Source organism: Carex rostrata, chromosome 6 (genome assembly GCF_964058835.1).
Source record: "Carex rostrata chromosome 6, lpCarRost1.2, whole genome shotgun sequence".
NCBI classification, from domain to species: Eukaryota; Viridiplantae; Streptophyta; class Magnoliopsida; order Poales; family Cyperaceae; genus Carex; species Carex rostrata.
This window is the reverse complement of record NC_135923.1, coordinates 914,277-983,871: the sequence shown is the minus strand read 5'-3', so window position 1 is coordinate 983,871 and position 69,595 is coordinate 914,277. Positions and strand designations below refer to the sequence as shown.

The 69,595-nt window shown below is 33.9% G+C and overlaps 9 protein-coding genes across 11 annotated transcripts; 3 read left to right on the top strand and 6 right to left on the bottom strand.

Annotated features, from left to right (window-relative positions):
- Window positions 1–5,768: 5,768 nt before the first annotated feature.
- LOC144555904 (putative polyamine transporter At3g13620) lies at window positions 5,769–10,866 on the bottom strand. The gene is made up of 3 exons (XM_078304340.1): window positions 9,862–10,866; window positions 6,683–6,952; window positions 5,769–6,169 (listed from the first exon to the last, which is right to left on the bottom strand). The coding sequence occupies exons 1-3, from the start codon at window positions 10,805–10,807 to the stop codon at window positions 5,901–5,903; spliced, it is 1,485 nt and encodes a 494-aa protein (XP_078160466.1). The 5' UTR covers window positions 10,808–10,866; the 3' UTR covers window positions 5,769–5,900.
- A 9,296-nt stretch (window positions 10,867–20,162) lies between these two features.
- Window positions 20,163–21,994, bottom strand: LOC144556127 (uncharacterized). Its single transcript, XM_078304616.1, has 6 exons — window positions 21,849–21,994; window positions 21,527–21,747; window positions 21,364–21,450; window positions 21,001–21,150; window positions 20,706–20,903; window positions 20,163–20,532 (listed from the first exon to the last, which is right to left on the bottom strand). Exons 1-6 carry the CDS (start codon window positions 21,913–21,915, stop codon window positions 20,395–20,397), a joined length of 861 nt encoding a protein of 286 aa, XP_078160742.1. The 5' UTR covers window positions 21,916–21,994; the 3' UTR covers window positions 20,163–20,394.
- A 312-nt stretch (window positions 21,995–22,306) lies between these two features.
- Window positions 22,307–25,975, top strand: LOC144555934 (Tetratricopeptide repeat (TPR)-like superfamily protein). Its single transcript, XM_078304377.1, has 3 exons — window positions 22,307–22,438; window positions 23,593–23,679; window positions 24,068–25,975. Exon 3 carries the CDS (start codon window positions 24,113–24,115, stop codon window positions 25,646–25,648), a length of 1,536 nt encoding a protein of 511 aa, XP_078160503.1. The 5' UTR covers window positions 22,307–22,438; window positions 23,593–23,679; window positions 24,068–24,112; the 3' UTR covers window positions 25,649–25,975.
- Window positions 25,976–28,843: 2,868 nt separating this feature from the next.
- Window positions 28,844–33,978, top strand: LOC144556030 (serine/threonine-protein kinase VIK-like). The gene is made up of 11 exons (XM_078304511.1): window positions 28,844–29,227; window positions 29,583–29,657; window positions 30,296–30,412; window positions 31,048–31,142; window positions 31,342–31,462; window positions 31,550–31,629; window positions 31,870–31,929; window positions 32,051–32,172; window positions 32,588–32,673; window positions 32,777–32,892; window positions 33,617–33,978. The coding sequence occupies exons 1-11, from the start codon at window positions 28,907–28,909 to the stop codon at window positions 33,744–33,746; spliced, it is 1,323 nt and encodes a 440-aa protein (XP_078160637.1). The 5' UTR covers window positions 28,844–28,906; the 3' UTR covers window positions 33,747–33,978.
- Window positions 33,979–34,119: 141 nt separating this feature from the next.
- On the bottom strand, window positions 34,120–37,417 carry LOC144556031 (transmembrane emp24 domain-containing protein p24delta9-like). Its single transcript, XM_078304512.1, has 4 exons — window positions 37,046–37,417; window positions 35,977–36,186; window positions 34,545–34,621; window positions 34,120–34,437 (listed from the first exon to the last, which is right to left on the bottom strand). Exons 1-4 carry the CDS (start codon window positions 37,256–37,258, stop codon window positions 34,293–34,295), a joined length of 645 nt encoding a protein of 214 aa, XP_078160638.1. The 5' UTR covers window positions 37,259–37,417; the 3' UTR covers window positions 34,120–34,292.
- Window positions 37,418–37,906: 489 nt separating this feature from the next.
- On the top strand, window positions 37,907–41,715 carry LOC144555757 (serine/threonine-protein kinase VIK-like). 3 transcript variants are annotated; one of them, XM_078304178.1, is made up of 12 exons: window positions 37,907–38,464; window positions 38,556–38,630; window positions 39,068–39,184; window positions 39,496–39,590; window positions 39,714–39,834; window positions 40,307–40,386; window positions 40,476–40,535; window positions 40,740–40,861; window positions 40,971–41,056; window positions 41,141–41,256; window positions 41,342–41,464; window positions 41,598–41,715. In XM_078304178.1, exons 1-12 carry the CDS (start codon window positions 38,162–38,164, stop codon window positions 41,623–41,625), a joined length of 1,326 nt encoding a protein of 441 aa, XP_078160304.1. In that variant the 5' UTR covers window positions 37,907–38,161; the 3' UTR covers window positions 41,626–41,715. The 3 variants fall into 3 exon arrangements, with proteins under 3 accessions (XP_078160304.1, XP_078160306.1, XP_078160305.1); XM_078304180.1 differs by having other exon boundaries at window positions 41,342–41,467; window positions 41,598–41,705; XM_078304179.1 differs by lacking the exon at window positions 41,598–41,715 and having other exon boundaries at window positions 41,342–41,571.
- An 879-nt stretch (window positions 41,716–42,594) lies between these two features.
- On the bottom strand, window positions 42,595–46,454 carry MTO1 (Pyridoxal phosphate (PLP)-dependent transferases superfamily protein). The gene is made up of 11 exons (XM_078304510.1): window positions 45,903–46,454; window positions 45,202–45,305; window positions 45,016–45,089; window positions 44,756–44,924; window positions 44,430–44,489; window positions 43,962–44,165; window positions 43,796–43,882; window positions 43,580–43,687; window positions 43,348–43,443; window positions 43,119–43,237; window positions 42,595–42,906 (listed from the first exon to the last, which is right to left on the bottom strand). Exons 1-11 carry the CDS (start codon window positions 46,315–46,317, stop codon window positions 42,783–42,785), a joined length of 1,560 nt encoding a protein of 519 aa, XP_078160636.1. The 5' UTR covers window positions 46,318–46,454; the 3' UTR covers window positions 42,595–42,782.
- Window positions 46,455–58,093: 11,639 nt separating this feature from the next.
- LOC144556057 (uncharacterized) lies at window positions 58,094–59,993 on the bottom strand. Its single transcript, XM_078304548.1, has 3 exons — window positions 59,738–59,993; window positions 58,652–58,725; window positions 58,094–58,447 (listed from the first exon to the last, which is right to left on the bottom strand). The coding sequence occupies exons 1-3, from the start codon at window positions 59,921–59,923 to the stop codon at window positions 58,375–58,377; spliced, it is 333 nt and encodes a 110-aa protein (XP_078160674.1). The 5' UTR covers window positions 59,924–59,993; the 3' UTR covers window positions 58,094–58,374.
- Window positions 59,994–60,949: 956 nt separating this feature from the next.
- Window positions 60,950–68,103, bottom strand: LOC144556028 (DNAJ heat shock N-terminal domain-containing protein). Its single transcript, XM_078304509.1, has 20 exons — window positions 67,930–68,103; window positions 67,770–67,839; window positions 67,295–67,337; window positions 67,082–67,159; window positions 66,897–66,984; window positions 66,178–66,260; window positions 65,994–66,051; window positions 65,657–65,767; window positions 65,377–65,434; window positions 65,018–65,114; window positions 64,872–64,907; window positions 64,476–64,612; window positions 64,100–64,170; window positions 63,965–64,018; window positions 63,435–63,577; window positions 62,963–63,118; window positions 62,376–62,612; window positions 62,147–62,206; window positions 61,802–62,044; window positions 60,950–61,368 (listed from the first exon to the last, which is right to left on the bottom strand). Exons 1-20 carry the CDS (start codon window positions 68,048–68,050, stop codon window positions 61,222–61,224), a joined length of 2,091 nt encoding a protein of 696 aa, XP_078160635.1. The 5' UTR covers window positions 68,051–68,103; the 3' UTR covers window positions 60,950–61,221.
- Window positions 68,104–69,595: the final 1,492 nt, after the last annotated feature.

Genomic DNA, 69,595 nt, shown 5'->3' with positions numbered 1-69,595 from the left:
TAACAACTTTAGCTTATTTTTGGACTTGACTATATCTAGGATTTAGTTAATCTGTTGTTTGCTTGGTTGTTTTGTTAATGTGCTACTATAAAACACTAAGACCAAGGGTTGCCCTGACTGAACTGGTGTATGGAATTATACTATTTCAGCAATAAAATGGACTTTCAACCTCTTTTAAAAAATAAATATATATATATATATATATATTGAGGAGGGTTCAAATGCCTCCATTTTTTGTGCCTCCACTTTTTAAAACTTTAATAACTCAAAATTTAAAAGTTAAAAGTCAAAATAAAACCGTTAGATGTGATCTATGTTATTTTCTCTATGTGCTCATAAAAAATCATCACATTTCAATTTTGTTTTTATGTGAATTAATAAGTTCAAAAATCAACGTCTAGAAATTATCCACATTAATGCGTTTTTTACAAGCTCTTGATGACAGTCAAAATAAAATTGAAATGCCATAAGTTTTTACACGTGCATAAATAAAATGACGTAGATCATATCCAACAGTTTTATTTTGACTTTTAACTTTTAAATTTTGAATTATTAAAGTTTTTAAAAATGAAGGCACGATGGAGGCACAAAAAATGGAGGCATTTGAACCTACTCATATATATTTGCCAGTACATGCAAAGTTGCTATTAATTGAAGCAAACAAAAGGGACAGATAATCAATTAAGAATGTATTATTAAGACATTAATTATTCTACCACTTGAAATAAAGGGACAAGATCGCCTTGTCGGGTATTATGGTTTTTTGTATTGCTAAATACTTAATTGGGATAGATTCACATTTCACAGTCAAGTATATCAGCTGAATTGTCTACATTAGAAGAAAAAAAATTTTCAATGAATGGGCGGCAGGGGTGCTTATTGCTTAATCATTAGAACTTTAGAAGCACTATTGAGTCAATTTTTTTTTTTTTTTAAAAAAACAGATTTCAAAAAGCAACTGAAATATGTCTAAAATCATGTGTCCACCCACTGATTTTTTTTTTTTTAATTAGCTCTATTTCAAAAATAGAGTGCAAACAGATCAGATAATATCCGTTTGTATCCGGTATTTGAAAATTAGATACGGATATTATCTAAATATCCATCCAGATACAAATATAGATATGGTTTTGAATTTTAATTATATGTTTCTGAATAGTAAATATATACCATATAGTTTAATCTATGAGGAGGGAACTTACACCTTTTTTTGGTGACACCGGATTACACTCTATATTTTCAAAGTACAAACAGTCGATCCAAACAGCTCAACATGATGGATATGTTAAAATATGCTTGCAGGTCAAATTGTATATATTTTTTTAAATTTTTTTATTATTTATTAAGATGGGTACAAAAATTCAATTGTCTAAATATAGCAATTTTGTTAAATACTTAATAAATAGTAAAAAAAGATCGAAAAAAATGTAAAATTTGATTTGCAAATACATTTAAATATATCCATTATGTTGAACGGTTTGGATCGACTATTTGAACTTTGAAAACGTCGTAAATGAAAAATGTAATTCGGTGTCACCAAAAAATGTGTAATTGGATCCCTCCACTTAATATATATTATAAAAATATTTAAATAAATATCTACAAATATCCGATATCTAATCCGTATCTGTACACGTTTGCATGCCTAGATATCAATCAGTGATGGCTGTCTGATGCTTTCATTTTAAGGAATGTGACGTCTGTATCCATAAACCATGGACGAAAATGGCTACAGTGGATCCCAAAAAAGAGGATAGATAGGTCCATTTTAAGGAATCTTGATTAGGAGATCAATTGGAGAATGTTCACCATATTTTAACACCATATTTAAAAAAAAAAAAAAAAAAAAAAAAAACGTTATATTGAACACCATATATATAAGATAAGATATGCTTCATGGTGACTCCTAGAATTACAAGTATCTTTATGTTATATAATTTTGTACTGATATTAATATTTGGTATTTATTTGAACCTCATTTAAATTTTAGGTTCATATAGCAATGATCGCAATAATAAGGATAGTCCCTTCTTCATATAAATTAAAATTCAATTGAAAAGGTTTTAATACAATTACGGCCCTTTATTAGCACAAATGTATATAATCAGATAATAATTTTCATGATTTTGTTTCATTTGTTAAAGTCCGTTGTCTAAAAAATGAAATGGGCCGAAATATTTCTTAATTTAATTACTCTCCAATTTCATGACATCTTTAATTATCACTGGTGATTGAAAAAGGCCCTTGATTAATTGATTTCAAAATTTGAAAATTTGGTCATTTAAAAAGGCCCTTCCTTTGTAGCAATTATGAAGAAATCTTTTGGATTGGAATTGCTATTCTTAAAATTGCCTAATTTCCTTTCTTGTCAAAATATATTCATTGCTCTAATTGTTTTGTAACCACAAAAACAAAAACTGGAATCCATCAATCTAGAGACTCTATTGAAAACTTTTCTTTGATTTGACAAAAAATATATATATATTTCATGTAAAATCCCATTTCATCAACCTCCTTCCTGATTCCACAAGAAAAAAAAAAAAAAAAAAAATCGGTACCAAGATCATACTAACCTACATTATAGAACATCAAGTTAAAAAAAAAACTTGTCTGCCTCATAAAATATATTCCAATTTAGTATTATTTAACATATTATTTGCGGCCATTTTTATTATTATCCCTAAAAAAAATGAAAATTTTAAAAATAACCCTGTGTATCATTTTTTTTATTTCTGCCCTGACCGCCAGACCCTGGGGCGCCCCATAAGGCTAGTGAGGCGCCAGCCCCCCGGGCGCCCCACGGTTCTTCTATTTTATTTTTTTTTATTTTTTTAGAGATCTTAGTATTTTGATTTAAATAATTTTGTGAAGAAAAAATTTTCTTGTTTAGAGTGTATGCCAAAAAATAAGACAATAGTTGTATTTTTATGAAATAATGTTGTAACTCTTTATAACTATGATTTTTATTTTTTATTTTTTTGTGAACTTTGATTTTATTTGTCAGTTGGATATCACAAGTCTAAATATATGTATATATGTACATATACATATACATATACATATACATATACATATATATACATGTAGAGTAAGGCCATGCTACTTCATGAATTAAACGGGGCATTTTAATTCGTGCACATATCTCTAGTTTCGAAGTCCAAATATCCGATCTAAACTGTTAGATGTTTAATCTATATTAAAATATGCTTGGAGACCAAATTTTATATTTTTTTTGGATTTTTTTACTATATTTTAAGATGGTTTGAAAATCGTTGTTTTTAAATACCTACCGTCAAACAAAACTTAAACTGGATTTTTGAGGCACTAAACGACATTTTTTTGAAATTCTGATGCTTCCGATACAACGATACCTGGTGTACCACCCAGGAAAAATCAGATCCGTCTCGTCCTCCCCTTTTCGAAAAGTGCGCATACGCGTAAATCCGACTTTCCTAGCCAAAGTTATGGCTGTTTAAAGTTTTTTCGAAAATTAAACTTTGAAAATTCATAACTAACTGTAGAAAAATCCAAATAAGTTGAAATTTATATCAATTCTGTGTATTTTTGAATGCTCTACATGCTGGTGCAATCACTTTTGCATTTTAGTCCCTGTATCAATCCCCACTACTTCATTAGAGGAATATTGACGAGGAGACTATTGGAGGACTGAAAAGAGAGGATCATCATATCAAGTTACGCATGAAAATATTAATATCTTTCTTTGCAAGTATTAATCTCTTATTTCCCAAGTATTTATACCTATGAAAGTTGACGCATCACCTAATGCAGTGACTGAAAAAGAAGGCCATAAAATTAGTGGAAACCATAATATAACCTTCTTCTAATTGATTCGATCCTTTTGAGTTTATATTGCATATCAACTATTGTCTATGGTTAATGATTTTGGTATGCATATAAATTTTAAGGAATCAAATCAATAATTTAGTTCTTTAAAATATACTTCAAATCAACTATTGTCTTTTTTTTGACATACACTCTAAACAATAAATTTTTTTCTTCACAAAATTATTTAAATCAAAATACTAAGATCTCTAAAAAAAATTAATAATAATAAAAAAAAATAAAAAATAGAAGAACCATGGGGCGCCCGGGGGCTGGCGCCTCACTAGCCTTATGGGGCGCCCCAGGGTCTGGCGGTCAAGGCAGAAATAAAAAAAAATGGTACACAGGGTTATTTTTAAAATTTTCATTTTTTTAGGGATATTAATAAAAATGGCCGTATTATTTGGTACATTCAAATAATATTTAACATATTATTTGAATTTTACTTATTTGTATTTGAATAGTAGATTTATACCATATATTTTAAGAATATATATACGGATATCTGATATCCATATGATTTTGAATTTTAATTATATGTATTCAAATAGTAGATATATATCATATAGTTTAATATATATTATGAAAAAAAATTAAGTATATATCTACTGATATCTAATATATGATTCATTTCTATCTAATATTCAATCCGTATCCGTATTAAAAAAAACTGCATAATCACTATCCGATCCGTGTCCGATCCATGTCCGAACTGTTTGCATCCCTATCACTGATGGCTGATGCTTTCGTTTTCATTTTAAGGTATCCGACGGACGAAAATGGCTACAGTGGATCTTGATTTGATTTATTCTCAATGGGCCAAAATAGGATGAGATATGGACAATTCAATTACACAATCAATTGGAGAATGTTTAGTGGAAGTTTGAACACATGTGATAATTTTCATAGAAGTACTGTACATAATACTGTTCACGATATTTGAACACCATATTTATATAAGACATGCTTCATGGTGACTCCTATAATTACAAGTATCTTTATTTTATATAATTTTGTACTGATATTAATATTTGGTATTTATTTGACCCTCATTTAAATTTTAGGCTCATATAGCAATGATTGCAACAATAAGGATAGTCCCTTCTCCAAACCGTTCAATATAATGACTATATTAAAATATACTTGCAGATCAAATTTTATATTTTTTTTCTTTGAACTTTTTTGCTATTTATTAAAATGGATACAAAAATTAAATGGTCTGAAAACAACAATTTTGTAAAATACTTAATAAATAATAAAAAAATGTAAAATTTGATCTACAAGCACATTTTAATATATCCATTATGTTGAATGGTTTGAATTAATTGTTTAGATTTTGAAAACTTTAAAATTGTAGGATGTAATTCAGTGTCACTAAAAAAGAATGTCGGTGGATCTCTTAATACAATTATAGCCCTTTATTAGCAAATTTTGTCACTGAGTTATGTTGGAAACTCCAAACGGGCCTATCACAAATGTATATAATCGGAGAATAATTTTCATGATTTTGTTTCATTTCTTAAAGTCCGTTGTCTAAAAAATGGGCTGAAATATTTCTTAATTTATTCTCCAATTTCATGACATCTTTAATTATCACTGGTGATTGAAAAAGACCCTTGATTAATTGATTTGGAAAATTGCCTATTTGGTCATTCAAAAAGGCCCTTCCTTTGTAGCAATTATGAAGAAATCTTTTGGATTGGAATTGCTATTCTTAAAATTGCCTAATGTCCTTTCTTGTCAAAATATATTCATTGCTCTAATTGTTTTGTAAGCACAAAAACAAAAAACTGGAATCCATCAATGTAGAGACTCTATTGAAAACATTTCTTTGATTTGACCAAAAAAAAAAAAAAATCATGTAAAATCCCATTTCATCCACCTCCTTCCTGATTCCACAAGAAAAAAAAAATTCGGTACCAAGATCATACTAACCTACATTATAGAACATCAAGTTAAAAAAAAAAGAATAAGAAGATTTAAACCTGTTATATATTTGACAAATTTGAGTATAAATTAATTAGAAAACACAAATACACGACGCGCACAGGATATTCCTATGAGCTATCTCCAGTACTGAACTTAAGACAGCCGTTCGCCTTGCACCAACCCATAATAAAATAGATCGCTATGCCGCCAACTGTGAAACCCGCAGAGATGACGAAAACCTTCCAGGTGGTAATTACCATGACAAGGATCAAAAATGCCGAGGGTACAAGGCACATCACTATTAGACCAGGCAACCGCAACGGGACCCGATATGGTCGGATTAGATCAGGATGCTTTACACGGAGCCAAATGAATGAACCAAACTCAAGAATCATACCTGATCAAGAAAATGAACAATATTTATATATACATCCCAAAAAGTAATAAAATTGTATAATGATATATAAATCCTTCCATCACAAATGAATTGGATTAACCCGCTAATTTCATTTAGTTATGTTTTTGTTATAATCTGAAGAGCAGGCCTCTACTTTGAATTCGCATCCCCTGAGATATATCAAACTTTGAGTTGATCAGTGGAAAATCCTGACCGTTTAATTTTTTTCTACACGAATCTCAAAGAACAATAATACTAGTTGCCTGCGTTCTGAATATGCACCGTACAAAAATCGGTCCAGCTTTAGATCAACTGAAAATTTGAGATATCTCAGAGGATACACTCTTTTTCCACTGTAGGGTATGAATTCATCAATTAGATTATGCATAGAAATGATTAAAATGCAAAATAGATTGATTTGCTATAGATTATTTTTATTTTTTTTTCAATGTCAAGACTGAAAATGGTTATTATGTACTGATATGCAAGAGGAAGTGTAGAACCAGTACATACCAAGGCTGTAGAGGAAGTTGGCGGAGGCGACAATGGTATTGAAGCTGAGGAATGAGAGGCCCATGGTGATGAGCGTCGAGAGCAGAATTCCGACCCAAGGCGTCTCGAAGAACGGGGCCCGCAATGCAAAAAATTTGGGTAGTAGACCGAGGTCTGCCATGCCGACTAGCTGGAAGGAACCACTGCTCAGCTGGGCCTCATACAAGCCGACCGATGACAGCACCGCACCTACTTCTATCCAGTACTTGAGCCATGTTCCACCTATCAATCCTGCAAGAAATTTGATGCTCTACAGTTAGAACTTAGAGCATCTACATCTCTGAAACTATTAGAGTTTCTAATCTGACGTGGCAGTTTCTAATTCAGTTTCAGGGATGTGAGAGAGTTTCTTATTTAGAAACTATGCAGAAAAGTTTTTTATTAAGAAATTGTTTATAAACTCTATATTGGCCAAATGATTGGCTCAAATTGTTTCTCCTTTTTAATTTGTTGCTGACGTGGCTTAATAGAAACTCTAAAATGAGTTTCAGGGATGTGGATGTTAGAAACTTTAGAGGTCATAATTTCTAAAAAGTAGTTAACAGTTATTTAGAAACCCTTGTGAGTTTTAGGGATGTAGATGCTCTTAAAATACAAGCATGATTACTTGGTTAAAACATTTTTTCTATAAATGGGCTATAAATGGGCCATAAATTTAATCAAGTGCAAAACAATACATAGGCCCTAAATTAGGTCGGCACAGGCACAGGCACAGCACACACATGATTCCGGACAATCCCACAAAAGCCCTTGATTTATCTTGTATTTAATTCACCCCTTCCCATTGTTTATTATTTGTATATCCTGGTTATTAAATTAATGTAAACCAGTGTTGTAAATAACAGTATGCGGTTGTTGGACGGATAGGGTACCACTAAACAATTCAATAGATTGATGTAAGCTATCCAATAAAAAAAATTTACAACATTGATGTAAGCTATCCAATAAAAATTGGGTCCATTGGAGGATTTTTCTAATTCTGGTTTTGAAATTTCAATAGATTGTTTAATGTTTAGTCTAATATTTTTGTCTTATATGGAATTTAACTATTGGCGGTCACTATTAAAGGCACTACATTTCTAACAAGCAGCAATTAAAGAAGACAAGTCTTCTAAAATTGATAGCATTTGAAAAACAGTCCAGATTCCACATCCTTTTCTTATCAAGAAAAATGTTAGATTTATTTATTCTATTGCTTACTACGGTTACTGATACTATTCCTTGAACGGCTGACGTGGCATCATATAGTATATGATTAAACAAATTTAAGTTATGGAATGAATTGAGTGTTTTTCTGTGTTGCTATGTGTAGTTTTGTAGTCTGCTCTGTTTCTGATTCAGTATCTTAGAGTTGTTATGATTCTGCTATTTGTTTGCTATGTGCTATTTTTTTGTATGCTTTTATATTCTCCAGATTTGGAGGTTAATTGTAATAGTAAAATTATATTAGTTTCAATAAAAATTGATGGATTTTCCCCCACTATTTCAAAAAAAAAAAAACAAAAAAGTTATGAATAAATTCACGCAAAGCTACCTTTATAAAGTATATTGCAATGCGTATTAACAATATAATACAATATTACCTTACTAAAGAAATAATTATGTTTTGCAATCCTTGTATAGCTGTCCCTCCTGGATTTCAAGTTTTAGTGGACATCTGAACGTTTCGATCAATTTTGTCCCCTCTAAAAAATTTTTTGTCCCCCTCTAAATGTTTGATTTGTAATTCAGGTTAAAGTTAGAGTTAAAATTAAAATAAATTTCTTGAATTATGATTGGTAATTAGAATTATAAGTTAGAAAATCAAAAATTACAATTTAGAGTATTGAAAAGTATAAGTTAAAACATTGTTCTTTTATCGAGTACCTAATTAGTTAACATGTTTAAACTCAATTAGTTATTTAAATCCGATTCAATATTTTTTTGCCCCCGAATGAAAATCCTGGGTCCATCTATACATACTCAGTACCCTTATGAGCAATATGGTAACAATTATTTGGATTTCAATTATCAATTATGTTTAAAAAAAAAAAAACAGAGAGAAGGTTCCAATTTAGGGGTGTAAACAATTGGATACGGATCAGATAGTTGTCTTACTGTATCCTTATCTGATATAATTTTTCGGATACGGATAGTTTCAGATATGGATACGGATAGGATATTAAACGTTACGGATTAGATATCGGATGGATACGGATATTTTTCATAATTAGTTTGTTGGTTACAAAACATCTATTATATTATTAAAATATTAGTCACTAATTATGTAATACTATTATATTGTTCATCAAAATATATATCTATATGCAAATTAATTAAATTCATTGGTATAATATGCAATTTAATAAATCAATGTAAGAATATATAGTAAATTTGTTGTGGTTTAAGAGTATAAACAGTCGGATACAAATAGTTAAAAGTCTTACCGTATTCTTATCCATTATAATTTTTCGGATACGAATACGGATACAGATACGGATAATCTCGGATACGGATCGGATAATTTAAATAATTTTTCGGATTTGGATCCGGACGAAATCGGATAATATCCGATCCGTTTACACCCCTATTCCAATTGCACAAGCTTTTGGCGTTAGAAAATGCAACCACAATTATTGATCTTGTTTATTTTGAAAAGAGATAAATTCATATATAAATTTAAGATTTTTTTAAAATATTTTATATACTAATATGAAGATGTAAAAAAAATAAACACATTAAATAATCTATGAGTTTTTACCCGAAATTCGCTTAAATGAACTATTTGATTCATGATTTCGTATAAAAAATTTAAATTGTGAAGCAAGCAAAAAAATTGTTTCATTAATCGACAGAGATATTGGAACGGTAGAACCTCGTTTTGGTTCACCATAAAATCCGTTTGAAATTGAAATAGCAAAGGGGAAAGTGGGAAACAATAATAAAAAATATTAATGATATTTTAAATAATTTTATAACTTGCTAAAATTATGATCACCCACAAATGCCGGAGCCCTTTTATTATTATCTCCTAGTTAGCCAACTGTATGATAAAAAAATTTCACGCTCCTTTTAGTTTAATTTATAATATTATCTTATCGTTTCCTTATATAGTTTTTCTAATATTTGACACAGTAAGAGGTAGGGAGGGTATGATGTACCTGCGGCATCAGCGAAGAACCCATTGCCCCAAGCATCCGGCGAGGCATCGGTGGCACCAGTCCCAGCCATCAACGGCAGCAGATACCCCAGCGACGTCATCACAACCGCCACCACAAGCGCTCGAGGGAACGTCTTACCCGGCTTCTCAACCTCTCCCGCCATCGTACTCGCACTGTCCCAGAAATTCAAATTCCAAAACAATGTGTTGAAGAACAACCTCCAGTCCTTGTTCTCTGCTGTGATCAACCACCTACTTGGCTTAATCTTTGGAATAGCTATTCCTGTCATTAGAATAAACGGGGATAGCGAGAGAACCCCTAACACCACAGCAAACCACCCGACGATACTCAGCCCGGTCACGTTCAAAACCGAGAGCACCACATTCATAACGGTAATTGTTATATAATACCCGGTACCGGATCCAACGGGTGAGTAAACACGCGAGAGATAATCGGCGAAAAGAGCAGGAAACGCTGCGCAATTGATGACGCCGCTCAGGTATTTCCATGTTCCCATGAGCCATCCGAAGAAAGGACCGAACGCACGATCAGCCCAAACAACAAAACCGCCATTGCCCGGGAGAGCTGTTGAAAGTTCAGCCGTGACAAGTGACTCTGGAATTGACCATATAAAAGGGAAGACCAGAAAGCCGATGAGGGCGTAAAGGGGCCCGGCAGCAGAGACAGCAGGCTCAGCACCGTAGGGTCCACCGGCAACCTCAAAAAAGATGAGGAAGATGAGAGGGACTAGAGTGAGCTTGTTGGTTCGGGTATGCGAGATGGAAATCGGAGTCGGAAGAATAGATTTGGGAGGCTTGGTGACAGGGAGAGACGATAACACCGGGTCGGTGTCGTCACCGGTATGGGCTACTTGGTGTGAAGACTTAGAAGCATGCCTGGTGGGGCTTTGGTTAGAAGGTGAGCCCAATTGGATCTCTTTGCTCATGGCTTTTGGTTGGTGCTTTGTTGTGGAGGTGTGTTATGGCTTATTAGAAATAAGAGAGAGGGATGTAGTTTGAATTTTAGCAGATTTTTTGCGGTGGGGTTGGTTTAAAGAAAGAATACCTTGAATCCTTGATCATTGGACTTGTTGATTTTATTTATGTTTTATTATATGTTTGTAGATCTTATGTGACAAGGCCACAAGGGTCATGTCATGTGCAATTTCTCTCATTGGTAGTTCAAATTTGTGCAATTAAGGCTCTGCTCCAGTATCGGAAGGGAAATCCTCATTAAATGAAAAAAGGGGACGGAATGACGGGAGAAACAACTCTTCAAACAGTAACCTCAAATCTGGGGTAACAAATTTCGCCGAAATCACATTATCGCTCCCCTCCAAACAGTGTGCACTCCCTCTCTGATTCTCCTCTTCTGAAGCAAGTGAGCTCGTCTGGTTAGCCTGAATTTCGGCAATTATCACCTCTACATAGGGAATTTGTCGTTCGCTCCCTTCGCGTCCCTATGTCTGGAGCCGAGCCTAATATTACTAAAATTGTGCTAATGGGTTCATCAAATTTTAGTTTGTTCTCCGGCTATATTTAAGAAAATAATAAACTATGTTTAATACATGTTAAATAATAATAGAAGTCCCAATTAGCATTAGCAAGAACACCAACTTGTAATATTAGCATTATTTAACATATTATTTGGTACATTGTAAGTTAAGAAATTTAATAAACATGAGAAATTTTGTTATCTTTTCCATTTCTAAAGAAAGAATTGTTTTAAAATGTCTAAGAAATAATGGGCCGGAAATCATGATCTTAATTAATGTAAATGTAATAGTTATTTATGTGCATTAATTACTGGATGGAAGCTAAAGGCCTGTATGAGAAAATCACATCTTGAGTCTTGACAGGGATCGAATCTCCTGCCCCCAGAGTCACTGTTAGTGGGCCCCCTAAACTCTAAACCCTAAACCCGATCCCACCCACCCTAAACCCGACCCCACCCCACAGTGACTGAGGGGGCAGGAAAATCCTACACCCCGGGGGGCAGGTGATCTCCTCCCGTCTTGACAGCAAAATTTAGATATTGATCTCCTATTTCCTAATGTACACTAACAGCGGGCCCCACCCCTAATGTTTTGCCTCCAATTGTTTTTTTTCTTCAAAAAATAAATTGTGTTCCACCAAAACCATCTTCGTACAAATATAATTAAAATAAAATTTAATGTCTGAAATATACTGAAACTGCATCCATGTATTTGGTGAAACCATACTATTAATGTTGTTACATCTCTTTTGAAAATTGAAAAAAAAAAAAAAAATCTTCTCTTCTATGAAGAATTACAATTTTAATTTATAAAAAAAGTCAACCTTGCTGAAGTAAAGCACAAGTAACTCAAAATTAATGTCTAGAATTAATTGCAGCTTACAAAATATTGACACGGAATCTGATTAAATTGAAAACACAAGATTCAACGGAAAAGGCAACATTTAAATATTTGGACTAGTTAATCTGATTTAAATATTATAACAGTTCATTCTCTGTGTTAGATGAAGCAAGAACGCTAGCTGATCTGCATGGATGAAATTAATTGAGCGACAGCGTTATAATCTTTCAAATATTTTTCAAGTGCTTTTGGTAGGGGTAGGGGTGTCAATGGGGATAATACAGGTTGGGTGGAGGCATTTTCATACCCGTATCCATTATGATAATGAAAAAATAAATCTGTACTTTTATCCGTCTTTTTGAATACAGTACAGATCGGATAAACGGATAAAAAAAATGTCATTAACATCTAGCTAGATTTTGTGTTTTCGATAAAATATTTTTCTAAACAAGAAAAAATAATAATAATAAATACAACTAATTTGTATTATGAAAATATAATAAAATACAAAACTTTATTGTATCATGTATCATTTTCATAGAAATATATATCTATATATATAATTTTATTTTTAAAAATTATCTTATACAATAACGGGTAAGATAACGAAAATCATTCCCCTTACCCGTACCCAATATGCTAACGAAAAAAAAAAAACTTATCCTTACTCGTGTTTTAAGATACGATACGGGTCGGATAAACTGATAAAAGGGTGTCATTGACACCCCTAGCTTTTGACCCAATTATTTGTTTTTAAAAGAAATGAGTAGATAAATGAAGTGTTATAGTTTTGTTAAACTATTGTGCATTCTAATTAAATTAAAAGGAGTGTGGATTGGATTTGGAATGGCAGGTTTTGTTGCTGGAAATGAGATGTTTCACCAACAAGACTGAGTAATAGAGAGAGAGAGAGAGAGAGATGCCTGAATTAGAAAAACACATCTTGACAACAAAGATTTGACTTTCTAATGTAGACCAACAATAGGCCCCACCCCAATTGCATCATTGCTATATAAAATTTGTTTAAAATATGTCAAATCACAATAGTATAAATAAACTATCAAGTAATGCCGTAATGGCCAAACCAGTCCTGCTGTCATTTTAAATTCGTTATTTATCTTATATTTTTATACTGCATGCATAGCATTTTTCACATGCAGCTGTTACGGTAGGCGGTAGCTAGGAAATGATAATAAATTGATCATTTTCACATGCATTTGTTGTGCTGCCTGCCACTATATAGAATTTTGTTTATAAACCATAATTAAAAAATATATATAGAGAGAGAGATAGGCTAATGTGCTTTCGGTAGCATATGGACCGAAATACACACGGTCAAAATTTGAAATTTCAAAATTCAAAAAGTCGATCTGAACCGTTCATCTTGTTCTCCATATTAATATGTGCTTGGAGACCAAATTTTATATTTTTATGAATTTTTTTACTATTTATTAAGTCACTTTGAAAATTGCTGATCCAACGGTGGCTTAACAAAACAGTAAAACCGTTGGATCAATGATTTTCAAAGTGGGTTAATAAATAGTAAAAAAATTCAGAAAAATGTAAAATTTGGTCTCCAAGCACATATTAATATGGAGAACAAGATGAACGGTTCAGATCGACTTTTTGGATTTTGAAATTTCAAATTTTGACCGTCTGTATTTCGGCCCGTATGCTACCGAAAGCACATTAGCCTATCTCTCTCTCTCTATATATATATGAAACTAACATGATTAATTTTTTTTACAAAAAACATAAGAACTGAAATGTTATTTTGGTCCAAAGTATTTTTACAAATTTTCAACATAATTTTTTTAATTTTTAAATATGTGAAAACGACTAGGACTGAAATGGCAATTCGATCCAAAAAAAAAGGGAATTAATGCTTTTTGGTCTGATCTAAATATTATAACAGTTGCTTCAGGCAAAGCAAGAATTAATGCTGTCATGCACAGATGAAATTTTGATATTCTATTTCTATAATAAAATAAAACAATGGAATAACACATTTGGATACTTTGTTTTCATTTTTCAATAGTCATACTGTCGGAAAAAGAATAAATATCAACGGAATAAATTGAAAATGCTTTTATTTTATCATGAGAGAAGGATGGTACTACAATTCTCTTTCTTTTTTAGTAAAGAAAAATTTATGCCTCTCATTTTCGTTAACTCTGATATTATAAATTTAGGGGTGAAAACGGACCGGACAGTAATAAAATCATATTCATATTTCTTTTTAAATTTTCCGGATACGGATACTGATATAGATACGGATATTTATAAAAAAATTAATGGTGTATAATATAATTGTTTCATAATATATATTAAACTATATGGTATATATCTACTATTTGAATACCGGCGATTTTTATTAATATCCCTAAAAAAATCAAAATTTTAAAAATGCCCCTGTCCCCAAATTTTTATCAAATATGCCCTGACCGCCTGGGCCCAGGGCGGCCCAAAACACACAGTGAGGCGCCCCATGGCCTTTTTTTTTTTTTTTTTTTTTTTTTTTTTTTTAGAGATGTTAGTATTTTGATTTGAATAATTTTGTGAAAAAAAGTTTTCTTATTTAGAGAGTGTATGCCAAAAAGTAAAATATTTGATATATTTACGAAGTGATGTCGTAAATTTTTATAACTTTGATTTTTTTATTTTTATTTTTTTTGGTAAACTTTGATTTTATTTGTCAGTTGGATATCACAAGTCTAAATATAACACTAATAAGGACTTGGCTTTTATTATGGTTTTTATAATATATGTATAATATACACGAGGAGGGTTCAAATGCCTCCATGTTTTTGTGCCTCCATCTCTCTCCATCATTTTCAAAGTTCAAACAGTCGATCCGAACCGTTCAATCTAACCTCCATACTAAAATATGTTTGGAGACCAAATTTTATATTTTTAGGAATTTTTTTACTATTTTCTTAGATAGGTAAAAAAATACTGTTTTTAGATGGTTCAGATTTACTGATTTTGTACCTATCTAAGAAAATAGTAAAAAAATTCCTAAAAATATAAAATTTGGTCTCCAAACATATTTTAGTATGGAGGTTAGATTGAACGGTTCGGATCGACTGTTTGAACTTTGAAAATGATGTAGAGAGATGGAGGCACAAAAACATGGAGGCATTTGAACCCTCCTCGTGTATATTATACACATACACATACACATACACATACACATACATATACATACATATACACATACACATACATAGACATATACACATACACATACACATACACACACATATACATATACATATACACACACATATACACATACACATACACATACACATACATATATACATATACATATACAAAGCTACATATATACACATACTATTTTAGTCCGTCGGATGCAATATGGTCCTGCCAAAAAAATTTATTGCATATTATATGAATTTACGACATCATGATGCAATATGGTCCTGCGCATGCTTCACGAAAAGGGGCGTAACTTTTGATCCGTCCGTCGGATCGGGCTGAAATTTTGACAGGAACTCCACAGCCCAAAACCGGATAAGAAACAAATCTATAGATTTGTTTCACTCATTTTCGGACTCAGATTCGCGATCCGAGTCTTCCTTCATGGACTTTTGGATCTTTCTTTATAATTTTAGAGTTTTCAGGGTCTTTTATGTTTTTTTTTTATGTATTTTATGTTTTTAGGGTTTGTATTTAAATAGAAGTCATGTCTTTTGGCAGAAGTTAGTTTTTAATGTTTTCAGTTTTATCAAAGAATTGAGTTTTTAATGTGTGATCTCAGAACCAAATCTATCTTTCCATTACTTTTTCCAATTTCTTGATCGTTCGTGCATCACATCACTTCATAAATATATCCAAAAGTTTTATTTTTTGGCATACACTCTAAACAAGAAAACTTTTTATTCACAAAATTATTTAAATCAAAATACTAGTATATGTATATGTGTATATTATACATATATTATAAAAACCATAATAAAGACCAAGTCCTTATTAGTATATGTATATGTATGTGTATATGTGTGTGTATATGTATATGTCTATGTGTGTGTGTGTGTATGTGTATGTGTATGTGTATGTGTATATTATACATATATTATAAAAACCATAATAAAAGCCAAGTCCTTATTAGTGTTATATTTAGACTTGTGATATCCAACTGACAAATAAAATCAAAGTTCACCAAAAAAAAAAAAAAAAAAAATCAAAGTTATAAAAATTTACGACATCACTTCGTAAATATATCAAATATTTTACTTTTTGGCATACACTCTCTAAATAAGAAAACTTTTTTTCACAAAATTATTCAAATCAAAATACTAACATCTCTAAAAAAAATAAAAAAAAATAAAAAAAAATAAAAAAAAAAAAGGCCATGGGGCGCCTCACTGTGTGTTTTGGGCCGCCCTGGGCCCAGGCGGTCAGGGCATATTTGATAAAAATTTGGAGACAGGGGCATTTTTAAAATTTTGATTTGTTTTAGGGATATTAATAAAAATCGCCGTTTGAATACGGATAATTGAAACATAAAATCATTTATGTATTCATATCCACACGAATATTCGAATATCAGATATCCATGTCTAATTTTTCGAATGCAAATCAATTAATAAGAATTGGATATTATCCATACCGTTTTCATCCTTAATTAGAATCAAACTTTAAATTTATAATTTTTCACACAGAAGATATTTATATTAATTAATTGTGTTAGACGTATTTTTTCAATGGTATAGAATATAGATTTATACTTGAGCGATTTCTCTTACTTGAAAAGTTAAGCTACCATTGCAATAATATAATATTAAATTGTTTTATATATTCACTGTTTTGTACTTTATTCAACAATAATTATGTGTTAGTGACATGAGATACTTAGAAGACTTTGTCAACAGTGATAATTCACCTTTTAAATAATTTAAGAAGCTGAATAGACACAATTATATAACGTGGCGCATTAATTAATTAATTAATTAATTAATTTTGTAAAATATCAACTCTACAAAATTTGAATTTGTTTGGAATTTGAACTTGTGAGTATCTCAGGGTTTAATCTACCCTTAATTTGAGACCAATTGTTTAATAAAAAAAATTATGAGGTCTAATATAGTAATATTGTCCTTCAAAACAAAAGGTATAAAGATTTAATTATATAGTATGATTAAGTGTTGCATAAAGCCAAAATTACTATTGAAGTAATTACCCAAAACAAATCTTTGAAATAAATTATCTATGGTGAGTTTCAGGTCCAATTTCTAGAATTTAATCAAAGAAAAAGAAAAAGAAAAAATTCAAACTAGAAGTACAACTTGTTATACTTATTGTACCAAGTGTTTTTAGTTAGAATTTTAAATGATGTTACTAATTGTATTACTTGAATTAATTAATAGTCAAGTAGCTCTGTTAATTACTTTATGAAAATGTCAGAATCTCAAAGTCAGCTATAACACGGAATTGGATGTTATTTTTTATTATTAAAATTTTGAGGAAACCCTTGCATGCATTTTCCTTTTCTTTTCTTTTCTTTTCTTTTCTTTTTCCATTTATTTTATTATTTTCAACGAGAAAATTATCTGTTATATATTGTACTCGACGAGAAAATTAAGGATAATTATTTTTATTATTTATTGTCTCAAGTTACTAGTGAGAAAAAAAATATTAGCTTAATGATAAGGGTAAGAATATAAATTATTATTTTGTATCATTATTAAATGACGATTGTTTAACAAATATGGATTAAATACATATAAAAAAATCATGCTTAACTACAAAATAAGACAATTAAAACTAAATATTAACAAATATAGGGATATAAAATATTTCCATACTCTTTGCAACCCTGAGCATCTCCATCAATGCAATTGACTAGCAATTGTAAGACAGATGTCAAATTGAAAGTAGTCACTAATTGCAAAATAATAGATGCATTCATGAAAGAAAAGTAATTGCAAAAATTTATGTTACAATAGCGTTTTTTAAATAATAGTAACTGCCAATCTTCGTCAGATGAAAGTGCTTTGAAAGGGTTCCGTATCCCTAAAAATAAAAATGAAATTGTCAATTCAACTTTTGTAACTGCCAGCAAAAAATTTGCAATTGTATTTACAAGGCGTTGGAGATACTCTCACGTAGATTTGGTGCAAAGTTTTGAAATGGAGGCATTGAAAGTCATTAGCAATAATATAACCATCGGTTTAATTAGCCAATTAAAACATTGCTTAGAACCTTTTAAAGCTTTCACTTCAGCCACAGGTGACAAGAATATAGCATTTTATTTGCTATCACTGTTATAGCATGCTATAACAGAATCTTGTAATACATTAGAATTGGTTGTTATAATCACATTTATTAATACAATTTTGATAGCATCTACTAAGTTTAAAAGAAAAAAAAAAAAAAAAAGTGAGATCCTACGAATTCAACAACATATCAACGTTTTGTCCAAAAACGTAAAAATACATAAAAATACTCAAAAGTATCATTTAGGCAAATAGTACAAAAATTCCTCAAAAAATATACAAAATTCCTAAATTCTAAATCCTAAAAGGCCTATTTTTTTTTTTCTTTTAATCCGTATCATCTCAGGTACTTGAGATGTAAGTGATAAATTCGGATCGTTCTTTTAAGTTGGCATGAATCTCAAAGCTAACCTCCTACAGTTTCAATAGGCACTGGTAGGAGTGTTCAAATGGTCAGTTCGGTTCAAATCGAACTAAAATAACCAAATAAAATTTTTCGTCGGTTTTCAAAAATAAAACCAAACCGAACCGACTAAACTTATAAACCGATTAAGAACCGAACCGAATAAACCGAAGTAAATTTCAGTTTGTTTGGTTCAAACCGAAGTAAACATATTGGTGTCATTATTAACGAAAATTACACATATTCATACACAAGTTATTCAATTCCATACAAATAGGTAGATGTTTTAAAATATTTAAACTAAAATAAAAGAAAGGAAGCAATGATTGAACTAAACAAAATATAAACCGTACTTGAACCAATATAATTCGGTTGGTTCGTTTTAGTATGTTTTGAAAAATCTAAACTGAACCAATCAATTAAAACTGAAAAAATGAACCATTTAAACCAAAAAATTTCGATTTAGTTAAAAACTGAACAAACCGAACGGTTTGAACACCCCTAGGCACTGGATTGACTTAAGTCTGACTAAGATTAATCTAGACTGTTCATTTTTTTCTAGCATTTTTTTAAAATGTCAGAAATCAGATCCAACGGGATATTCTACTGTGTAAAATGAGATCTGCATCGTCCTTTTTTTTAACTTAGTACGAATCTTAAAGTGGAGTACTCAAAGAATCTCTCATCCTTATTAAGGAGCTTAATGTCTAGATCCTGCAAGGGTCCTGATTTACTGTTTTTTTTTTTTCGGAATGATGAATGATGCTCAGCCGTTGAATTTCCAGATCGCACATAGATGAATTTTCCAAATTATGAGCTTCAACACTTAAGTATGCACTAGTCGCGCCGCATATGATCCCAGTGCCTGTAGACTGCGCGCCGCACCCGTGGAATGCACCGCGCATCCTTTTTCTTTTTTCTGCTGAAGGCGAGATTCGAACCCAGTTAGGTTCTGTTAGTGCCAAAATTCTTACCACTACACTAGAGTTCACATGTGTTATCTTGTAGATAAATATAGTATTTAACTATATTTCTCTACAAATTTGATTTAAATTATCTCTCCTCTTTATTAAGGAGCTTAATGATTTCTACTACATAATTTGCTCTCGTTGCTGTGCACGGGCACGATTACTAGTATGTTATTATGTTTCCTTTGGAATACTACACTTGGGGGCCTTTTTATATATTGGGCCGACTTCAGATTAGCATCAAAGAGGCCCATGTCGGAACCTCTTATCACTAGGCCTACCATTTCTTCCGTACAAATCAGTTGAAAAATAAAAGTGAAAGCCCCTGCCTTACATTTTTCAAATTGAAAAGATGAAAGATACAAACTTCTGAGAGTTATATGTAAATATCCAACGATTCATCTCTAATTCCATGCACATTATATACTGTATAGAATACAGACTTACAATAATAAAATGAACCAATCAAATTTTCTCTCCTTGGGCAATATGAAACTTGCCCAGCTCTATAAACAAACCAACAAAAGAACACATTGCAAAATAACTATTCTGTCACCAGCAAAGTAATTAATTACACATCCCTAATCATCCCAGGTATTGATGCTGAGAACCAATTCCTGTGCTGCTATTCTTCATTAATTTCTCTCGACGGAATTTCTTGAAATCCGATAATAACCCCACATCCACATCTCTTTTCATTTTCTCAGCCAATCTCCTTAAAACCTGTAATTGCAACTCTTAATAACACAAACATAAAGCCCTTCATGATACAACATATGTTGTATAGTCATATATGCTATGAACTAGGGTTTTTTTGTAATGAAAAATCCTTATTAATGTCTGATAAAAAAAAATAGTTTCTGAAATAAAAAAAAACTTAGTAGTATACTTCATACCAATTCAGCAACTCCTCTGAGGACATTATCCGGAACCAAAGCAAGCGCCGGCGGGAGAATGCAACTTATGCTAATCTCAAGATGTCCCTTTAAACGGCCAGAACCTCCTTTTCTCTCCGGGTAAAGAAACCCTTTCACGCCTAATGAAAAATCAGTTGGCTTGTATGCCACATCTAAGCCTTGAAGCTCCCATTCAGTCTAAACAAGCGAGTACTCAACATGGTGTTTTTGAATTTTCTTATGCAATTATAAATTTGTTTTTTAAGAAATTAATGTTAAAAATCGATCATATTACAGCTTGGAGCTCAAGTAGGCTTGTGGTGTCTTGTGGGACCAATGGCGGGTAGCCGTTGCCGTGTGATTTGCAACATATTTGCATGACAACAACTGGATTGACCGTTAAGAGAAGGAACTGGAGAGGTAGCATATGAATCCTCCATTCATCCTGTGGTCACAATTCAAGTTCATATCAAACTGCAATTTCCAATTTTCAACCAAATTATAAAAAAAAATTGCTTTGATTTTGTATTTCTCAAATTGTCTCAGCATAGGGAAAAATAATATTCCAGTATATAATTGGTACAACTAAATTTGCAACAAAGATACCCGCCAACAAAAATTATTTACTGAATGAAATCTCCACAATTTGTAATCTCACCTCATTTAGTCTCTCGCTCCTACGCTCATCTGGAAACATTGCCTTGAAAATTCGCGTTCGGTCATGGAGATATTCGTCAAAAGTAACCTAAATTGTGTGCCTTCTTAGCATGAAATGCACAGGAATAAAGGTCGATTTGGAATAATTACCAGTAATAACTTACACCAGGTGGCTCATAAAGTGGAATATCAGTCAAAATGCTAGAGGTATAAGTTACAACTTGAGCTGCGGCAGAAGAAGAAGAAGCACGAGCAGTTCCCACCACAGTTGCTCTTATCCGGTGCCAGGGATAAATTGGAACAGGTGGAATTGCTATTCCAAATTCGTTGTTCCAGCTTTTCCTCCATATCCCAATTACTAATCTTTTGTTATTCTCACCTCTTCCTACAGGGGAGGGGAGGTACAAATGGCATACGGTTAGACATTGCTGATTCTAAGTATTAAATTGTGAAAATTTTGAGGGGCCTTGAAGCACATCTACTTACTATTGCCTCCGATCAAAGGCAGAGAACGTGAGCAGAGCATGCAAGCTACGGTCGATGCTTCAGTCATCTCTCTCTCTCTCTCTCTCTCGCTTTCTCTGGCAGTTTCAATCTCTCAAATCTAGGAGAAGAAAGGTGGAGAAATGCAAGCCGCACAGTAGCACTAACACCAACCGTGCTCTGTCTCTGTCTCTGTCTCTGTCTTCTGAGAGAATAAAGGGATACCTTTAGCTGGTTGCGGGGCCCACGTGTCAGTGAATCCGTATCCTCTGAGATATTTCATAATATTTTGCGTGACTTAATCTCAACTGTTCATTCAATCCAACGGACAGGAATCACAGCTCAATTAACTAACGCTGCCCACAAACCTCTAACCTGACCGTTCTCTTTCTCCTTCGACCAGATGAGATGCCCTATATCTCCTTCCTCGCACCCGGTCCCAGTGCCAGTGGCTCCAGCCGACTCCTCAACAAGCGCCTCCAGTAGAGGACCGTCTAATTAGTTCCTTTGTTTATTAAGGCTTTAGCCATTGTTCTTGCAGATTGTAGATGAGAAGATAGAAAGACACGCCCAGGCCAGAGCTACTATTCAAGGTAATTTTTTTTGCTAAAAATGATTTGCTCAAACTTATTTAAATGGTTGATAGATAGTAGTTTACACACTAATCGCCCTAGATTGATTATTTCTTTTCTTAAAAAACTTTTATGATATTTTAATGGTTAGTGATTTTGAGAGATAGTGGCTCAGTTCAATCTTGAAAATTTCAAGTTCAATTGCATAGAGCCATGGAAAGATATGGTTATCAATTAGGATGGATTAAAAACAACAGAAAGAAGAAACTAACCAAAATATCAATTTTAAATCTTGCATTGACCTAACCTACACATCTATTTTATTTACTTAAAGATTATTGGTGGGGGCTATGACTGGAATAATGTCTTGATCTTAATTAAAGCATCAAAATTGTTATAATAATTTGTCGTTTGGTATTGCTACCAGATCAGTACCGGTCTCAATTGTCACATGATTGTGGTATATAGGTTTGCGTTTGTCAGAAAAATTATTGATTGCATGATTGTGGTATATAGGTTTGTGTTGGTCAGAAAAATTATTTGTTTTCATTTTTTAAGTTCTTGAATGAGAACAATTATTTGGTATACTTTCCTTTAATGGTCTACTTTAATTGTGCTTTTATATTAAATTTTGATTTTAACCAAAGATTACTAAAAAGACTGGTACCAGGACAAAACCAGTAAATCTACAGATTATAGTGCTACATTTGACTTTTACTTTTTCTTTATTAGGGCTTTGACAATGAGCTTTTACTGTTCAATACCTGAACCTCAATCCATAAACCATAAAGCATATATCTTGGGAAAAATAAATTACAGCAGTTTTATACGTCAGCTTTGGGTTTCCAGTTTTCAATATTACATCAATTAACAAATGAACAACTTCAGCATTGCTAACATTAGAGAATGTCACTGTGTTTTAAGTAGATATTTAAGCAGCTATTACCATGATTCAAAATCAGCTCTTAATTGATTAAATTAGGATCTACAAATATGATATATTGCCTTAATTTCCTGTATTTTGACATAAGTGTTGTTTTTTTTTTTTCCATCTACTGATAACTGATATGCTAATATGCCTATAAATAACAATACCATGTTACCTTTATTACTTAAATTAATATTTTCTTATCCACTGATATGTTTATATGCTATTTGATTGTTCTCAATGGCAGAAATCCACGATGTAATTCACCCTCATATATCTGTTGTAAATTCTTATACATCTGTTTGAGCACCTTCATTTTTCTACAGCTATTAAGGTATTTCTCTAATTTTTTTTTATTTTACAAAAATACATTCTCAAATCTTATGTAAATGCTTAATTTATTTTTCGCAAATCTGCTATTAATGTTCATTTTACTATCTGCATATGTATGTACATATCATTATAATTACAATATTTTTTTATAGTTAGAGATCAGGGCCTCAATTTGATCTAACTTGTACATATCCTGATAGATTGTATAGCTTTATAGTTAGACACCAGTTTTTAAAATAATTTTCTTAATTTTACTTTATGCTTATTTAGGTTATATTATCAATCCTTAATTATTGATAGTATAGTTTTGTAAATTGTAATATCCCTATGCAACTTATTAATTTTTGGTGTATATAACTTGCATAACACTTTTCCATTCACCTTCAAAGCTATTGCCGAAGCAACAGGAGGCCCCCATCTAGTGAACCTGACAAATGAAACTGAGATTGCCTCCCATCCGCCACCTCTCCTCCGTCTCTCCCTATCCCGTCTCCCTCCCCATCCCTCACCGCACAATCCCTTCACCCCACAGCCAAGACCTCGACTTTATAACTGTCTTCCACAGCCATCTCATCAATTCCTGCTGGCCCAAACTCCTCCCCCTTGCCCCTTCGCTCACCCCCTTTCGCCTCCTCCACCTCCTCCTCCTCCTCCTCCCTGACCCCACCCTCTCTCTATCTTTCTACAATTGGGCCCACCTCCACCACCCTTCCTCCCTCTCTCTCTCCTCCCTTTCCATCCTCCTCCACACTCTCTCTCAATCCCGCCGTCTCAAATCAGCTCACTCCATCCTCTCCTCTTCTCTCTTCCCCACCTCCCCGATCTCCAGCTCCAATTTGTTCCAGTCCTTGCTCTACACTTACCGGCTCTGTAGCTCCACCCCGCAGGTGTTTGATCTTTTGTTCTCTGCCTATGCACGCGAGAAAAAGTTCAGAGATGCCACAGATATCTTTAGTTCCATGAGGGATTACGGTTTTCTTCCTAACATTCGTTCTTGCAATGCATTTCTCACCTCGGCACTTAGCTTGGGACGCAATGATATTGTGTTTTCATTCTACTGGGAAATGCGCAGGAGTAGGATTTCACCTAATGTGTATACACTCAATATGGTCATGTCTGCTTATTGCAATTCGGGAAAGCTCGAGAAAGCCGTGGAATTGTTTGGTAAGATGGAAACACTTGGATTTAGTCCTACTGTCGCTTCGTTTAATACATTAATTGATGCACATTGCAAGAACGGGGTTTTAAGTGCTGCAGTTAGGCTTCTAAAATCTATGAAGGGAAAGGGGTTGGAACCGAGTGTGGTGACTTACAACACTTTAATCTACGGATTCTGTAAAGAGGCTCGATTGCATGAGGCAAATAAAATTTTGAATGAGATGAATGTATCCATGGTGACTCCAAACACGGTAACCTATAATATTTTGATTAACGGGTATTGTAAAGCAAACAATAGCGAGATGGCATCAAGGCTTTTTGAGGAGATGATTGCAAAGGGGGTAGAGGTTGATATAGTAACATATAATTCGCTCATATTGGGTTTTTGTAATGAAGGAAAGACAAAGAAAGCGGCTTCTTTAGTGAAGGAGCTTGATAAGGCTGATATCAAGCCAAATGCTTCCACTTTTGCCGCACTTGTTGTCGGGCAGTGCCAGAGGAAGAATTCGGAGCGGGCGTTTCAAGTTTTCAAAGCCATGAAGAAAAACGGGTTTGACCCAACACCCGAAATCCATGAAATGCTTATATCTACCTTTTGTAAGAACGGAGATTACGAAGGGGCAGTGGAGGTGCTGAAGGATTTGTTAGAGAGATGTTTTGCTCCTAGCAAGGGTTTGTTAGATGAGTTTTTTGAAGGTATTTGTGAGGCAAGAAAAACACATCTGGTTGAGAAATTGCGATTGGAGGTTTCTAATGCGAGGCTTGTTCCAGAAACTTATTTTACAAAATTATATGAAAGAATATCAAAATAACATATGTGCAGAAGAGACCATAAGCTAATTTTGATGGTACTTATAATTTGTTTTGGATTATTGGGGCTATCTTTGCATTCAAATACAAATTATTGTGAACAATTATTTGGGTTTAGGATTTAGGGTAAAAGGCTGTAGATAATCTAAACTCTAAATATCTTTGATGTGTTCTCATTCTATTAAATTTAGTTAAATTTATCTTTAAAATTCTAAAGAAATTTGTAGTATTTCTTTTCTGTGAGAAAGTCCTGGGATGAAGAACTATACACATTTTTGTGTGAATATCTTGGTATTCTATGTAGAATTGAAAATTGAAGGCTCTGCTCTGATGTTGTTCTTGTCCTTGACATCCTTTGAGCTCTAGAATTTTATCACTACTTATTGTTTACCTTTTCCTTCACGATCTTTATATTGATTGCATTTAATTTTGGGGGGAATTTCACGTATACCCCTCAAAAACTTCAAAATTACGTATTTCCCCCTCTAAAGTTTAAAATTACGTATTTCCCCCTCTAAACTTCAAAAACTCACAAATTTACCCATTTTATTGTATTTTATATTAAAACTCATTCTAAAATCTTAAAATACCCATTTTACCCTTTATTAAAAGCATAGAAAGCCCATCAAACTCAAATTTAAATCTAAAGGGTTCCTCTACCATTTGATCCATGTGTATCGCATTAAGATCTGTGCATAGTGCTTCAATTTTGTGTTGATCTAGCATGCACGGATCTTAAAGCAATATTGATTGGTGTGCAATGCATTAAGATTTGTGCACGTCACATCAATATACGTGCGTGTTCGCATCAAGATTCGTGCTAATCTTACGCACGCATATTTAAAAGCAGTTTGGACGGTAGAAAAATTGTTCATATTCAATTTTGAGTTTGATAGGCTTTATATGTTTTTAATAAAAGAGTAAAATGGGTATTTTATAAATTTAGAATGAGTTTTAATATAAAAAACAATAAAATGGGTAAATTTGTGAGTATTTGAAGTTTAGAGGGGGGATATGTAATTTTAAACTTTAGAGGGGGAAATATGTAATTTTGAAGTTTTTGAGGGGTATACGTGAAATTCCCCCTTAATTTTTAGTTCATTCTTGTAAAACTCAAATCTGTGGTTACTGCAAATGAGATAATATCGAGTATATTTGTGTTAATAAAATGTCATGTACCAGATAAAATTGACAAATTGGGGGAATTTCATGTACACCCTCAAAGATATTTGAAATTAGGTTTTTTTCTCCTCTTAAATTCATAATATCATATTTACTCTTCAAAATTTAAAATACTCACAATTTCCAATTTATTGTCTTTCTCTATTAAAACTCATTTTAAATTTATATAGATTTTATTTTACTCTTTTTTTTAAAATAAAAATATTTAGTATGTGTAAGAAAAATGTTCAGTGTTTTAATTTGCGATTTTCAAGGACAAATAGTTTTTTTTTTACTTGTGATGCCATGCACAAGTGTATGTCTAAATGTTATTGTGTATGCATCACAAGTATAAAATAAACCATTTGCTCTCAAAAACCGATCTATCAAAAGACTAAATATTTTTTTACACGGATTACATATTTTTATTTTTTAATAAAGTATAAAATGAGAACTTTATAAATTAAGTAAATTTATGAGTTTTTTAAATCTTGAAGGGAAAATATAATATTATGGATTTTAGAGGAAAAAAATACGTAATTTTGAAAATTTTCAGACTTATGATTAAAATTACCCCATAAAAATAGTACAAGCAAACCATATCTTATCCAACGTTGAATGATTCTAAGACGAGCGATTCTCTATATTTTAGTTCTAGATACTAAATAATTTATTGTCAATTAGGCCCTGTTCGGTTGCACCAGTGGGAATAGGAATGGGTACGGAAATTAAAAATTTTGAACTGAAAAATACTGTTCACGTGGGGAAAAAAAATTCAGTCTGAGTGAATTTTCATTTTCCCACGTGAACAGTGATTTTCACGGTGCAACCGAACAAGCCCTTACTTCTGTAATTGTTCCCAAGCAATTAATGACAACTCTAGATTATCTTAATCATAATTCATTTGTCTTGCATAATTGTGACATAATAGTAATATACATTTAAATACAAAGATTTCACGACCAAATTACAAATTTTGATTCGCTTAAATTATTTTTCTTATAATCAGAAAAAAAAAAAAAAATCTCCAGCAAACTCTTCGTATGATGGGTATCCCATTCTCAATATTATAGGATTAATTTAGTAATGCAGATTCAGAAACAGAAGATTAAAAATTTGATTCTTGCTTAAAGGGCAACATTAAAGATAATGAAAAAAAATTAAATGTGTTCTTACAAATCATTGAGAATTTGTAAAATAATGCTTTTTAATCTCTTAACTATGCCTTTTAGGTGTGTGTAAGGACAGATTTAGGTGTGTGTGTGTGTGTGTGTGGGTGAGGGGGGGGGGGGGGTGGAATTAAAAAAAGGGTTAAATCTCTTCAAAGTCTGCCCTTGATAATTAAATATTTTACCTTAGAAACTATTTTACACAGGTTGTCAAATTATGGCTTAGTAATAACCCGTTGAAGTCATTATTCGATTCCGTGTTCTTTCGTCAGAAGCCAAGCCTAATTCAAATTACCTGAGTTAACTCAAATTTTGAGTTTAGATCCTAACTGTCCGATCTTCTATAGCACGAATATTAAAGGATCCGTGCATTCCACCTCGGACGGCATTAGCCCGGATTCTGATCAGACGATCAATATCTAACCTCAAAATTTGAGTTACTTCAGAGTATCGGAACTCGAACCAAGTAGCCAATTTGCCAACCACGTCTAGAATTCGTATCCTCTGAGATATCTCAAACTTTGCGTGACTTTATGGAAAATATCAACCGTTTAAATACGTTCTGCAAGAATCTCAAAGCACACATAAAACTGACCCCCTACATCACTCGAATCCGTATCCTCTCAGGTATTGCAGAGGATAACCTCACTTTACGGTTTGAGATTAAATCTCAACCGGTTTGGGATTCGGGTCAGCATTGGGGCTGTATTTTTGGGATTTGAGATTCGTGCCAAGTTAAAAATAACGGTCCAGATCTAGTAATTGTAAAAGATTCCCTTATCAGGTATTGGAGAGGACGTGAATTCACATCACCCCGAATAGGCACCGGACACGTCGATACGCACTCCCAAGTCTACGCGAAGGGAGAACTAATTCTTCGTTCAAAAACAATCACATATTTCAATTGAATTCCGATCTACAGAAGCTTCGATGAGCGGAAAGAGCGCCAGCGAGGGAGAGAGCGGTGGTTCGTCGGGCTTGTCGTCACCTCTCGATGGGTCGGAGAAGGAGGAGAGGAAGAAAGAGAAGGCACGCGTGAGTCGAACATCTCTCATCCTCTGGCACACGCATCAAAACGACGTCTCAGCTGTGCGGAGGTTGCTAGAAGAAGATAAGGAGCTGGTTAACGCTCGGGACTACGATAGCCGTACGCCCCTCCACGTGGCGGCCCTACATGGCTGGATCGACGTGGCACGGTGTTTGCTTGATCATAGTGCTGATGTCGACGCACTTGATCGATGGAAAAATACTGTAGGAATAAATTCACTTCTCTTGCTCTCTCTCTCCCTGTTGCTAGATCTAGCTCTTTGATTTGACTAATGAATCTTGAATACAATTTATATATCTTCTCTGCGTGGTTTGAACAATTGGACCCAAACTATTGAAATTTGAGAACCGCTTTTCAGTGTATTTATAGCTGAAAGAAAGTAAAACTATACAAATTCAACTATAAATAGCAAGATGATGGATGATTGATGAAGGACAGTAATTGCAAATATAGCTAATCTGAGATATATTGTTTACACATTTTCCTTTTATTCTCCAATTTAGATTCAATTATAATGACTAATTGAGGTTATTTTATTCATATATCCTTTTATGACAGCCTCTTGCAGATGCAGAAGGAGCAAAGAAGAAAGAAATGATTGAACTGCTCAAAACTTATGGCGGTCACTCATTTGTACGTAATATGGACTTTTATTTGATACTTTAATTAATTTACTCGGCCTTAAGTATGGCTATCTATTATATAACACATATCGTAGCTAGATTAAAGGATTTGAAACTTCAGCTTGGAGAGCTTATTCATTTCATGTTTGATAATTCCCAATCCCAATTCAGAATATATGCGGCTTCTTTAAGTAATAACATTTAATTTGTTTCAAATAAGCACTACCATGGATATATTCAGAATCCGATGTAGGGTGCCTGATGTCAGTGCTGGTATAAACTCATAACTATTTGTAGTTGGCACCGGTTGATCCCAGTTGGTTTTTTGTTCTTTCTTTACTTTCATTTATTTGGACTACTTATTTGAGATTATTGGGTTCTCAAATGAATCTGTCGATCACATGTTTAAATAAACATAAGAGTGTACAAAACCTCTATACAATCATAGTGCTTGTGTGAACAGAAACAAAATTTCAGGTCCTTTAGAAAACTACAAGTATGTGATAAACAGAGTATTTCTTCGTTTTTTGCTTATCGTTAGATAATAGTTAGTGTTGCTACTTGCATAAAGGTTTTCCGATGTATGATTTTTTTATATATATTAGGTTATAGCTTATCAATATTACTATTATCAAACTTACAATACAGGGACAAAATGGAAGCCATTTTGAGCCAAAGCCAGTCCCACCTCCTTTGCCTAATAAATGTGACTGGGAAATTGAGCCCTCCGAGTTGGATTTCTCAACTTCATCTGTTATTGGAAAGGTTTGCCGGCTCTAAGTAATGTTTATTATTTTTTTGTGCAAAACATCAATCTACCTTGATTTTGTGACTATGATTGGGTTTCATTTCTAGCCCACCCCAACTTGTTTGGGACTAAAGGCTTGGTTGTTGTTGATGTTGTTGTTTTTGCAAAACATCAATAGCAACTATTTTGCAAACTAAGAACAAATGCCTTAGGTGCAATTAACAATTTAACCTTACATTTACCATTACATAAAACCCTGCCCTTAGATCAGTGTGGTTGAAGAGAGTGTCTTACTTCAAATTCCGAGAACATTGCCGTGCCGTTTTCAATAACCCTTTGTTTTATGCTGAAGTTGAACTAAGCATCAGATGTTGTTTTGGAGGTTTCTGTATATCAATTCTGTGGCTATTTGATTGAACTAACACGAAAAGGTCTGGAGTTTTTGATAATTTTTTGGGTCGACCAATGTGTCATGTTAACAGCGGGGAACAACAAGTAAGATCATTGAGGTTTTACTAGATCTGTTGGATATTAATCGCTTATTAGATGTACATTTGTGTATAGTTTCCAGATTCCTTATATTTTGATTTTCTTTAGTCCTTGTATTTATTACTTATAACCTCAACCTTATATAAGTAAAATTACATGACAGGGTTCCTTTGGTGAAATTTTGAGAGCATACTGGCGTGGGACTCCAGTGGCAGTAAAGCGCATCCTCCCCTCTCTATCAGACGACAGATTGGTGACGTAAGTCATTTATTTTGAAATTTGAATGGATTTTGCTTGATATAAGACAAGGTTTATAATTAACTTAATTAGACTTCAAAATTGTGACCCTGTTGATGTATCCATTTAATGTTGGTGCAATAAATGGTTTTGCTTGCTGCATCTTATTAGCATCCGATACATGTTAATCTCATTTGTTGCAAAAAACAATTTAATGCAGCCAAGATTTTAGACATGAAGTAAACTTGCTTGTGAAGCTACGCCATCCTAACATTGTCCAATTTCTTGGAGCAGTTACTGAGAGAAAACCACTTATGCTAATCACCGAGTTTCTTAGAGGAGTAAGCATCTTTTTTCTCTATAAACATATACTAAACTATCCATCTCATAAATAATTCCATAAAATATCCTTTCCTTATGTTTTTTAGGGTGATCTGCACCAATATCTGAAAGAGAAGGGTGCACTTAGCCCGTCAGTTGCTGTTAATTTTGCATTAGATATGGCCAGGTATCTTTTAATGCTTTACACATATCCTTGGTACCTTGTACCTTGTTGTGATAACTATTAGCTATGAATAGTAAGCACTTTAAGCTAAATCATTTTAGAAAATATATCCTGCTGGTTCTATGATGTACTATGATAGAATTTCACGTGTAATTTACTCCATTTGGCCCAGTAGCTATGTTGTACTATGATGACGTGGAACTTTTCTCCATACCCTCAATCCTTGTTTCTCTCTTTCTACAGGGGCATGGCTTATTTACATAACGAGCCTAATGTTGTTATCCATAGAGATCTGAAACCAAGGTACTACTCTTGTTGTCAATTTCACCTTTTTAAATTATTGTATTTTCTCTCTCTCGATGCTCTAGCTCTCAAGTTTGCATGCTGCAATAGATAGCTTAACTTGCAACTTTTGGCCTTTCAGAAACGTTCTTTTGGTTAACTCTAATGCGGACCACCTAAAGGTCGGTGACTTCGGGTTGAGCAAGCTAATAACTGTAAATCATGCTAATGACATCTACAAATTAACTGGAGAGACTGGCAGTTGTAAGTTTTTAACAATCATGGTTTCCTGTCTCTGTCAAATCTTACGTGCTTTCTGACATCTGTACCAATTAACAGTTTGCACTAATTTATATGAACCAATTCACTTTTTATGTAATAAATATTTTGATAATTTGAGACCGCTCTATGCTAGAGTATTTTATAAAAACAATGACTTGACCCAATTGATCCACCAAGTATTATGTAATTTTATCAGATTTTGTTTGTGATTCAAACATAAAGGTTTATCTTATCCCCACCTGTACAAATAGAAACTTCTCTGGGGGGTTGTGACAGACTAAATTTACCTAGTTTACAAATATTGGTGGATATTTGTTCAAAAGATTAAGCTTTTTAGAGTGCATACCAATAAAAGTACCATTTCTAATCAGTTCATACTCTCTCTTTCTCTCTCAAGACCGGTACATGGCTCCTGAAGTATTCAAGCACAGGAAGTATGATAAGAAAGTTGACGTATTTTCTTTTGCCATGATATTATACGAGGTAACCTTTTATCTCATTTTAAAATGCACACTGATTGATCAATTATGCCACTATCTCTTTATCATAATAAAAATTTATTCTTTCTTTTTTAATTTTGGTGTAGATGATTGAAGGGGACCCACCACTATCAAATTATGAACCCTACGAAGCTGCTAAACATGTGGCGGATGGACATCGTCCGTCTTTTCGTTCAAAGGGATTAATCCCCGACTTGAAAGAGTAAGTTCCTCATAGCATTGTCAAATTGTAACTGTTGGGATCTTAATGTTGTTGCTCCTATAGTTTGAAATTTTATTAATATCATTTTTTGTGATGTTTGTATCCGTTTCAATAACTTACCCAGAATTGTTGTCCTTGTACATTCTGAGAAGAGCAAAAGCTTTAAAAAAAAATCGTCCTATATTTCCGGCTGAGCTCCACATTGTAATTATATAGAGTTATTTATCAGGAATGGGGGGGGGGGGGGGGGGGGGTTGTTGTAAATAAATTTGTACAGTATCTTTTTCATCTTAATGGAAAAGTCAGTAAGCAATTACTACCTGACCTTCAAAAAAAAAAAAAAAAAAAGCCCGCTGAGCTCAAGTCTGGTGCAAATTGCTCAATCTCGTATCAAATCTCTCCCCATGAATCTAGGTTCTCGTTACTGAGTAAATGCAATACTTTTGCTATCTGAGTTATGCATATTTGTTTTGAGCTTACCCTAGTTGTCAGCAATTCAGACCCAAGACCGTAGTTTACACCAGTGAGCCAAACAGAATTGAGTTTATTTTGAATTTATGTTGTATAATCTTAAGATTCTATCTATGAGAAAGCCAAAGAATACAAGTCAGTCCTCCAACATGATAGAATCTTAAGATTTATAAACATAGCATGCATACTAACAAATTTTTAATCATAAAAGTTTCCATTTAGTGATATGAGTTGTCATTGGTTAAAATAACAGCTTGATCGAGCAATCTTGGTCGGCTGACAAGAACCAAAGACCGTCGTTTCTGGAGATCCTAAAGAGGCTCGAGAGAATCAAGGAAAGCTTGTCATCTGATAATCACTGGCATCACATTTTCTCCACTTAGTGTTATTTGCTCCGTGTTGATTGAAAAACATTTAACTCGTGCACAAGTTGTAAGTACAAAAATTAGAATAGACTGCTTGCAAATGACTTGATCAGGGTGGCTTTGGTATCAATTCAATGTATTTTAGTCACTTGGTTATTTCTTTTCAGATAATATAGTTTTGTTTATGTTTTGTATTCTTATTGGTGAAAATTATTTACCTCTTTTATTTGAGATATATTGTGCAACCAAATTGAATATAAATTAAAATGCTTGTATTCAACATGAACCTTTGTTGTTTTGTAATTTGCTTTTTAAGTATTGATTCTTTCAATTCAACTCATTGCTTAGTTTGTTCAGGTCTTTAAGATAACAAAAAATCGACTCATTTGGCTACTGTCAAGTACATACTAAGTTTAATTTATCATCTCTAAAGGTGCTTACAACTCTGGTAGATAAAAAAAAAATACAAGTTCTATTACAACTTACAAGTGAGGAAGAACTACCAAAAATAAAAATGAAACTAAATAATTTATGACAGACGAAGTTTGTATTGTTGAGAGGAATTCAAAGAAGCTTCTTTCTCTCGAAAAATGTCTTCAAGTGCCATATTTGTAGTCCGGCAACAGATAGGCACAAAATGAGTGATAGAAAACCGAACCAGGCCATCCTAGTATTGGTTGATCTATTCATATCTTGCATCTCTTCCTCTCTACAACACAATACAATAGTTTCATGTAAAACAAATGTACATCTTTGATTTAAGACAAGCTTTTGTTAAGTAATTGAGGTTGTCGGTAGAACTAAATTTAAGATCACCTTGAACGTAAATAGAACATCTCATCATGGATAGACTTCACAACATCCTCTAGCTTCTTCAACTCAACCTCCATTAGCTACACCATAAAAGTTGTAAAGCTATAAAATCAAATATTTTTCACTCAAGGATCTTTATTTAATATTTTAGTCCCTAATTTATCAAAGTTCAAATTTTGATTACAAGTGTTTGATTCTTAGCAAATTCAAAAGTGGATGGAAATATACTTTGCCATGCTGTCAAAACATGGGTGACAAGTAATCTTTTTAGTAGGTAATATGATGACATGACTGCTGATGTCAATGTCCATGTCATCACTTATAGAGATGATGTCACAAGAACAACTTAACCGGGTCAACATAAGCACCAACACCATCATATATCTACTAAAACTTCTATGTCAGCATTGACAGAGTGTTCATATAAATACTTACAAGGATCTCCATCCATCTTTTAATATAATTTAACAATACTGATTTGGTACAAATGAAGGATCTCAAGGACCAATATGTGAACCGTGGATTTTTAAAGGACTAAAAATGAGAAAGGGTGATACTATGAAGAACCATGTAATTAACTGGTTATAAAACTATTAAGCTCGTCATTTTTTTTTGGACCTATAGTACAAGAATAATACAAGAATTTAACATAAAGCAACAAACACTTTCTATAGATGACACATAGATGCTACAATAAGCTTGTATAAAAGAAGAGTCAAACAAGAATCCTCAATACAAGGTATCAGATGCCAGTACATGTGGTTCCAGACAAATACAACACGAATATGCACAGATGGTGGTAAACAAATCATACCATATTTTTTTCATTTTTTAAATCATCCATTATGAGTTACCTGGTACCAAATTTTTCTATTATTCTCTGGGAATTACCTAATACATACAACTAGGGGTGTTCAAACAATCAGTTCCATTAAAACCGAATTAAAATAGTCAAACCAAATTTTATTCGCTTTTCAAAAATCTAACCAAACAAAACTTGTCGACCGAATAACAACAGAACCCAAAAAAAAAGTAAATTTCGGTTTGTTTAGTTGACCCGAAATAAAAGAGAATAAATTTCAAAAGGTCAAAACTCAATACATTACACAAATACATTTAATAATCATAGAAATTTATATAACCAAAATAAGAGAGATTAAACCGAACCAGACATGACTAACCAAAGTAATTCAAGTAAATTTCGGTTTGTTTGGTTGAGCCGAAATAATAGAGATTAAACCGAACTAAATATAAAAAAACGAAGTAATTCAAAAATTCAACCAAACTGAACAAATTAAAATGAAAAACCAAACCATGTAATTCAAAATTTGACGGTTCCGTTAAAAACCAAATAAACCGGATCCAATGAACACCCCTACATACTATCTGCCCTGTTACCAAAATTTTTGGTAAAACTAGAAGAAATTGCATTTACCTCAACTTGGCCTTTCTTGGCAACATTTGACCAGTCCTTGGCAGTGACACCACTCTTCCATTCAAATTCAAAAGAGATGGTGGCTGCAGGTTTGTGCTCAGGAGTCCAAAAACAGGCCAAGTAATCGCCGGCCTCTTTCGTCACAAACGCAAAGCTCCCCGAGTCCACATTCTCTGCTGAGTGCATGCTCTCACCGTACGGTGACGTCACCTTCAAAATTAGAGAAAAGGGGCAAAAATGAGATATCAAACTTTGTTCTTTTAGTGTAGTTAATACAGAATTAAGTCAGGGTTCATAGAAGGTGGAAAAGGAGATTAGAGGGAAAGAGCAAAATTGATAGATCCAATGTTTGATTTCTAATTTTCTAAACAAATTTGCAGGATGCCATCTCATTTTTTCAGCTTCAATTTTAGCCCTCAATGAATCAAAATGTCAAGTCGTTCAAAAACCCAAATTATCACTGACACCGTAATGCTGTAGGTTTGTCGGTTGTGACTTTGTTCTTGTTTGGTCATCATTCACCCTTTCAGTAAGAACTATTTCCGAACTTCATTTTACACTTCTTTCTTTTGTGTAAATCAACCACATCTAACATTCAAAGATAAAATAATTTCATTCCTTGCGAAAAAAAACTCCTTCATAAACTTATTAATGCAGACAACAAAATGTGTCCTCCCCAATCTCCATTCTCTCTTCACCTCATATTATTATTAAAATCATAAAAACAAAGTAAAATGCATCACAAACTACCCCTCTATACTCATTGATATCTACATCAAATAGGATTAAAAAGGAATAAAATAAAAGGGGGTTTTTAAGTGCTTGTGAAGTTTCTTCTGAAATTGACATAATTTGTTCAACAAGCTATCAAGAACTCATTTCAGTATCAAGGAAATCTGGTTGCTAATTTATTTAAAACAATTCCAACAAAATCTACATACATAAACTAAGGAGCAACTACAGTTGGATAACAAAATAGGCTTTCCCGAAGACATCATTTCTACCATAGCTCAATCCAAAAAATCCCAAAACCTGAAAAAAGAAACAAAAAGAAACAATTGATTTAGACCTTGATAGAGACGCGATGCGACTCAGGGAGAGGCACAGATTCGGAAGGGTTAGCGATGGAGTACTTCCCAACAGTCATGGCGTTGATCTTGATCTCTTCAGAGATGCATTTGATCTGTCCCGACTGGAGATCGAACCGGAGACATCGAACTGGAGAGGTCAAGAGGCATAGCACAACCAAGGCTGAGAGAAGCGCCAGAGAAGGAATCGCCATGAACGTATTCGACCTCTTCTTCTCTCTTCGACAGAGGTCGCGTATTGATCTATAAACCGATCGATCCCTTTTTTTGCTTCTTTTTTTCTTTCTTTTTACCCTTTTTCTCTTTTTACTTCTCTGAAAAGCTTTTATTTCGCTATCTTAAATTTATAATTCTATCCAGAGATCTTGATTGAGAACTTAATTGGATGAATTTAATAACTTGAGGTAACTCATATTTTAAGTTTAGATATTGACGGTTAGATCTGTATAAACACGAATATTAAAGTCTCGTATTCTGATCGGACAGATCCGATCTAAAATAAAACTTTAAGTTACTGCAGAGATTTGGCCTCGAATTGGAGATGGTTGAGGAAAACTCAAGTAACAGACTTTAGGTTGTCCGCGAGTGCAAGTATTCTGTAATATTATATGTAACGGGTTACTTGACATATCATATCAACCCGATACAGACGAAAATACCAAAGATGGAAAGGAGAATTGTAAATCTCTCATGGCCGCGAGGCGATTTTGGACCTGTTGACTTGTGTTGACCTGTTGACTAAACATTGACAAATAGATATTGCTTTCTTTATGAATTAGACCCTGTGAATTTTCACATCTCATTATTTGCTGCGAATCTTTTCTTTTCTTTTTTTCTTTCGTTTGTTATTATAATTTCTCTTAATGTATTTCAATAGGATGCAAGAATTAATCATTTGTGACATATTTAATACTAAATATAGACAACATATATGTTTGACCAAATGGAACAAATAATCCTTCAGTTCAAACAACTAAATTAAAAGTTCTAAGAATAGAAAGAAGCTGAAGAACAGAACAACCTCTCTCTCTCTCTCTCTCTCTCTTCCCTTCCAAAATGAAATAAGATCCACAAATTAAAATCTCCTCTGTCTGATCATGAGCGAGAAAAGCACAAGCGAAGGAGAGACGAGCGGTGGCTCGTCTAGCGGCACAACAGAGAATAAAAAGAGGGGTAAGGCGAAGGTAGGCCGGACATCTCTGATCCTCTGGCACACACACCAAAATGACTCGTCAGCTGTGCAGAGGCTTCTAGAAGAGGATACAAAGCTGGTAAATGCACGCGACTATGACAGCCGTACACCCCTCCATGTCGCTGCATTGCAGGGCTGGATTGACGTTGCACGTTGTTTGATCGATCATGGTGCTGATGTCAATGCTCAGGACCGTTGGAAGAATACCGTGCGTATGAATATATATGTCAATTTTGTTAATATGAAAATTCATACATTAAAAAATTAATGTAAAAAACTGAATATTGGTTTCTTGATAGCCGCTAGCAGATGCCGAAGGCGCAAAGAAGTACCTGATGATTGAATTTCTTAAAACTTATGGTGGCCTTTCTTATGTAAGTGATGTAGTTAGCATGTTATTGTTTACATTTAGCGGTAATTAATTGCGTGTTATTTTAGGCTAAACATCCTCATAGCTATCTTTTTTTTGTGTGTGAAAATGATACTACACAGCAACCAAGTATGATATGAATTTCAACTGTTGCCGTTAAGGTCGAATTGACATTCATATACCAGTACTGGACCTTTTATTATGGTACCGATCGATACTTTAATGTACATATTTGGTGCTTTTTCTTTGTAAGTTCTGTTGGATTTATCTTGATGTAAATGAAAAATAAAAGAAAATAAAAAAAAATTAATTAGTTAGGGACCAAATGAACTGCAAACCATTTCAAACTCAAAACTATGAACAGCAAATATATGTATCAAACTCAAAACATGATTACCTTGCAATGCTTTTAAATTACTATCTTTTCCTGCTTTGTTTCAGGGCCAAAATGGCAGCCATAACGAACCAAAACCGGTGCTCCCTCCCTTGTCTAATAAAGGTGACTGGGAAATCGACCCTGCTGAGTTGGATTTCTCAACCTCATCGATAATTGGAAAGGTCTGATATAATATATTTCCTGAAATTTTATTGCTGCATTTTGGTCTGGACCACATAAAGCACATTCATTAGCAATCTGATGTGTACCAGTATGACAATCTGGTACCAGACTTGGTAGATAGCAAGTGTTTTTCTATTTCATGGAGCACTAGAATTTAAAATTTAATAAATAAACATGCTCTACTTCCATCTCTAAAGTGTGGGACATTTTTCAGATGTTATATTCCAGATATATTTACGGTATTTGAGGTATACCTGTACCTTAGTCATGTTAATTTATAGTTTATTTGTGTAAATTCATATTGCCTCAGGGTTCTTTCGGTGAAATTCTGAGAGCGAATTGGCGTGGGACACCTGTAGCAGTTAAGCGCATTCTTCCTTCTCTGTCAGAGGATAGACTAGTGGCGTGAGCGCTTCCCATGCTTATTACAACAAATATTGCTTTTGATGTCAATTTTGTTTTGTTTTAATGCCAGTATATATTTGTTATAGTACCATTATTTACTATTGCTTTTTCGATTTATTACAGTCAAGATTTTAGACATGAGGTCACTTTGCTGCTGAAGCTACGCCATCCGAATATTGTCCAGTTCCTCGGAGCAGTAACAGAGAAAAAACCGTTGATGTTAGTTACCGAGTTCCTCAGAGGGGTATGTGTTTTTCACTACTCAATGAGTGAGATGATGGTACTATGCATCACACAGATTGGTTCGTATTATTGATCAATATCTTCGTTTTCAAAGTTTGAATAATCGATCCAAACCGTTCAACATGAATCTCCATATGAAAATGTACTTGCAGACTAAACTTTATATTTTTTTTAGAATTTTTTTAGATAGGTAGAAAATCACTACTTTTGAATGGCCTGGAATTTTTAGATCAAGTAATTTTCTACCTATTTAACAAAATAGTAAAAGAATTTAAAAAATGTAAAATTTCATCTACAAGTACATTTTCATATGAAGATCATGTTGACTATTTGGACTTTGAAAACAGAGATATTGATCCGTAGTATGGACCAATTTGCGCTATGCACAGCACTATAGTCTCACTCTTTCTCAATTTATTGTACCAGCATATGGTATACATAATCAGAATGTATTGAACCTGTGTAAATTTTAGGGTGACCTACACCAGTATCTGAAAGAGAAAGGTGCTGTTAGTCCAGCAACAGCAATTAGTTTTGCTCTAGATATTGCCAGGTATTTTATTTGCAGAATCAAACTAATTAGTAATTACTGTTACACTTAAATTTGAAATAAGGTAATTAACCTTTTGTTATTATTAAAAGGGGAATGGCTTATCTTCATAAAGAGCCCAATGTCATAATTCATAGAGATTTAAAACCCAGGTTTGCAATCCTTTTTTTTGCCCCTGATATCTATTATTATTCTTCTTCAAAGTCTTTATTCCCAAACAAGTTAATTGGGGTAGGCTAGAAATGAAACCCAAACCGAAGCAACAACACTGGGACTTCCCAGGAGGTCATCCATCCTAGTACTATCCTGTTATTATTATTATTTTAGCAAATTGACTGAGGTATTTGCTTTTCTAGAAATATCCTGTTAGTGAACTCGAGTGCCGACCACTTAAAAGTAGGCGACTTCGGGCTCAGCAAGCTTATAAATGTTAAACATGCAAATGACATATACAAGCTAACTGGAGAGACTGGCAGTTGTAAGTGCTAAAGCATGTATTTCTTTTCTTTTCTTTTCTTATAATAAAAGGAATACATACACCATTAAGATCCCCTTCTTATTTGAATTTATATACATACAATGCTTAGATCGTTACATGGCCCCTGAAGTCTTCAAGCACCGAAAATACGACAAGAAAGTAGATGTATTTTCTTTTGCAATGATAATTTATGAGGTAATTTTGAATATACATTGATCATAAATGACTTGGTTGATGATAGAAAACCTTTTCAATTCCTTGATCTGATTTTGAATTCAGATTCTTGAAGGGGAGCCGCCACTTGCGCAGTTGGAACCTTATGAGGCGGCAAAATGTGTGGCGGATGGACACCGGCCAATGTTTCGTGCAAAAGGATGTAACCCCGAGTTAAAGGAGTGAGTCTTGAATGCTTTATATATATACATTTATCTTTTGTTTTTAGTTTTTGTGAAGAATATACTAAATTTATTTGATTGAAAGATTGATAGATCAATGTTGGTCGGGTGACGTAAACAAGAGACCGTCATTTCTAGACATCCTGAAGAGACTCGAGAGGACAAAGGAAAGCATATCATCTGATCATCACTGGCATCTTTTCTCCACGTAGTAATTGTTTTTCACTTTCCAAAAATGTAAATTCATGGAACAAATTAAGCTATTATGCACCAAATAGAATAAATAGGTTATAGTTCACAACATTTGTTCTTATGGCTTTTGTTCTTCTTCTAATTTCTAGGTATGATTGTGTTCATTTGGGGTCCTAATTGGAAGTTCGGTGTACTCCTTGATTGTTTTTGCAAAAACAAAATGTAACCGAGGGGAATTGTGAGTTGTGACCATCTACCTGATCTACTAGGCCATTTACTTCCAGGATCAATCCCTTGATTGCATCATGGCTTCGCCTTTTCATTGTTGGGTGATGGTCTCATGGACATAATACCTAATCTAATGTTTCGATTAGTTTTCCCTTGCTTGACGTGCAAAAAGACCGTGTAAACACTTGGGCCATTAATTGGATTTTCTTTCTGATTTTTCTTTTTTTAAAAAAAATTGGATTTCCACCTGTTTCATTACGAAACTAATGAAACAAAATAGTTCATACAAAATGGTGCATAGCACCGAATATCCAAACTAGTGAAACATCTACCAACTAGTATCGAGCATCTACAATACATGGTAACATGCCAGAAAAGAAATCAAACTAATATCTCTAATAACACTAAAATCAATCACTATCACTAGTAGTAGTTCTTTCTTTTTGAATACAAGTATAGTTGTTAATATCATAGCATGTTCTCTAAACTTTTGCTCACAATCTGATTCATCTGCCAGTGGGGGTAGCCTCTAGCCCAAAAGTGTAAGAATGGCAAGAGAGGTTAAAAGTTTGCGTTATTAAAGGATTTCCTTTTGCCTCTCCTTTCGCTGCGTACTTATTTTCCATTGGAATTTACGCAAGAACATTTATGCTTCAACAATGAACGCCATATCACCGTACCAGAACAAATGGAATGTATGAGAGGGCAAGCACCAATAACGAGCATAAAATGACAAGTAGAACTACCATCTAATATTTGCAATTATTAGTACCTAATTTCACTATGTAAACAACCACTCACCTATATATAATTTTTTTTCCCCTAATTTGAACACTACCAAAGGGCTGCTATGTATCGAGTAATATAAAGTTGAGAGAATCACAAAACATAATATGAGCAGAGAGATTAACCAAAATATAGAGAACAGAACATTCGCACATTCAATTAAAAATAAGTTGAGGACACACTGGATCCCTGCACATCATACAACAGAGACAAACAAAACAATTAGGTGAAAGGACAACAACGGAGAAACTGCAAAAGAGGAAAGAAAATAGAAATAAAGATCACAACAGAGTCTAAATGACAGGATCAGGTAAAATCCTCTATATCTGATCCAGGGCTTGAACGATATCGGCCTGTAAGTCGTCAAAATCCTCTACACCAAAGCTGAACCTCACGAGGTTGTCCTTTATACCAAACTTCAGTCTCTCTTCTTGAGGTAAATCCCTGTTCACCAAAAAAAAATTATAAGATTAAATTGTTAGCAAGTTGCAAAGCATTAAGAATTTAAGATTTGATTGAAATGTATAAAGCATTGATAGGAAATTGTCGAATGTAACAAGAACTAGTGTTCTGTAAACAGAGTTGGATGATTTCAATGGATCAAAATTTAATCTTGTAAAGAAAGTGTAATATTGAGAAGTGTGTATATATAGTACCAATAAGACATGATGGCAGGCTGGTCTACAATGCTCTCAACACCACCAAATGACGGGGCGAGATAAGGAATCTTAAGGGAATCAACAAATTTCATGGTGGACCTCAAGTCACCAACAACCTGAAAATCATAACCCAATCAAAGAAGAACAATAATTATCACTTCTCCAAGAAAATTTAAGTTTAAATCTCTCAACTGTCAAAGGTCTGTATAGATAGAGACAAAGTTACCTCAAAACTGACAACACCACCAAAGCCGGACATTTGACGCTTGGCAATGTCATGCTCTGGATGACTTGGCAGTCCAGGATAATACACGTGCGCAATCTGCTCAAAAATAAAATAAAAAATAAAAATCAATAATTTTGTTAACAGTAACCAATATAAACTGAAATAATAAAGGAGAAATAATTTAGTTAGCACATCTCTGTATCTCTCTCCTCGTAGAGGTCAGTGTATTTACCTTTGGATGCTCCTCTAAAAACTGGGCCATCCGCAATGCAGTATTATTCTGATGCTGTACACGAAGATGCAGTGTCTTCATGCCTCTCGAGATCAGATATGCAGCATTCTACAAACATGCAAAAGCCATTGTGAAATGAAAAGAGAAACTACCAATTTAAAAAAACTATAAAATTAACAAAGAAAAGCAAAATATAAATGAGCAAGTATAGCTTACTGGATTGAGAACACCCCCCACTACATGATGGTACTGGCGAATTTTAGAAATCAACTTCTCTGGACCACTGATGCACCCTCCTAGCACCTACACAACACAAGCACTCGCTATTAATTAAAAAGTAACCTATAAAGAAGTTGTAATAATTTAATTGAACTTCACTCACATCATTGTGACCAGCAATGAACTTGGTAGCAGAGTGTAAGACAAGGTCGGCACCAAAAGTCAAGGCCTTCTGATTGACCGGAGATGCGAAGGTGCCATCGATACATACAACAGTTCCGTTGCTGTGACACAGTTTTGAGACCAATGCTATATCAACGCACCTGAGGAATGGGTTTGTAGGTGACTCTGTGAAGAAAACTGATACCTGGAAGATAAACACAAGTACGATGTGTTGATTATATTGCACTAACCAACTTACTGCATTAAATAGTCGAGCTAATAATTGAACATGTCCCTGTTTTCTAAAAATTGTTCCAATGTGCATAGAAACTACAAGGAAACCATTTGATAATAGAGCTGTGGGACTTCAATTTTACAACTGCTTGCTCTAAAGCTTGAGGTAATAAGAATGGTAGTTTTATTAACATTATATTATTAAAAGTATGAAACTTAGAGAGAGAAGACATACATCATTTTCGTTTAGTGCACGCTCCAAGGAATCCATATCAGCAGGATCAATCACAGTTACCTACAAGTAGAAAGAGACAAAATCAAATTACAAAGCGGGGTGGGGGGGTCATTTATTGGGTGTACCTCAACAATATTTGGTCGTAACGAGTAAATGTCAGAATATCCACTAGTCTAACACAACCAGCAAGGCAGAGTATATCCTAGATCTATACGCTAAGTAATTTTTCTACTAACTCAAAATTGATTTGTCATTGAATACATAACCAAAAATATTCAAGGAATAAAACCAGTGAGCAGCTATTTTCAACAATAATACATAATTACCGTAATGCCCATTTTTGGAAGTTCATTTTGTATGAAGATCCTAGTCTTCCTATAACAATCAGTTGTAGTAATGATATGGCCGCCAGCAGGAACAAGTGCAAGGAACATAGCTACACTAGCATACATGCCAGATGAGACAAAAACTGTTGACTCAGCTCTCTCCAATGCGCTGCATTCACCAAATTTAAGTTTAGTTTCTTTTATTTATAGTGCACCATTTAAAAATATAAAAAGAAAATACAGAGTGATGAGATTCATACTTCATCTTTTCCTCTAGAACTTTCGTTGTTGGGTTGCCGTACCGACCATACTCGTAACTAGCATGCCTTCCCTCCTGCCATATCACAGTAGAAATATTTAGCAATCTATGATCACAGATCCACTTATAAATCTCTCCTCACGGCCCAACAAAAATAGGAAAAAAAATAAGAAAAAAAATCAAGAACCTTGAAATCGATCAGTTCATCAGAGTTTTTAAACCAATATGCAGAGGTATTGACAACTGGGGTGGTGATTGAATCCGTTGTTATGCCGCGTCCGACTCTCTCACCTAATCAAAACATAAATGTAAATATGTAAATGAGATATCACCAATTTAATTCTTCATACATATGATTTCTTATTTTTATTTTTAGACAACAATACTCATTAGACAGCAAGTAGAGACTAATAAACATGCAAAGTTTTGGTAACTGAAAGATTATATTTTCCTATTTGAGTTTTAGCACAATCTCTGTGCCAGATCAAGAGACAGAATAGTTTGACAAATATTGACTTAAACAGTAACTTAATCACTCGATTTCCTCATCGATCTTCATTATTTAAGTATATTAATAGCAACAATACCATTCTAGATGGACTAATTCCATTGAACCGGAAAAAGACTAGTTTGACTGCATTGGACTTAACAGAATAACATAATCACTCAGCTTCTTCATCAATCTTCATTATTTAACTGAATAGCAACAATATAATTCTATCTGATATCATATAATAGTATAATACACATTCTATGTCAATAATGTCAAAAATTAAATTACTGAAAATCTAATAATGTCAAAAATTAACACTAAAGCATAATTAAAGGAGCAGCAATGATGCAAGCTAATCTGGAGATTGAAATTATTGTAATAAGTGATACACGTACCAGCATGAACCACAAGGCTCCCATCGGAGCTGAGAAAGGACCCCACACCAAAAGAGGCCGGGGACTGTACAACTTTGCTGACGACACCGTTACCGCTGGATCCAGATCCGGATCCAGCGGCCGTGTCATCGCCCTCCACCACCACCGGCGCCGTCTCGGCACCAGCGGTGGCGGAGGGAGGGGTGTCAAGGGGAGCCTGGCGATCAGACCACGAGGCCGCGACGATCTGAGCCACGCCAATGTTGCTACAGTTGCGGCGTGCCTTAGTGCTCAGCTGGCGCACAAAGTTGGGAGGAAAGCGAAGAATAAGCGCTGAGGAGAAGGAGATGGTGGATTTGTGGCCAGAGGTGGAGCGGCTGTTGGCGGCGGAGGCGGAGGCGGAGGGGATGAAGGAAGCAGAGGAGACAACCGCCATTTTAGAATGGAAATTTGTCAGGATGGATTTTGATTGATCTTTTGTTTGCTAGGGTTTTCTTTCTTTCCAGTTGGAGAGTGACTTGGCTTTTCTACGGCGAAAGAAAGAATAGAGGTCGAGGATACAGGCGGGATTCAGATTTTATTGTGGCAATTTTCGAGGTAGTGAGGTGGAGGATAAATGGTACGCGTACCAACTCCTTGTACACGGGTTCTGCACGATTAGATGTCACTAATTAATGGAAATTAGATTATTTACATGTTTACATGTTTAACCTGCTTTAATTTCAAATCGGTTCAGTTCGAAATTGGTTCGAATCGATTCGAATAAAACTCGAACTCTTCTTTCCAGTTAGAAATTTAAATTTAAATTCAAATCAAATCAGTTCAGCTCAAAATTAGTTCGAAATTGAACTCAGCTCAAAATAATGTGCATTGCTTAATTTTATATTGAAATTTTCTTGGCTTGGACTCCTTAATAAGTGAATCTGGACCTTACGAGGGTTCAGGGGTCACTTACACAGAAAGGTATTAACAGTTCTAACTCATAAATAGTCAATTCAATCCATTAAATTTGTTGTTATTGGATTTTCTATTGAAGGCAAGGCAAGGGAGAGAGGTGGTTTGTTAATTTGGTGGAACCACTTATCTTTAATAAGACTATTTCTTAGCTGTGCTATTGTTTTTTACTTTTATGTTTTTATGTCTATGGATGTTGAACTATTGTACGATTTATCATATTTGATTTTGGTATCTATTTTGGGTATCAAATCACGTATGTTTGATTTCTATGAAATCAGTGATCATACCACTACTTTTCAAAAAAAAATTAATAAGACTATTTCTTTCTTTTATCATACCAGAAAGGTGTCTTTGATTCAGAAAGATCGGACAATTAATTATATTGTACTACTTTTTTAACATTTATGTTATCAATTTTTGCATCGTTAATTGATGGGACTACATATAATTAGTAATATTAACTTTGATTATATTTATATACAAAATATGATAGTTTTGTAAATATTTTCAACGAATAAATATTGAAGTTTTCGTATTTTGACAAGTTATATATGATTTGTGAAATTTGGAAAGAAAAGTTAGTAATTTTCAACTTTTAGGAGGATATATATGAATTTTTTTTCCAAAAGGGAAAAGGCCAATGAGGCAGATGCGGCAGCAAAACGCAGAGAACCTCATTTGGTGGCAGTGGTTGGTATATATATATCATTCATCTAATTTAAATTGTTTTTGGTGCACTTAGCTATATATTGTTTAATGAGCAAATTTGTTTTGTTTTGTTTTGGTATGAACTTTTGGCTGCTTTTATTAACCACTTGCAAAGTTAATAATGCAACTTGTATTATTAACTAATCTGCACCTTGGCTGTTCTCCCCTTTTCTTTTTCAACCATGCTATAAAAATAAAGGGATCGACTAACAGTCCCCCTACTTCAGTCCTCTATCTGTCCCCCGCACTAAAAGACAAAAAAAATAGTTAAAACGTGCTAACTACCACCAAAGAGCAAGATTAATGTTATTTTATTAATAGTCAAAACGTATAGTATTCATACCTACGAATTTATAGTATTCATACTTATTATCAGAACCATTCGTCATATGTAAACACAAGCTGGAGGGGACCTGTAACGACCAGGGGGACCGCTGACGTCTTGTGACAGCCTGGATTGGGGACCACAATCGTCTGAAAGCGACATTTGCCAAGATTGGGGACCACTACAGCGAATCTATATATTATTCATATCTAAATAAAGAAGTATTCATATCTAAACAAATGAAGTATTCATACTGACGATTACGAAGTATTCATACATGTTGGAAATAATTTATACAATTCAAAATTCAAAGTCAGATTCATCTCTCTCACTCCACCTCTTCCAAGAAGTATTCATACTGACGATTACGATGTATTCATACATGTTCGAAATAATTTATACAATTCAAAATTCATTGTCAAATTCATCTCTCTCACTCCACCTCTTCCAAGAAGTATTCATATCTAACATGAAGTATGCATATCTAACAAATGAAGTATTCATATCTAACTAATGAAGTACTCAATATCTAACAAATGAAATATTCATATATATTCATATCTAACTAATGAAGTATTCACACATGACACTAACAATATTCACATCTGACACTAATAATATTCACACCTGCCCAGATTGGGACCAAGAAATATTCTCAACAGACTAGTATGCATATCTAAAACAATGAAGTATTCATATCTAACTAAAGAATTATTCATACTGACGATTACGAAGTATTCATACATGTTCGAAATAATTTATACAATTCAACATTCAAAAGTCAGATTCATCTCTCTCACCCCACCTCTTCCAAGAAGTATTCATATCTAACATGAAGTATTCATATCTAACAAATAAAGTATTCATATCTAACTAATAAAATATTCATATGTTCCACTGTGACAACCTTCGCTAGGCTAGCATGGATCCCCTCAAATGGTGCACCACGCTCTCCCCGTCGAATCTCGACGGTGCACCACTCTCTCCTCGCCGGATCTCGACGATGCACCATGCTCTCCTCGTCGGATCTCGACAGTGCACCACGCTCTCCTCGTCGGATCTCGACGGTGCACCACGCTCTACTCGTCGGATCTCAACGATGCACCATGCTCCCCTCGTCGGATCTCGACCGCCATCACAACCATCGGCGTGGGTAGCTGGTGGCGAGCAGTAGAGGAGAAGAACAGAGTGGGTTTTGAGTTGTGTTGAATTTTTTTTTTTTTAAGAGAAGATTGAAGAGGGTGGATTTTGACCACGTGGGAGAACAAAAAAGGAACGTTGTTAGGGGGATAGATAGGGGACGGATTCAAGAGGGACAACATCTTTACTCAAAAATAAAAACATATACTTTGTTGAAGGTATGCATAATCGAAACAAGTCGAATTTTTTTTTTTAATACCATAATTGGAAAAAAAAATAAACCAAAACACCTCTGTTTTTGGAGGATTTCGACATTTACCCGAGTTGCACAGCCAATCTGCAGCTCATTTAAAAATAAAAAAATTTGGCAAAAAAAGTGCCAGTTGTGATGCAAAGTAGCTTTCACGATTCTAATTATCATTTTTACTAAACATACAAGTGAATTAGCAGAATAGTTTAAGAGAATATTCTACCTCAATTCCACAATATAAGCGAAGTATCAGAATAGTTTTAGAAAATATTCTATCTCAATTCCACAATTCTACTAATCGGCGTCATTTTTTTTCTCTCTGGCGAACAACCCCTACATATAAAGGAAGCTTACTATGACGAGATAGATTATAAATTTTATTTGGAAGGCTTCCATTGTGGCGCTGGTTTTGATTATATCTAATTTATTTGGAAGGATAATATAATCCTTTATATCGTATATCGTTAATTATATAAAATGTGAATTCTGCATAAAAAAATTGAAACAATCCGTTACTAGTAATTTCAGTGGGAATAATTGAAATATTGATGAATGACATCATTAGGGCTGCACAAAAAATTCATAATTCGTGATTCGATTGGAGTTTGAATCGAAAAAGTTCGTAAAAATTCGATTCGAAATAGTTCGAAATTAATTCAAACTAAATTCAAACTGGACCTGGTTCGTTCAAAATAGGTTCCCGAACTATTCTAGTTTGAATCTCAAAGTAACGTAAACCGTTGATTTCCACTTATAACTTATGTTCGCTGATGCCTTAAAAGTTAAAACATAAGACCGCCCAGTCATAAATCATAACTCTCGTTCTCAATTCTAAAACCCTAGATGACTTTTATCTCTCGCTTTCGGCGACTACGATCACTCTTTATTGTCATAAAAAAGTTCGTAAAAAATTTAATTCGAAATTAATTCAAACCAAACTCAAACTTAATTTGGACCACTTCTTCTGCTCCAGCATTGGTCGTGGTCACATCTACCCATAAATCGGCCAGTTATACCATTGCCACATCCCCGGTGGGGAGGTCCTGACCCAGACAGATGCCCCACATACGGTGCCATATGGGAGTCATCACGATCATGAAGAGAAGGGAAAGGGGATTTCTTATGTCCAGGGTCAGCTCCAAATGCTCCGAGATACGAATATCGATTGGTTTCCGTATCGTGCATGGTATCAACGTAGATGGCTGAGCCCGCTGACATTAGAGCAGACACGGCTATGGTATTATCAGGGATCGGTCGTTTGTTTCTGGATAGTGGAGTATCACTGCCCCGATCAGGTATCTCGACAGTTTGGCTTGGATGTTTTCATCCCGGAGTACCCGCTGATGGGTAAGGATGATACCGACAAGTTCCACAAGTAAGTACTATCTACTTAATTTCATTATCACTTTAATAATGCCACTGTTTCTCTCCTTTCTAATTAATTGTACTTGCAATACGGCGCACACTAAGCCTAAAGTCGACTGGAGCCAGCATTTCGTCTTGCAGTACAACTGGACTCGACATCCGGAGTAGCACTTATGGAGCCCGCCATCTACTGCGTCATTGGGTGCTGGTCCCGGGGATGTGAGATATGCCGTCTGGTACCAAAAATGGGGCATGTCGTCAGTCTACCTAACGGACCATTATGGCGACACCCTTCGACGTAGATTGATGGATTCATCCAGCAATTACATGCCTTGAGGTCCGATCAATGCTCGTGCGGTAAGTACAACTGAAACATACTTTAATTTAAAATTGCAAATTTTAATTACTTACTGTTGGCATAATCATGTTGTCTGCAGCTGTTGACCGCTATGAGAGGAGTTGGACACAGCTTGGTGTGCACGGCGAGGGATGCTTGGCGATATATAGGATGCCAGATGCTCGAGCACACAGCACCAATCGTGGAGATAGGCGATTTTGAAGGCCGCCTCGTTGGCATGCTGCGCGATGCTGAGGAGAACATCAATTGGCGGGAGATAAATTCTACACCACGAAATCCGGATTACCAACCAGAGGCCATCTACGCTCATGATATGCCGCCACCTCCTGTAGATAATTACAAGTTAATATTAAAAGTACGACACACACAATATTCTTATTTTCCTTGAATTGTTTGTTCTAACTCAGTTAACTTCCAATTATGCAGTTGATGACTCAGGTTGGGCGTTCCACCACTGGGTGTTGAATACCCAAGGATGGGATGCTTAAAGAAATAAATATGGAGTTCCGATAGAGCTTGGCCCGGTCAGTTATCGCTTTATATTATTTATTGCAGAGTTCTTTGTATGTAGTAAAACTAACATTATTTTAATCTAGGAAGGAGCACCTCGTTGGAATGCCGAGCCCAGTTTTAGCGTGGATGAGCTGGCCCCGTTCGATACAAATCCAAAGGTGATTGGCTCCCACAGACCACGATATGGAGTGGAGATGGAGCACGACTTTGAGGCTGGTGGGAGTGCATCTTAGACTGCAGATGGCTTTGTCTCTGCATTATTTGGCGCACCACCTCCTGCCACATATGCTGCAAGCTAGGAGCAAGATCCATGGGAGCTGCGTACACAGCCCGCTGATGCAGAGTCAGCTGGTCTATTGGATCCATGGGCAGCCAGTACAGGTACGCAGCACATGTATTATTAGTTTGTAATAATTTAGAAGTCAATAATACGATAAATTTGTTAGTTTGTAATAATCTAGAAGTCAATAATACAATAAATTATCATAAAGTTTTGTTCATGAATTGAATGTTTATTTATATATATATATCATTTTGTTGCCTTGAGTATTATTGCATTTATGGATCATTTCGAGTTCATGACTGAAATTGTGAAACTCCATAATATAGATGATATATACTCTTAAAAAGGTCACTGACCAAGGTAATTAGCAGGAACACTAATTACCGCTATAAGGTTAGTATGTGGATTAAAAGATTGTTAAGTTTTACAAACCACTTGACACGAGATGTCATTTTAATCACATAGATACATGTTCTAGGAACATGATATTTGACAGACCCCGAATGAAACATTAAATAGAATTGTGTTCGTGTTATTAATGTTTTCATTCAGTGTCAAGTTCTAAAGTATGAGGTATTTATCGTTCCTACTAAGTAATATGTATGTGTGACTGTTATCTAACGCTGTCCATAAAAAGCAGTAATAACGGTAGCATTTCCATATGTGTAGCTTAGCTAAGGAAGTGATAGTCTACCAAAAGTATTATTTGTCCCTCGTATTTTATACGAGCTATAGCATCACTGGGCCCCTTGGTAGAGTTAGATTATCTGCATGCGGTATAATTACAAGAGTAATTATATTTGATAGTCTACTCAAGATCAAGAAAAGATTCAGTTAACAAGGATGACACACATCTACCTTGAAACTGATCTGATAGCTATGAGACAGAAGAACAGACACAAGTAAATTGTTTACTGGATCGTGATATTGTACAGTACATCATCATCTGTGTAATTGGATGGTCATGATGTATACTGCCAGATGCCGCTCATGATTATAGAAGTTAAAACAGTTTTAACTCTATTTACCAACATAACACAGATCCTATTGGGTCACACCATATAGGAGCTATTCGGAAAATCTTACTGATTAATTATAAATTGATTGTAATTAATATTAAGATGGTTATAATTAAATTATACATGTTATAATTAAATTATATTTGTCATGTAAAATGACAAAGCAAAAACTAATGGTTATAATTAGTTATACTTGATATAATTAATTATAATTAATTATACGTCATTTAGAATGACAAACAGAAACACTGGTTAGTTTATAAACGTGTTTGACATGTTGTATAAAAATTACCAAACGAAAACCGCAGACGAATATAATTGTACATGGCAATTATACATATTTGATTTGGATAGTTACTATTTACTATTCCTTTGGGTTAATGGGTTTAGGATCCATTAAACAAATCCAACCAATATGAAATAGCAAAATCCAAATTGGATGCCTCTCCAAAACCGCCACAAAAGGGCAAATTGGTAATTTTGGCAACTTCAGGGGTATTTCGGTCTTTTGCGAACCTCCTCGAATGCCTATAAATAGAGGGGCATAGGTGAAAGAGAAAATTCACTAATTCACGTGTTAATCTGATTACTTCGTTAATTGGAATTTCTCTCTTTCTCGGTTTACGGTTTTTCGGATCGGTGAATAGTGTTTTACCGAATTTTGCAATATTTCAGATTTTGTTTATTAGTGAATCTGATTAACCGAAAGTTTGTGAATAGTGTTATTACGCCTTTTCAGTGAATAGTGTTTTTGCTGTATACCGCGGTTTATAGTATTTCTGGCAAAAGAAATAAACCGCTCTCTGGTTAGTCCTGGTGGATAACCAATAGAGGTATCACACGTGTGATGCTCCGAGTCGATTTCTTCCCTGGTGTAGCTCTTCTCGCTCATCTGCATTCCAACTGTGATTTGGAAATAAGGTATAAATTGTTATATTAATCTATTTAATTCGTAAATAGATTTAAAGCTTTAGAAAATCAATTATGTAGTAGATTTGTAAATAGGATTAAACGGATCTTCTTGATTCATTTAATCCGTAGCTTAAGTTAGATGTAAAAATTTTGTTTTACTCTTTCCGCACCTTAAGCAAACAAATGGGTTTGAACCGTCAAAACCCCAACATACTTAATTAATGGGTTTGAACCGTCAAAACCCAACATGTATATGGGAGAGGAGAATGAGGATATGGGAGAGGAGGACTTAGGAGATGTGAGTCTGCAGAGGCAGATATAGAGGCGCGAACTATTATAGTTCAAATCTCAAAGTAACGTGAACCGTTGATTTTCGTTGATGACTTAAAAGTTAAAACATAAGGCCACCCAGTCATAAGTCATAACTCGTAAGTCATAACTCTCGTTCTCAGTTCTAAAACCCTAGATGATTTTTACCTCTCGCTTTCGGTGACTACGATCAATCTTCATTGTCATAAAAAAATTCGTAAAAGATTCGAAATTAAGTTTGTAAAAAATTCAATTCGAAATTAATTCAAATCAAACTTAATTTAAAATTAATTCAAACTAAACTCAAATTAGAATAAATTTGATTCGTTTGCAGTCCTTGTCACATGACATTACATTATTTTAGTTAGTGATAGTTAGCGGTTTTCCTTTTTCTTCTTCCTTTCATTTTTGTTTTTGTTTTTCCTCTTGTGCGTTTCCGAGTAGCTTCCTCAAAAGAGTGCCGACAGCAGAAAAATTGTAGCTCTAGTCAGATAGCAGACGGTAAAAAGCCAAAGCGTATATGAATATGATATAATAATGTAAAGGTTGAACGACAAGGGTGAGGCAGGGGATCTAGTCACGGCGCGGTTTCATCCAAATCCAATCCTTGCAATTGCAACATCATAATTATTTATAATATCCAAATCACAAGTCAATTTCATCTTAATTACAGCCGTTAATTTATGCTTGGGGGATTTCGTATCATGTACTTCGTTTTACCCATTGTCACATCTTTACATGACTGGTGACACGTAAAATTTAAAAAAAGGGAGAGGTGACTAAAAAATATCAGGGACGGACCTATTATACAAAAATGTGGGCTCATTTTTTCTTCTTCAGAAACTAGTACTAAAAAATATACCTCTTTTATAAATTATAGTAAAATGTTAGGGATACAAAAAAATTGACCCTCATATTTTTTTGTGAAATTTTATACTATTGAACTCCCGTTCTTTAAAAAAACTGATTTGTATATAATTTGAGAGATTTCTAGCATTTTTATAATATTTTTAATAAAAAAAAAATCAAAAACTCAAACGTGACACTTCTTATTTTATATTCTCTCTCTCACTCACCATTCTTATTAAAAAAAAATTTAACCTCATTTCATGAATTCCTGACTCCGCCTGTAGACTGAACCATTACTTGAGTATACTTGGGATTTCAAAATTCAGGCCCTTACATTATCTTCTTCCTTCTTCCTTCTCTTCTCTCAGCTTGCGTGTGTGTGTGTGAGGGAGAGGACCAAATCATTAATTCGGTTCAGAATGAGGACATAAATGTAGCCGGTCATGTGAAAGTCAAAACAATAGTGGACAAAACCATTGATTCAGTCAGAATCCTTGCTACTTTTGAATTACAAAAAACCATCAATTTATTTCTCAACATATCAGTTTTTTTAATTTTTTTTTTTTTAATAAAAGTGGCTATAAATTGGTATGTAATCCCCATCAAATGATTCAGAAGACGAGCTAAATTGCCGTTGTTGGAAAGTTGGAAGGCAAGTAGCAAATATTTATTCCCTTTTTATAGAAGAAAAAAATAGCACGGCATAAGCTATGTCGACATATGATAGTTTGTTTTGTTGTAATTGTTGTTGACACGTGATATTGTAGCGAGCAAGTGCATGATGTTGTTTTCCAATTGATGCGAAGATATTGAAACCGGCGCCGTCTTCTCCAATTGTAACAAATAAAATGGATCCTAAGAGATCGTTTAATTCGCTTTAAGATTTGTGCATATTAAAATTAGAACAGATTTGTACGAATATTAAACTTGACCAGATTCTTCCCTGCAAATATCTATTTGGGTGAACTAACGAAAAGTCATGATTTTTATAATGGTTGGACTGACATCTCTGATCCAAATAATTTCAAATCATTCCCAAATTATACCCGAATTATTCCTGAATCATGAATTTTTGACCTCACCGAACCAAACCCGAATAATTTTTTTTTGTCACTATGAGTAGCAGTAAGTGGAATGGATTGAATAGTTTGTGTAGCGAATGGAGAGAATTAGAATAGGGTACAAGTTGGGGTGGAGGTGGATACCCTACAGCCTACATGACAAGTTGGCCAGATATGATATGTTCTTCATCATTTGATTGGGATTGGGAGATGCACTACCAATTACCAAATACCAATAGCAAGCTGTACTCCGTTGTCGCCATCATCAATAAAAAAAAAAATATCATTCTTTCGCATGTAAACTTTGATTGATGTAATCAATAGAAAACGATCTCTCTTTTTTCGAAGAACTCGTATCCTCTGCATTAACTCAAAAGAGAATCTTTTGAGTTAATGAATCTTATCCATCCAATCTGTTTTAAGATTCGTGCACACTAGATCCGCATTAATATTAAAGAGCCCCTATATCATAAACAGGAGCTGAATTGGCTCCGATTAAAATCAGACGGTTAAGATTCATTACCTCAAAAAATTCCTTTTTGAGTTAATGCAGAGGATACGCATTCGTTCTTGAAACGCTGTCTATTTTCCCCAAAACAGGTCTTCTTCTTTTTAGTTAATTGCACAGGTTATTATAATTTTTAAGTTTGTACTGAATAGATCCTACTATTGTTATAAAATTAGAATTAGATGGATATGGACCGTAATTTTTTTAGTTACCATCTTAATATTTCAAAATTCTAACCTTACCATTGATATCTGAAAAATTGAGCTTCTCTCTATTTCAATTCAATTTGAGCTGCGCATTAATTTATTTAGAGTTTTTCATTTGGTGGGACCCACAATTTTGGACTCCTCTTGCATTGAAAAACATTCCTGAGCTTTTCAATTGGTGGGACCCACTACTTTAGAGAAAAATATCTAATTTTAGGACCCCCACACATTTTTGTGCGCATTGAAAAATATTTATGTTAGGTGTATTTAATTAGATAGAGCAAGAATAATACTGATTTGAAAATAATATTTTTTGTTTTGAACTATTCGGTGTTTGAATAAAGAACTACATATTATTATTTGTATCTTATTTCACTATTTTATTAATCTAACTAAAAGTTTAAGTTAGCAACTATTCTTCATTTTTAAATTAGTCACTATTCTCACTAATCCACCCCTCCATCGAAACACACCCGTTGTATTCTCAAGTCATGCGCAGCTGAGACTTGCTTGGGTGGTAAGTTTTCAATGTTTCAGATATTGATGATAAGTAAGAATTTTGAAATATTAAGATGGTAAGGAAATTTTGGGGACATCGACACTAGCATTCATGTGAATATTTACAGTGATCTGTACTAACGATCTTACTATATTGGTTGAAAACGAGATACTCTATATGTTTCCGTACATCTCTTTTTTATAATTACTATGAATAAAAAATTCCCCGTATATCATGCACATAAAACCTCATGAAATTTTATGCAAGTTCTATCAAATATCAAATGATTTAAAAATTGCAATTATTTATATTCAACAGCTTTCTGGAGAAAACTCACTGTAGAAAACTATAGAGAACAACTCACTGTGAAAGAAAAATGTCATATAAAACTGATACCAATGTAAAAGCTCATTAAAGGCTTTCTCTTGTTTCGTGCAATTCACATGATTATCAACTTGTTGCTTATTAATAGCACACTAGGTGCCAGTTGCTTTTCATTCTACTAAAAAGAGGCCTAAAATATAAAATACCACAATTGTAAAATTTGAATTGTCCCATTTGGTACATACAGACACAGGCATACACCCATAATTTAATAATTTCATTTAGAAATTAAATTGCTTACACCACACCATTGCTAAGGTGCAAGCAATATTCCAATCCGGCCACACACCACACGCAACAAACGTGGAAAAATTGCTTGCACCGTAGCAATGGTGCGGTGTAAGCAACATCCCCCATGTTTGCACCGAAGCATTGATGCGGTGGAATCCAATTTTCACAAATCTACTCAATTCCTTCCCTTTCCTGCAGAAAAAAATATTTTATTTCTAAATAAAAAATAATAATTTACACCAGCATACCTGGCCTTAGCTTCATGAGTGAGGTTTACTATCAAGTACTGCAATTTTGGACCTGGTGCACAACTCTAAACCTTGAAAACAGTTGAATGAGAACTCAATATAAAAATCTCTCGTGTGGCAATGTTATAATTAATCTTGCAATTTTAAAAAGATAATAAAAAAAACTCACATTTCTCTAAACAAATTTTAAGCTCCAAAAAAAGCACAATTCGGGGATATCGTAATTACAAAAGCATAAAAAAAAGGAAAACAGAAACAATTTCCATTCTAATGTGAAAATTGCAAATAAAAGTGACTTAAAGTGCAAATAAAAGAGGATTATCCTATAGATTATTATTCAGCTTAATCATCCCCCGATTAAGATTGCATCAGCTTGAGTTGTCACTTTCTCTTTTCCCGCTGCAGCAAAAGAAGTGCGGTAACTTAACTCGACCACAAGCACTGTAAAATTTGTTTCACAAAGCCACAGATGTATTAACGATTAAGACAGTAATAAAAAACTATAACAGCAAATATGGAAGAACAACTCATGTTTTCGCGTTGCTCTTACAGTAAGAACAAATAATTAAATGCAAGGTAGAATTGCATCTTAAGATAAAATTAGCAATTTTGCATTTAATATTGACACAAGATTAGATATCTTACAGGCAGCGCACAATAACAGGAATAGGTTTCAGAGCTTTTGGTCCATTTCTCAATCCTCTCTTATATTTCGAAATCTGAAATTTAAACTTAGCGTCATAACACTTAACAGGAAAAAAGAACCCATAACCCATATATTGATGCCAAATGAATCACGGCATCTGACAATTTATTACCAAAGCCTGATACATCCATGATTCATTTTAGAAGTGTTAACCTGAGAGAGTGAAATCATATAACATAAAAGCAAATAAGCATGGGCATGAAGTGGCCCTAAAGGGTCACCAAATAAACAGGGTAATGATCTGGCAAAACTGTTAACAGTACTTCAATGTACAAAATCACATATAACATACAAGACACAGACAATTGAACCAGCTATCTCAACTAAAACATGCTAATCTAGTTGCAACTGGTACAAATTTGAATTTGCCATTCATGCTAATAATCTAATCTAACAACTTTTATAAATGGCGAATTCTTAAAGAGAACAGCTGACTGCATTACACAGTTTAAGGCAGCATAAATATGACCGAAATTAATTTAAGAATCAGCAATTAGTAAATACAAACAATAAAAAAACCACATGAATAACTTTTGAATTGATTTCATGATAATTCCATAATATTCTAGCAAAGTTTCCGATTTTGACTATCCAATAACCAGATGAAATAATGTGTTCAGTTTTGGGCATCAGTGTGCACAGTTATGGAAAAGTATCCTCCCAGGTACCGTAAAAGATTCCCCTCACTTAACGGTTCGAGATTAACTCCCAGCTGCTTTGAGATTCGGGCTAGCGCAGGGGTAGTATTATTGGGCTTTGAGATTCGTGCCAAGTTAGAAAGAACGGTCCAGATCCACTAATTCTAAAAGATTCCCTATTACGGTACCAGAGAGGATCTGAATTCCACAGTTATGAGCTGAAACAAATTCTAGACAGTATGCGCGAGCAACTCTGAGTGAATTTATGGATGATTCATTTTAATTCCCCAAACCAAAACCAAAACCCTAAACCCACGTTCCTGAGTTCGTGACAAACAAAAACAATGGTAAGAAAAAAAAAAGTGAAGTGGAGATTCAAAAGGAGACCTTCTTTTTAGGGACGGCCATGAGTTCCAAGGAGGCCTCGAAGGGGAGGCGAGGCACGGAAGGAACCTCCGACGGAGCAAGAGAAACCAGAGGAAGATCCATCGAAGAAGAGAAAGGAAGAAGGGGGCGCGGGATTGTAGATAGCTGGGACGACACTCGCCGGATCAAACCCCCCGCCGCCGCCATTTTTTTTTTTTTCTTCGCTTCTCCGATCTTAAGCTCAGACGTTCGTTTTGTCAGTTGTTTAGGCGTGCTCAGCTCTGCCTCTCCTCTGTGTTGAAAATTGAAAGTTGTTTTTGCAGCTCTTGGGCTTGCTAACTTCACTACGGGCCTAAAGGACAGGCCCAAGTTGAAAGTTGTTTTTGCAGCTCTAAGACTTGCTAACTGCATTACGGGCCTCAAGGACAAGGCCCAAGCTCATACCATAACTTTCTACGAGTTTCTCTGCGGACTGTGGTACGAGGACAGAATCTGGAGTGTGTATCCTCTGAGATATCTCAACTTTTGCGTGACCAACGTGTCCGGTGCCTATTCGGGGGTGATGTAGGGGTCATTATGTGTGCTTTGAGATTCGTGCAGAACGTATTTAAACAGTTGGGACTTTCCATAAAGTCACGCAAAGTTTGAGATATCTCAGAGGATATGAATTCCAGAATGTGGGGGTGTAAATGGAGCGAATTCGGGGATAATTCGGATCCAAAATCCGAATACAAACGTTCCGGATCTAACCTGACAGACCAGACAGGAACGCTATCCTCTCAGGAGTTTTTCCGTGCGGAGCTTTTAATCTGGTCCGTTCGTTTCGGATCGGACGGAATGGAATTGGTAGAACAAGTCTTGCAACAGTTCAGCTATACAAATTAAATTCTTACATGATGAAGGCTCTCCATGGGATCTGATACTGTAGCTTTTTGTATCTTTTCCAGCTATCTAGGATTTGTTTTCTGAATGTTTTATTTATTTATTTTATTTTCGCTCAAATGTTTTGAGCATGTGTTTCTGTTTTACCAATAAGTTAAGTTACTGGACTCTTGTAACTTTCCTATTTTAATAGAATGTGAGGCGCGACCACCATTTTTCTTTTCCTCAAAAAAATAAAATAAAATAAAAAATGAAGTGCACTTCAGTTTAATAGAATATGGGGCGTTGAACTTCAAATGAAGTGCATGAGATGTCATCAATTTTCTACTGACAACACAATGTTAAAATAAATTCTTTCCAAGATCTACAAATGAACTACATCATAATTTAAATGAAAAGATTACAAGCACTGGCTTCTGCTTTGTTTTTATGGAAATCAGCTTCACATAATTAAACTAAATAAATCTATTGATACTAAAATACAAACTCCACACTGGAATTTCCTAAGATATCAGAGGCATCTTAATTTCTCCATCCCAAGGTGGTCACTAAGAAAGCTACATGAATTTTAAAGCAACTCTATAAAATATAATCAGATGGAGTGAATTAAGAAGAAAAATTATCTATTCAGAGTCAGAGCCTGAAGACAGCAAATTAATTGCATCTTTAGGTACTTCGTCAGTGATGGACACAGGATTATCAGTTAATCCACTTCTCGGCTTTTGACTTCTCCTTTTTCCTGTCATTTTATTGTCCTTTGTTTTGTTTTCCTGAAATAAATATGTTCCACCAAGTAAATTCTAGTTTGTTTTAGGAAAGTGAATCACTATCAATATCAATATATGTTACTATTTGTAAAAGCAAAAAAAACTGATATAAACTCTAAAAAATGCATAATAGAGCTCCTTTTTCTATTTCTCCTCAAAATCAATTCCCAACAGCATAAACTTTTACGAGGTTATAACCAATCTATATAAATGTTTGCATATACAAAAGTTCCATATTCATGAGTAAACTTTTATATGAGCACAACACCTGTTGAGGTGGGCAAAAGCCATGGTCACACTTAGGTTGGTGAAAAAAAAAAAAAAAACTCTCAAAGGCTGGGTTCAGTTTTATTGATTGTTATTTGCAAAATGCAACAATTAGTGAAATATATGTGATGCAATTATAAGAACAAAGGCTTTTAAAGTAGTATATTACCTGGCGATTGTCCGAGGATTGAACAGAGGGGCTGGTATTTTTAAGCCAAATCGCCCCAAACGATATGCACGCACATAGAAGCAAGCTGGGGCCTATCCGAGGATCCCCTGAATAATCACTTACAAGTGAAATTACACCTTTAAGCCTCTGGACGAGACCACTGCTAGCCGAGTGTACAGTACGAGTACCACTTGACCATACTCTACTTGGCTCCTCTAATTCAAGATCAGGTACCTTTTGATGCTGATCAACAGAAATAATTAGTAAGAAAAAAAAATGCATGGAAAACTATTTCTTGATCTTACACTTTACTATTTTTCTTTCTCCAAGCTATAAAGAACTTACGAAAAAGGGAATTGCATGAGTTTCGCCATCCTTTATTATCTGACTGATCCACTTAACAATCTGCAAATCAGGTCAAATTATCCATGACTTCTCAGTGTAAGCTTACCAGTATTATTATCTTGAGCAAACCAAAAAAGTTATGTTCATCTAGTAATATTTTGTCCCATCCAAGTAAAATATAATCTGAAAATATATATATGTGTGTGTGTGTGTGTGTGTGTGTGTGTACCTCATCAGCTTCTTGTGTTCCATTATATTTTGCAACAAGCAGAGAGGCCGAATTGCCGCCCTCCTGTAGTAGAGATTGCATCACATTATTCTTTGTTTTTTCCTTGATTTTCTCCTCTTCCTCCTTTGTCCTTCTCTGAAACCGGACTATGAAAACACGAGGCGTCTCCTCGTCTCCATATCGGGGTCCACATGCTCCTTCAGCATCCTCTGGGTTCAGGTAAAATAGGCAAAGTTTCTACAAAAAAAGATGAAACAATAAATTGAAAAGTCAACAAAATCCTATGCCAGGTGCTATGCTTTGTATTGAATTGAAGTTCACGATGTCTGCCAAGTAACCGTGTACTTTTATCTCCTAGAATTCCTACAGGCACCCCAAATTTATTTTATTTTCTTTTGGAAAAAATGCAAAAAAGAAGTCTCTAAGATGGTTCCTACTTCACGAAGAATCCATTCTATACACGTGCATTTTGTTTTGTAACAACCCCTATTTATTTTTATTTATTACTATTACAATTATATATATCAGTTACTATTATTATTATTATTAATATTATTTTATATAATTTTTGCAGAATGGGGTTTTACCTTTTGCACATCTCCGTCAAGCCAAGCAAAACTTAGACGATTGTCCTTGAAGGCAATAGCAGCAGGAGAAGTGGCTGCGTCATTTAGTGATTCGAGATTCTCAATTTGGCCTGCTCCATCATAGCCTGTCAGTTTCTCCCGGGTTGAGTGCATCAACTGTTTTTTACACCAAGCAGAAAGAACCACGATAAGTGCATTGGGCAAGTGAAATAAAAAATTTGTCAGATTAGTTCTACGTGCTATGGACAAAATATTATACCCAAGACAACATAAGGACCCATAAGCTCCTTAATACGTGAAAATAAATATACACACATGTAGAATTGTGAGAGAGAGATGCATATCCAAACTCAGGTTATTATCCCTTTCTTACAGGGTTTATAGGTGCTTAAATTTGTGTATAAACTCTAGAATTTTATAAAAAAACGTCTTGGTAGTACTAATTATAATAAGAAATGGGAAATATACTTACTTCTCGCATTTTACTAAGTTCAGAACTAGGTCGGCCAGCCACAATCACACAGTACCAAACTAAAGTGTCAAAACCAGCACGAGAATGGCCTTTTGCATCACAGCCAAGTTGTGTTGCCGTATCACTCCTTAACTGTGGTATTTCTGAGATGCCAAAAGAAGAAAAAGAATAATATATTACATGGTTCATAGACAAGACATCAATCATATCTTGATTTTATTAGGTTATGCTCCAAAAAGGCACAAGAGAGGAAGTGGAGGGTGGAGCTGCGAGCAAGCGAGTTTCACCCCCTCCACAGCTCATATTTTTGTATAAAATTGGATCTAAAAATAAAGTAACAATTGCACCTGTTTTTTTTTTTTTTTTTTTTAACCAAAAGGATCAATGACCAATGACCAATATGTGAAGCATTTTACTGAAGGAGTTTGAAAACAACTGAGATTAAACTTGTATATTTTAACAGATAAATAACCAAACTGCTAAATAAGAAGTTTAACAAGTGTCAAGAGAAAAAACTGTGTGACTGATACCTCGGCGCCTGTGGTCTTCAATAAGTTTTATGAGCTCTGATCTGTTTGGTAATCCTGTCATAGAAAAAAAGAAATAAATTGGGAACCAAAATTGGGAAAGAAAAAAAGAAAAAAAGCGAGAGGATAACACTTTACCATGGTAAACAGCTGGATCAGTAACCGAGCCCTTTAGAAGTACAAAAGCAGGAGCTGATTCAACCCTTAACCTGATTTTGTTGACCCAGAAATGAAATTTTAGTTCAGTACAGTAAATCAACTATTCAGGCAAAAAAGCAATAAGAAGTCAACTCCGTAAAATATAGGACTCCATATCTATTAAGGAATTGCTGATGAACTCCCAACCCTTTTTTAATTTTTCAAAGTCCCTACTTTATTATACAGATCAAACAAACTCATGTACAGTTAAAAAAAAAGTCCTTTACATAAATCTGGTTCAGGTACAGTACCAGCATACAAGTTACAAAATGAAGGAAGCTGATGTATAATTAAGAGTTCAAATTTGAAAACATACGAGTTCCACCAAAACTGAGAATCTTCTTCCGTCCATAAAATATTTGCAAATGCCACATAATTTGAATATTCCAGTGCTAGTTTGCGCAGGAATGGGGCAGCACGTTCACCCGTACTTGAAAAGAGCAATATTTTGACCTTTTTTCACAGCATACAGATATGTAGATAAACAAAAAAGTAAAGAATAAAAGATGGCACAGTCCATTTTAGAATTATAAAAGTGAAACATTTTCAATTCCAAGTGGACATTTAACATTTAATCTTTCATTTAATTTATCAATACTACTTAAATACCAATTAGATGTATCAGCAAACAAAGCTAAATCTTGGCGCTGGATCCATACAAAGGAAACTATATTTCTAATAAGTTTTTTTGGAATAAATGCTAATTAGTTACCTTGTGGTAGGCAACATTTGCAAAGAACTTCTGCATCTGAAATTGAATTTTATTATAAGTATATCTTTTGATTACTCCTGATAACAAACAAATATACAAGTTAAGATTTGCAATTAAAGAAACTAACAAGCAAATATAATAATTACCAGTGTTTCTTTGGAGTAGTACAAAATGCGAGGCAAACCGAGAACATATGTTGCTGTCCAATCAATAACAGCATCAACCGAAAGCTCTCCTTGGTACCTAGATATAGATAAGCAAAGGCTTTAAACAAACAAGTAAAAAAAATACTTTACAAGATTCCCAAAATAAAATAACAAAATGCATGTTAGATATCTTCCTAAGGCCTATCATGATTTCTTTTCACAAAATAACAAACTACCACAAAAGGTGATGCATTTGCCGTGTTTAATTGCGACTGACACGAGAGGATATTTTGGATCTTTCCGTGATACAATAAAAATATCATAGAAATTTCCAGATAATTCAGTATTATATTATCTACCTCATATAGCAATCTGAACTCCTACAGAAAGGTGGGTAAGCAACAAGTGCCGGTAAACCTGAAAATTATTAGCAAGTGATTATTCATATCAAACCAAGACAAAAGTATATTTATTGAGATATAATTGTCGGCTAAGAGCGATCAACAATTCACCGTCAACAAAGAAAGACACTTTCTGTCATGTGTCACTAACATTTAACTGTATTGTATTAGTACCATGCCCATTGTAATATATTATATCCACAAGAAAAATACAAAAGAATATGACAAATAAATTTACCATTGCGAAAAAAAGGCTGTTTAGCAAACTTCTTGTCTGCATGATATGCTGCAAGTTCGACATCACTGATTTCAACCATGCCAGTATCAGCCAAACCATCTAGTAGACTAGCTGCACATTTTTTATATAAATTCAACAATGCATTTCTCTTCATGGCATCATAAATTTGTACGCATGTCAGGTGAATGTAGCATGTATGATCAAATATACAAACATCTAAATATTTTGGTAAAATATCAGGGCTTGCAAATCAAATGGTACTGCACATATAAATCAATGGTATGTAAATCAAATTGAACTACACAGGTACGGTGGTATAATTAAAGGATAAGTGTACCAATTCTCTTCCAGCTGTCAGAAAACTGAGCACACCGAGGGCTCCAGTTTGAATAAACCTAATTTAGAAAAACATAATAAGAGCAAGACTTCAGTGGCAAATTGTCACATATAACATAATTTTTTCTTTACATCAAGTATATCAAAACAATGACATGCATTTATATTATGTACTGGAAACTTACTTGAACAAGCAGTGGCTTTTCTCTGTCAGTGCCTGACATGAGCTCCTCATGTCCAAGTACATTAAAAGCATCTATGGTTGAATCTACAAATCACCATACCATTAGGTTCACTTTTATTAATAAAATAGTTCAAAAACTTGCAAGTTTTTTGACAAATTGTTATAATTCTTTGTAAATTAAGCTGTGCATGCTAACAAGTCCGCAAATACTATCCACTATTGCTTGGATAGCATCACAGTCAACATACTTTTGGTTATGCAGATAATGCCCAGCAATTAATAAAAGAGTTAAATTATTTGAAAATGAACTAATTAACTAAAAAAATTTGTCCTATCAGATATCAATTGATAATGCTATAACTACCCATAAAAGAAGTTTTTCTCTATTTCTATTAAATTCAAGATTAACAAATATCACTTTCATATAGTAGCAACGGATCAAGAGGTAATGTTATAATTTATCACTTTCAACATGGTTATACTCAACTTCAACCAAGTGGATTAGCAATTTTATAAAACTTGGAACATTTTTCCTTTTGTAAGGTTGGGAAGACCTCATAAGTAGACTGGTTTTATATATACTTAGAAAATAGAAGTATAAATAACACTACAGCTATGCTGACAAAATTAGACATCTAGTGTTGCTTGCAAACAGAAGTATAAATAAATAAATATATATAAAAAAAGTAAAAAACATTAGTTGAATAAATTAAAGATTACCATAGGAGGATGGATTAAGTAAGGGGAGCTTTATTTTTGTGTAATCCTCCTCATTTTGATACTGTTCTTTGATTGACACAAAAACATCCTATATAGCACCAGAAAACAAAATGAAAGAAAATAGATATCATCCTTTTAACCTAATCATACATTGGAATTAAATTAGGTAATGAAATCAAGCACACCTGTTGCTCGTCAAGACCAAAAAGATCGTAATATTTCTTCAAGGTAGGATGAGACAACAGCTCAAATGCATAGCGTATCTGAAGTACAAATTAAATGGTGAAATTATAGAGAGAGAAAATGATCAGAGGCATTTTCTTTTATTAATTCATATTTTTTTCAGCTTATCATATAAGCTGTTTAAATCAATGCTTAGAGAAAGACTTTAGTCTCACCTTGATAAACTCAACTGCTGTTGGCCGATTTGAATCAGACAGCCTAATTTTATAGAAATAAGATGTCAGTTATTGAGTATAACAAACTAAATTATAAAGACAAACAAAAGTCTAAAAAAAAAAATTAAAATTACATTTTCAATCTAGATATGTATTCACTATGTGTTCCGGTTCAAATCAAACTGAGTGGGGTATTTAACATTGTTAAAACTAGCACCTTAATGCAATTTCATGGTATAAGTATGGTTTAATCATATTATTACATAATACTGAGATTACAGTACAAAAAAGGAAATAAATCATAAATTCAATACTTTATCCCAATATGATCCAACCATGCATCATCTAGATATTAAGAATTGGAACGCTGGCAAGAGCATACAGGTGTCTCACAAAATACCAAAAACTTAGAGCGAAATGACAATCAGAGCTACAATTGCAATTTAAGCAAAGATCGGTAAATATAAAAAAGTACCATTTTTGCAAGAATTGTTCATACGATTTTGTGACTTGTTCAACAGGAGCGTATCTCCCCAATTTCAGCACTGCTTTCAAACGACAAAAACAAACAAATCACACGAGAACAAAATAAAAGGATGATCAATTAAAATTTAAGATAGAGAAAGAGGGAAAACCGTCGTAGTGGGTAGGAGGGTAAGAGGAAGGAAGAACGAAGAGCTGGAAAAAGAGACCGACGGCGAACAGCAGCACTGGCAGCCAATATCTCTTCAAAAACTGAGGAACCGCGAGAGCCATGGCGGAAGGAGAAACAGCTAGGGAAAAAAAAAAAATGAATTTTCTATAGTTTAATTTTATTTATAATTGGTTTTATCGGTAAGTGTGCTATTTCTGACTTAAAAAATATATATATTTGTAAGTTCAAACATATAATTTGATGCTATTTCTAGAAAATCGTATCAACAAATTAGATTTGTCCGTCTATATCTGAATAGTTTAAATTAAAGATAAATGTTCTGGTACCCCGAGCCATAATACTCGAGCGTGTTCCCAAGTAGTTTAATAGAAAAAAAAAACTTTCAATGTTATCTAATTTTCATTTCCAGCACTAATATCAAAACATTTAAAACTATGTTTATAACATTTTACAATGCTACTCGTAAGCATGTAAACCTCTGTCTGAAAGCATTAAAATTCTAAATTTGCATAATTTTAACTCCTAACTACTTTTGTCTTCAAGCCAAAAACAGAAAGATTCATTTCACCCACTCTTTTTTATTTTTTCTCTAATCATTATAATTTATTTTCCTGATGATCCGTGATGAATTTTACGAATCTAAAAATACGAACGTTTTCTATTCAATTTTATCTTTCAAATAAGATCCATAAAGAAATACTTTTGAGTAATTTTAAAGTCATTTGTTTTTTTTAAAGTAAAACTCATGAGCACTTTAAATTTTCAAGTTTTTAAGAGTATGGCTAATATAACATCAGTGTCATTTCAATATATATAACACCAACTCCAAAATCTATCAAATCGAGTTCAAATGGTAAATTCAAACTATTCAAACCAATTTACTTTATGAGTGATGCATTTACATGTAAACTTTTTATATTTTCGAGTTATTTTAGTATCAAATCAAGCGGCAAAAAATTAAAAAATAAATGTATTAAAATTAACTTAAAAACTCACACATTTGACCGCTTGACTTGATACCAAATAAACTCAAAAACTTACAAATTTTGCATGTAAACGCACAACTATTGAAGTAGATGGGTTTGAACGATTTGGATTCACCATTTGAACTCAATTTGATAGGTTTTGGAGTTGGTGTTATATAGACTGAAATGACACTGATGTTATATTAGCCATAGTTTTTAAATCTCAGTCTACAACTATTAAAATTTTCAAGACTTTGTACATGAGGTTTATATGCTTTGTAAATGCAGTGTTATTGTTGATGTTTATATGCTTTGAAATTTTATTGTTGAGGTTTTAATTATTTGTACATGAGGTTTGTATGCTTTGTAAATGAGCTTTGTAAATACAGTGTTATTGTTGAGGTTTATATGCTTTGAAATGTTATTGTTGAGGTTTTAATTCTTTGTACATGAGGTTTATATGTTTTATTCTAGTGATTTAAAGTATTGTTAGTGAGGTTTATATGCTTGTACATGAGGTTTAAATTATTTTGAAGCAAAATTAAAAAAAAAAACTGAAAGTCACAAAGATTTAAAGTGGTAAAAAAAATTACGACACAAATATAATTCAAAAATTATTCTTCATGGATCTCATTGAAAAGATAAAATCGGATAAAAAAACGTTGATATTTTTAGATTCAC

Coding starts and splice junctions, on each gene's coding strand:
- LOC144555904 (XM_078304340.1), bottom strand. CDS start 10,807: ATGAGCAAAGAGATCCAATTGGGCTCACCTTCTAACCAAAGCCCCACC. Junction 6,953..9,861: donor GTTCTTCGCTGATGCCGCAG/GTACATCATACC, acceptor AATTTCTTGCAG/GATTGATAGGTGGAACATGG. Junction 6,170..6,682: donor CAACTTCCTCTACAGCCTTG/GTATGTACTGGT, acceptor TTTCTTGATCAG/GTATGATTCTTGAGTTTGGT.
- LOC144556127 (XM_078304616.1), bottom strand. CDS start 21,915: ATGACTGAAGCATCGACCGTAGCTTGCATGCTCTGCTCACGTTCTCTG. Junction 21,748..21,848: donor GCCTTTGATCGGAGGCAATA/GTAAGTAGATGT, acceptor CCTCCCCTGTAG/GAAGAGGTGAGAATAACAAA. Junction 21,151..21,363: donor GGAGCGAGAGACTAAATGAG/GTGAGATTACAA, acceptor TTGTGACCACAG/GATGAATGGAGGATTCATAT.
- LOC144555934 (XM_078304377.1), top strand. CDS start 24,113: ATGAAACTGAGATTGCCTCCCATCCGCCACCTCTCCTCCGTCTCTCCC.
- LOC144556030 (XM_078304511.1), top strand. CDS start 28,907: ATGAGCGGAAAGAGCGCCAGCGAGGGAGAGAGCGGTGGTTCGTCGGGC. Junction 31,463..31,549: donor TCACCGAGTTTCTTAGAGGA/GTAAGCATCTTT, acceptor TATGTTTTTTAG/GGTGATCTGCACCAATATCT. Junction 31,930..32,050: donor CATAGAGATCTGAAACCAAG/GTACTACTCTTG, acceptor TTGGCCTTTCAG/AAACGTTCTTTTGGTTAACT.
- LOC144556031 (XM_078304512.1), bottom strand. CDS start 37,258: ATGGCGATTCCTTCTCTGGCGCTTCTCTCAGCCTTGGTTGTGCTATGC. Junction 36,187..37,045: donor CGCATCGCGTCTCTATCAAG/GTCTAAATCAAT, acceptor CTAATTTTGAAG/GTGACGTCACCGTACGGTGA. Junction 34,622..35,976: donor CCAAGAAAGGCCAAGTTGAG/GTAAATGCAATT, acceptor TTTATGGTGTAG/CTAATGGAGGTTGAGTTGAA.
- LOC144555757 (XM_078304178.1), top strand. CDS start 38,162: ATGAGCGAGAAAAGCACAAGCGAAGGAGAGACGAGCGGTGGCTCGTCT. Junction 39,185..39,495: donor CCTCATCGATAATTGGAAAG/GTCTGATATAAT, acceptor ATATTGCCTCAG/GGTTCTTTCGGTGAAATTCT. Junction 41,057..41,140: donor TTGCAATGATAATTTATGAG/GTAATTTTGAAT, acceptor TTTTGAATTCAG/ATTCTTGAAGGGGAGCCGCC.
- MTO1 (XM_078304510.1), bottom strand. CDS start 46,317: ATGGCGGTTGTCTCCTCTGCTTCCTTCATCCCCTCCGCCTCCGCCTCC. Junction 43,883..43,961: donor TCATTGCTGGTCACAATGAT/GTGAGTGAAGTT, acceptor TGTGTTGTGTAG/GTGCTAGGAGGGTGCATCAG. Junction 43,238..43,347: donor GTGGTGTTGTCAGTTTTGAG/GTAACTTTGTCT, acceptor TATGATTTTCAG/GTTGTTGGTGACTTGAGGTC.
- LOC144556057 (XM_078304548.1), bottom strand. CDS start 59,923: ATGGCGGCGGCGGGGGGTTTGATCCGGCGAGTGTCGTCCCAGCTATCT. Junction 58,726..59,737: donor TGGCCGTCCCTAAAAAGAAG/GTCTCCTTTTGA, acceptor TTTAAATTTCAG/ATTTCGAAATATAAGAGAGG. Junction 58,448..58,651: donor CCTGTTATTGTGCGCTGCCT/GTAAGATATCTA, acceptor CAAATTTTACAG/TGCTTGTGGTCGAGTTAAGT.
- LOC144556028 (XM_078304509.1), bottom strand. CDS start 68,050: ATGGCTCTCGCGGTTCCTCAGTTTTTGAAGAGATATTGGCTGCCAGTG. Junction 64,908..65,017: donor ACTACTCCAAAGAAACACTG/GTAATTATTATA, acceptor ATTCAATTTCAG/ATGCAGAAGTTCTTTGCAAA. Junction 64,171..64,475: donor TCTCAGTTTTGGTGGAACTC/GTATGTTTTCAA, acceptor CAACAAAATCAG/GTTAAGGGTTGAATCAGCTC.